Source organism: Fundulus heteroclitus, chromosome 14, assembly GCF_011125445.2.
Source record: "Fundulus heteroclitus isolate FHET01 chromosome 14, MU-UCD_Fhet_4.1, whole genome shotgun sequence".
In the NCBI taxonomy this organism is placed as follows: Eukaryota; Metazoa; Chordata; class Actinopteri; order Cyprinodontiformes; family Fundulidae; genus Fundulus; species Fundulus heteroclitus.
In genome coordinates this window covers 2899974-2970817 of record NC_046374.1, presented here as the reverse complement: position 1 = coordinate 2970817, position 70844 = coordinate 2899974, and the positions used below count along the sequence as shown (strand labels likewise).

Sequence of the window (70844 nt, the reverse complement as noted above, 5' to 3'; positions counted from 1 at the left end):
TGGAAGGTGACCCAGGATTGATCTGTATAGTTTGATTTTGTCATCTTCCCACCAGTTGTGACCCACTTCTCTGTCTGCTGATGAAAAGCCTCACCACACAATGTGGTCACCATAATGATTCATGTTACAGATGATGTGCACAGAGCAATGTGCAGGCAGGCTGGTATATTCAGCCACAAATAGAGGGCTAGTAGTTTTATCAGGAGAAAACAGCATTTAAAATCTCCAGTCCTGCTGACATGTGGCAACTTGAACATTCAAGTTGCATCGTCTAGCAGGTACTGCTAGCGGTCTTTTTGACTCCAACATGAACTGATCAAATGCTAAGGACCATTTGCACGCTTTAATCTTCTGAGGAAGTAGTGCTGGTGCAATCAAAGATAAAAAAAAAAGCCAAGAAAAAAAATTAGCCGGTGTCTCAACAAAGCTTCTTTATGGTAACACAATGATAATAAAGATTCTTGAATCTTGCAAGTTCAGTGAGTAAAAGTATAAAAGTCTCCAATAAATATGAAGATATTTATCAGACTGCACATCTTTATCTGGACTCACGTGTTGTCATTCAATGCAATATGGATTGCAGCATTTAAATTAATGATTTAAAGGATTATAAATACCTCCCCTTTTCTCAGAACTCAAATACTTATTAACTTTGTTCATTACTTGCAACTCTGTCTAACACTTCATATATGATAAAACTGATACAAAAGCAAGTCAAACATGTTCATGCAACCATGATGATTCATGTTTCTGAACATACCTTCATCAGAGACGGGTTTGGTGTTGTTTCTACACATCACTGTTTCTAACGCTGACATCTCACTGACGACGTTAGAGGCAGTGCAGGTGAATGTTGTGTTTCCATCTTGTAAAGTGATGTTGTGTTCCAGTCTTTGACCTTCATAGGTTTGCTTTCCTACAATCCAGGTGTAGCTGATGTTGCTGTGAGAAGCTGCTCTGCATTCCAGGTGAACCGTACAGACTCCCTTTGAGTCGGGCTCACTGATGGTAGAATTCAGGTCGGGCTTCTTAGATATCGGCTCTGATATGAGAACAGAGGGAGAAGGAGAGTGATCTGAACCATTAAAGTGTTTTAAATAAAAATACAAAATGAGGAAAAAAGCTGAAATGAGGCCAAAACCTTACACTAATATATTTACATTTATATTATAGATCCTACTTTCTGTGTATATCATTTCAGTAAATTACAGCATATCTCAGGTCTTCCTTTCATCATGAAAAAGATGAATAAAACACATAATTTTTGTAGAAAGGGTCATCATTATTATAGATCGTAGAATTAAATACATTTATAATCAATCAATTATTAATAACACCCTGTCCCTCCTCAAGGCCAGGCTAAAGACCTATTTGTTCAGATTGGCATTTGACACATGAGAGTTACAGCCCCCTAAATTATATTTTTACAGTTTTTTACTTGAGTTTGAAATTCTGAACAACACTTTGATCAGCTGTTATGATTATAAAGCACTTTAGAAATATTTGATTTGATTTAATTTAGTTAATCAACAAATTATGTCATAATACAGATTAAAGACTAGAAAGCATCCAAAAATAAAAGGCGTGTTTTCTATGCACCTGTTTGCTATAAAGTAAAAAAATGTGTTTGGCATTACACTTAAGCCCTGATCATTTTAATTTGGTCAGTGGAGACGATATAAATAAAGCTGTTTGTCTTGTGTTGTTCTGTAGATGTTCTACACGTACAGAAACATTTCTTAATAAAGCTGTTCTTTATGAATTCTGCACAACTTTTCATTCCCCAAATGTTTTTGGTTGCTTGGATTAAAACCAGCATCTTACCGTGAACTAGCAGAGTGATGAAGACTGTAGGTCTTTGTTGATCATTGGCTAATGAGATAAAACTGAAATCACCAGAATCTTGCAGGGTCAGGTCTTTTATTGTTAAACTAAAGTTCACATTATTGAACTGCACTCTGGCCTGAAAGGGATTGTTTTCTATAACACCTAAACGTTGGTCTGCAACTGTTGAGTCTTCATATTTCCATCTTGCCCTACTGACTCCTTCAGTTGGTAAATTTGAGGAAATCTCCACAGAGTCTCCAACTTTTTTATGAATAACTTGTTTTCCTCCAGAAGCCTCCACATCTGAAACACAAAATAAACAACAATGTGTAATTGTTACGAAGAGCCAGTCTTCTTTTTCATAAGTCTGTAAACTAGTAAATGACTAATAACTGTAACAAAAAAAGAAATGACAAAATACTATCCTCTCACTCTTGTCTGCAAACTGTATTTAATAATGATAATTGTTACAATTATCAGGACAGGAAACAGGTGATCACACAGATAGGTTGTACAATGCTTTTTGAGCATACTATGCTGCCAGAGAGATGCAGATATAGTGTAGACTCTACACTATAGAGTTTATAAGCCATCACCTTACACAGACGGCCTTCAATTCATGTTGTTCACCATCAGTCAATGATTATTCTGACTTCATGTCTGCTCTAAGACTGTCCAAAGCACCACAGCCATGGTTTGTAGGTATCCTACAGTGCCTAGCAAAAGTATTCACCCCCTCAAGCTGTACCTTAAATTACTACTAATCTTATTTTATGTGACGGATGGACAACATAGTTTAAGTTGTTCAACTGAAATGAGAGCGAGAGAAAAAGAAAAAGACAACTAAAAACTGGCACATATGTATTTAATCCTTTTTGCTTTGAAGCCTCTGAAATATTCAGAAGTAAACAGTTACCTTCAGATGTCCCATAATTAGACAAATTAAGTCCAACTCAAGTGTCACATGATCTGTCAGTAGCACAACAAACCTGCCCAGAGAGGGCTGTCTACCAGAACTCACAGATGAGACCAAAATGTAACTTTTCAGCCACAAAGGAAAATGCTTTCATGCGCCAATGCATCCCATCACCCCAAGAACACTACACCCACACAGAAACATGGAGGTGGCAGTATCATGCTGTGGAGATATTTTTCAGCAGCAGGAACTGGGACACTGGTCCGAGTTGAGGTAAAGATGGATGGAGCTGAACACAGGGATACTCTGGAGCAGAACCTGTCAGTCTGCCTGTGATTTGAGACTAGGATGGATGTTCACCTTCCAGGAGGATATTGACCAGACCTCAATCCATTCAAGAATCTGTGGTTTGACCTGAAGATTGTTGTTCACAAGTGAAAAATGTTCAACATTACCGGAGGTGGAGTAGCTTAGCCGTCAGGGATTGACATAAATCCCCGAGGCCAGATGTTGAGCTCTGATGAGACTGAAGTTGAAAAACTCTTAACTTTCTCTCAATATATTTTCATTTTACATGTTTTTGAAATTCAGTTTACATGCTTTACTATTACCTATAACAGATCAAATCTATTATTGTTTAATGTAAGCAGATGTAAAACATACCATGAAGGCAGAGTCCAAGAAGCACGTGAAGGAGCAGCTCAGACAGCAGAGAGAACCACTGACGGCCTCTATGAGAGAAGAACATCTTCAGCCTCTGCTGCTCTTTCAGATTTGACCTGGATGAGAAAACAGGGAAGGTGAGGATTGGGGGAAGTCTAAATGATAAAACCCAAGAAGGAGTTCTAACCTGACAAATTGGGGAAAATTTTATCTAAAATGATTTTAAAGCCTCATTAAAGCCAACATACTACTTTAAACAAAACTCAGAAATGAGAGCAGTTCTGAACCTGAGAAGAGATTATTGGTTTTGTCCGAGGGTTTCTTTTTAACCATTGCTTCACTGGAGAGTCAAGACCTCAGTACTCAGTGAAGGTTTAGATTATTGTCTGCAAACGATCCCATAATGAAGTCTTTTAACTGTACATGGAGACAATCTATGTCAGTGAGTATCACTTCAGCGTTTCCTTTGTTTTCCAAGTAACTGAGAGACATTTTAAAACATAAAACACTCAGCCATTAAAACTGATTCAGTGATGCATGTTTTCCACAAAAGTTCAACAGTAGGGCTGATCTGATGTCACAGTTTCAAGTGGGGAAACTCACCAAACCTGACTCAAAGTCAAATATGGCTGCCTCGGTTATACAATTTGACGATGGCTGCAGTGAAAAAGTTGATCTTCATTTCGGTTTGCATCTCATGAAATCTTTTGCACACAAAGTCCTCAGATTCAATTAGTAGAGATGTGTGACATTTCCATGTGTGATTCATAGTCATTTTTGGACAGTAATGGTTATCTTTAACAAGGTATATAACTGATGTTATGTATGTTGGTGTCTGACACAAGACACCAACATACATAATATAATAATATTCTGATCAGCTTTCACTGTTAAACAGTTGACTGCCAAAAACAAGACTGCCTGAAAAAATAAAATATATCAGATTCTTATACACCTCCAAGCATTGCTCTGTGAAGAGCAAATCACTAAAAAGGTAAATTATTATGATCTGCAGTAACTAGCAAAAAACAGTAACATGTTTGGTAGAAGGTCATCTTATTAAGCATTTATCAACAGAAAAATAGGTTAAAAGTGTATCCATCTTTTGTCTATACCTGTTCAGATTAGCCAGGGAGAAGACTGAATGCTGTACAAAAGTGCGTGAGCACTTTTGTACAGCATTCACGCAGGTTTAACAAGCAATGACATGTTTTGCTAATTATTCCAGCGTAGATTTAAAGTCATGTACAGAGCAAGTCCTCTTACTGACTGTCACTTCATTAATGAAGCATGTTTAAAAAAAGTCATAGGTCCAAAGTACCATTGAATTAAATGGGTTGAATTTGAAGATGTTGGATTTCAACAAACCAAGTATAAACTACGACAATAAAACAACTCGCCAAACAAAGTTGTTGTTCTGATCACTCAGACAGGGACCAGCTCATTTAGAGCCCTCAGCTTTCAGTAAAAATCTATTCTGAAACCATCAGGAAGTGAAACGACAGCAGCAAACACTGGAGTTTTTTTTTTCTTGTGTTTCTTTTTAAGGAAGCCAGATCTTGACTCTCAACCACTTTGTAACTTTGGCCTGCAGACTGTTTTTTATCGCTTCTTAGCTTCCATGTGGTGTACCAGTGATTTAATTGTTTAATTTTTAATTTTATTAAGAATTAAAACTTTCTATTAATATCTGCTTATAATTGAGCACTTTTTAATACACAACATGATGGTCAAGTATCTCTCTGTTAAAGTAACATTTCTGTTGTCTGACTTTACTCTAAGTTGATACTGATTGCTTGCAGTAACACCTTTCCCTCTGTCTTCGACTACTGAATTACTGTATCACCCTTTTTTCTGCCAACCCAATCTGTTGGTGATCTCTGAAAGTAACACTACAGGGTCTCCCGCATATTTTCCACAGGGAGCCACTACAACTGCAGCAAAAATAAGCAAGAAAATAATCTTCAAGAAACAGGTTTCTTGCTTGTGTTTGATAATTACAAATGGAACAATCCCACATGGAAAGAACCTATATGAGGATATATGCGCATATATGAAACCTATATGCGTCATATATGCGCATATATGCTGCATATATACAGCATATATGTGCATATATGACGCATATATATGCACATATATGCTGCATATATGCTGCATATAAGCTAGATTGAGGCGCATATATGTGCATATATGACGCATATATATGTACATATATGCTGTATATATGCTAGATTGAGTTGCATATATGTGCATACATATGTCCATATATGCTAGATTGAGGGGCATATATCCACATATATGATAATATATATGCATTTATATGCTGGATATAGGCAAAATTGAGGTGCATATACAGGCCATGTAGGTCTCCGGTATTGCCTCTTTATATTCACATATAAGCCCTATACAGTATGTGTATGCAAGATGTTGACAGGATCTGGTCATTTTGTAGCTCATATCTCACTTTGGCAACTGTCATACATGATGACTAGCTAATTTTGTATTATCAAGGCAAAAATTATGCAAGGACTTATGTATGTGCGAACACATGAAATTGGTATCTCTTGTAATTGGCATGTTATGGAATTTAACAATTGTGAGAAAAGTGAGAGGAAATGGAAAGCTATGATGTCTACATGTTTTCCTGAAACATTTACAAGGTCAATTCTTCTGTAAAGATAGTGGAAAAGAAGAGAATGTATAGCAAAACGGTTTGTCATTTTTTTATTTTGTCAATCAAGGGCCCGCCCCCCCCCCCATTTCAAGTCACTTCAAGATTCACATTACAGCTCACACATATCCACAAATTAACCATTACATCCACCAAATGCAATGCAAAATGAAATGTTTTCTGTATTGTTTTGATACATTTTATAGATGAATTTTGCAGAAAGGTCATTAGAGTCTAAATGTATGACAAAAAAAGAAAGTACATAGAACATACATTCAACTAATCATCATCCCACATCTATCTGAGCATTTCACTGTGGTTAATGAATTTGAAGACAATGTCAACATTTCTGTTCACAGTTTTAATGAACAGACACTTTTCTTTTATCTGAGGTGCTTGTACAGCAACTAAAGGCCCAATACTTTTCCCTACAGGGATGAAATAACAAGGATTCTTAAATTGACTGCAGATGTCTTGTTTCACTTTTTGGTAGTACTTCCCCACTGCATAACATGTCTCCCCCTGCCCCAGATCACAGACAATAAATGTCTTCACAGAGAAAATACTTTCCTCTCGATCAGAAAGAATGACAGTGTATGAGTTTCTCCGAAAAGTACGCGAGTAGTTTTGTGAATGAACTATTTCAGCATTAACAACAGCAGCCAGCCGAGGGCAGATTGGCACATCCATTAATTCAAAGCTCACAGAGCTGAGAAGATCCACAAGATAATTTCTTGGGGGGTATTTCTGTTACTTTTTTTTGTTCTTGTACTTTGATTGTTCTTAAGTTAATAAATAATGTTAAATTTCTGCATTTTGGGCTATTATTTATGTTGCCTAGTAGCTATGGATTTTTATAATTTTGCTAATACATAGGTAAATACATGGGCTGCACAGTGGCGCAGTGGTTAGCGCTGTTGCCTTGCAGCAAGAAGGTCCTGGGTTCGAGTACACCCCTGGGTCTTTCTGCATGGAGTTTGCATGTTCTCCCTGTGCATGCGTGGGTTCTCTCCGGGTACTCTGGCTTCCTCCCACAGACCAAAAACATGACTGTTAGGTTAATTGGCTTCTCCAAATTGTCCTTAGGTGTGAATGGTTGTTTGTCTCTGTGTTGCCCTGCGACAGACTGCGACAGAGGTACATGCATGCACGGGTATAGGTACACATATAGGTACATGTATGCACGGATATAGATATACACATATATATGTACATATAATATAGGAAAACTGCCAATTTTATATATGTACATATATGTGGTATTACATATATGCACATATATGTACATATATGTACATATAATATAGGAAAACGGCCAATTTTATATATGTACATATATGTGGTATTGCATATATGCACATATATGTACATATATGTACATATAATATAGGAAAACGGCCAATTTTATATATGTCACATATATTTAAAACCTATATCAAAACCTATATTAAAACATATATGTTTATATAGGTTCTTTCCATGTGGGAATGGGACCATCCTGGTTGACAAAACAGCTTAAATATTAATATCAGCATTCAGTGCTATAAAAGAGGACAGAAGACATCTGATTAAACAGAAACATCTTGCAAAAATCTAACCATAACCCTGGCATTATAAAGCATGTTGGATGCAGGAAATGAAACTATAATACACATAAGAATGATTTAGTACCACAGTGTCAGATTTGCCTTCAGCCTGAGTTTGTCAGTTTCAGCCAGACCTCACAGAGAATGGTGCTGTTTGTTGATTTCATGGCTGTTTCATGATTACTGAATGCACTGCAGTCAGATTGTAACATTATTTTTATACCCTGTTAAACTCTGCTGGTCTATGGCTCTATAGTCACGCAACAATTTAGACACAGATGCCCTCATTTTGTTTTGTAGCTGTGTCAACCACAAACCTTCCTCTTACATTCAACAGATAACATTGCAGAAGTACGCCTGTCTGTTTAATACTTTATGTCTCCAAACAGTAAGAATGTAAAATGCATTTCAACCCAGAATTGATTTAGTACACAAACCTATTGCAATTGAACTGGTTTCTGCATATTTTGCTAATACATTACATTAATGCTATTTTACAATAACCACAGACTGCAAGAAAATACTATAATACACTTTACTGTAAGCAAGCAGTGAATGATGAACGTACCGTTAAGGCAGAGCACCATATCCGTGAAAGGAGGACATCTTTTACCCACTTAGCCTTTCACAGGTTAGGATGAGATGAACAGTTGAGAGTGAGATGGGTGGGGGAGAGTACTGCAAATAAGGAAGTGGTCTAAAGGAAATGATCTAACAAAAGTCTAACCATAACTCTCAAGTACTTTAGCTTGCATCAACACCAGCTACAAATGTTACCTTGGAGCCAAAACACCAAGGTACAGAGAAATAAATGCCCAGGAGTGGAGAGATAGTAAAAAGGCTTTGCTGCTCTTGCAGTGGGATGCAAACATGGCACATTGAAAAATGGTACATTAGTATAATTTGAAATTTAGACCTTTACATTAATGTACCCATGGTAGTACAAGTAATAACTTTAGGTAATAATCAAAATAAGTATGGTACTTATATGACAAAAATAAAAATAAATCACACAAATAAATGCTAAAAACTGCAAACAGCACCAAATTAAACTAAAAGTCGACTGAATGTATTTTTACGCAGATGCATTCAAATAGTCACCAGAGTAAAGAAATGTATATTATATGTGAATTATGTGCGCCGTTTGGAAGTAATTTCGATAAAACTTGCTGTATAAGCGAAAGAGTCCGAACATTCTTCAATCGGGCTGTTTCGGAATGTGACGTCACAAACAGAACTAGTACCGTGCATCCGGCTGCTAACAACACGACTTTCGCTACCGATTTATTAAATTTAATTAATAACTCTTACTCTACGTACAAAAAATTAATTAAAAAATGTCTGATACATCTACAAACTCCACCTCAAGCATCGGCGACTCCGATACCGAATATACATACGAAGAAATGGAGTTTGAACAAGGTGAACCTGAGGAGACTATATCTAACGCTGCCCAAGACATAGAGCCCATGCTCCATTGTAAGTACCCCTCAAAATCCTCGCTCGTGAAGTGTGAATTGCATAAAACACTTTTGTCACTGTCGGCAATCCAGTCCTTTCGCGTTTCTTTTACGAATTTATCCCATTTCTTTCGGACCTTTTGATCCACCGGCCAAGAATGTAGCGCTAATTTCTGGCCTGCACTAGACCGCGGAGTCAGTGGAGCACTCTTGAGAAACAAAAATCACATCAGATTTGTTCACGGTCCACCGCGTATGGGAGGTGGGAAAAGCTGAGAGGCGCTGGCCGAAATCGGAGTCCTTCAGCCGGATCAACCGTGAGCTAGATCCCGCTGACTTCGCGGAGCTTGAATGTCCAATGTCATACCAACTTCACCGCTGTCTGCAGTAGGCCTATAACCGAAACTACAGCCACCAACTACGCACCTAGAAGGCATTTTATTGCGGACTTAGTTTGGCGATTTTGTTTTTAATATACGTACATGTACAATGTATGCAAACCCTCTGGCATGAGTCTGTGAAAAGGATTAATAGGACAAAAACACTGAAATAATCCTTAGTGAACAATGTTTGTTTTAACCTACCGTGCGGGTCGTCCTCTCTGCTGAAGCGCTGTGGGTCCGACTCTGCTTTCTGATGTTACACAAACATGTCTGAACGTCCATCCATCCATTTTCTGACCCGCTTAATCCCTTATTGGGTCGCGGGGTTGCTGGTGTCTATGTCCCGATATAAAATAATTGTAGCCGTCCAGTAGTTTCATGCTTCCATGCTCTCTCAGGTGTACTGCCTGGCGTGTTTATAAGGCAGCTGTATATGTCGCCGTACGGAACACTTGGCCAGCATTTCACAGACTCGCTCCGTCCCTTCAGGCTTTTGCTGTATAAATCTGGCAATCTGATACCATCAACCATCAACTTACTCTTGAAACGATCTTGTTATACGTTATCCAAAGAAGAAAAATACATGCGTGAAAAACCCGGATGAAAACAATAGCAGTGAACTGGTCTATAAGCGACACTACAGCCACCAACTACGCACCTAAAAGGCATTTTATTGTGGACTTAGTTCTGCAATTTTTTTTAAAAGCTTGCTCAAAGTAGACGTGGATCAGCAGATTTGGTGTGTGAAAGAACATACTGGAAAACATCCATATATCCTTGTTCGCCGTACCGGTTGTACAACGTAAACGCCTGTGTGTCTCTATGTAAGTTCGCTTTGCGCATTCTCGGTGTTCTTGAACTGACGTCACACGTCGGAAATGGCCGATCGTAAATGGAGGCAGCACTCAAACGCGGAATACTATAATCGGTGTAAAAAATGCACAATATTTCATATTTAAACTTAATTTGAACACTTTTGATACATGAATATTCAAAGTTTACCTTGTTCTGGAAGTTATTTAACGGTTTTCAGGATTTTTTTCCGTCCAAGAGTTAGACTGTAACAGACCTGAAATTAACGTCAGCAACTTCAATAAAAGGTTTATATGAACTGGCAGAAAAATTCTAATTAAAACTGAAAGCAGATGATTCGTTCAATGCACATTCAATTTAAAGACACGTTAGGTTTGAATTTAACAACACTAGTTGTCTTGGATGTGTAGAAGCAGGTTATGGTTCTGATAACTTGTGAACCATCCCAAACCCCACCAATTTCCTGGTTCTTTGAGGTACTGAAATGTTGCAACTCATCATTTATTCCAGTGATTTTCAACCTTTTTTGAGCCACGGCACATTTTTTACACTTACAAAATTCTGGGGCACACCACCAACCAAAATGACACTCTGTTATGGGAGGTTTGGGTGGAATATTAAACAATAGTAACTGAGTTCCCATCTTTACTAAATGACGAGACGGTGGTATAACGTTCCAGCACCTTTATTGAGAAACAGAGCAGAGATTCACATAGATGGAAAGTAATCGCACCCCACGGTTCCGCTGCAGTCCCTGTCTGCCCTGTCTCTGTCCGTGTCACTTTTCGGGCTTCCCCTAATACTGCACCGTGGCCCTCCCATGAGACAAAACAAAGACAGTCTATCGTAAACAATCAGTATCCCTCAGCAGCTGCAGCATTTGGCCTTACAATCAGAAAACAGTGGATCTTATACACAGACATCAGGTCTCCAGGCCTCCTCTGCCTGAGTGGTGTGAGGCCATAGTGACTTCAGAATAATAATTCTTATAACATTCCTCTCTTTTTTTTTTTTTTTTCTTGATGATGGCGTCGTCAGCATCAAGACAAAACAAGATGACCCATCACTTGAAAATGTGAACAAAACACAGAGGAACCATTTCTGTAAACTCGTAAAGTGGGACCCAAAGGGTTCCCGTGTTGGAACCGGGTAGTGCTGGAACTTTTAATACAGATCAACATGAATGCTTCATAGAGCTTTAACACACAAGATCAAAGATTTAGCTTTTGTCCACAATTTAGGATTCATCTAATTAGGTAAGGCCTGTTTTAGGTACCTATGCGCACATTATTTTAAAATTACATTAGACTATGGTAAGCTAAACCCTGTTCAGTAACCAAGGTCGAATCCGTCTACTCTGACCCACCCTGAATACCCTCCTACTCCTTTCTCCACTCACCCCTACGATGGACAATAATCCAGCACTCCAAAATTACAACACCAGGAGCAAAGGCAGGAGAGGTTCAGTGCGGGCAGGGGAAACGCCAGAAAAAGCTACCCCTAGGGGGCAGTAAAAACTGGCAAGCCCCCCTCCCAGGGAGATCTGCTCTCAGCCAATCTGAGCCTGAAAACCCTGTATTGAATCTAAGTCTTATCATTACCAGCTAATATTAAAGGATCTTTAGAGCCAATCCGATCCTGGTTTTTCCTATATCAAATCAAAAGGTGCATAAACCATAGATCCTTGTGTGTCTGAAGCAAACAGTTTCCATTTTTTTTACCCCATAAAACCATATTGATCAACATGATGTAACATTAAAGTGTAGATCTCATAACACACTAAAAATCAAACATGTGAGTCAGTGGAACAGAGCAGTTAAACAAACAGCAACAGAATATGAGAAGAGTTCTAAACGTCAAGAACGCAAAGTTGAGAAAGCCTTCAGGCCATTCAGGCACAAGGCAGAAAATAATCTAATCGCGCTTAGGGTCTCTTCAGGCAACTCCTCCCGTTGAAGAATAAGGAATCAGAGTTCTCTGGCTTCTTCATCCCCAGTCCTCTTCTTGGTTCCTCCTCGCAGGCTGGACGATTGAGCTGGATGGTAATAAGCGTTCAGTTCTGGATGGGCACTGAGCATTTTATTTTGCATTTCTCTCTAATAAAACACTTTGTGAAGATGGTCTGCAGACACGAGTCCTTGTTTCCACTGGAGAACAGAAACAAGGTGTAATTAGTGTTCTTATCAAAACCCCTTTCATGTGTCATTTATTAAAACATCCTCCAAGCACTTTCACATTCAAGATATTTCTGTGCACAATTATTTAGCTTTCAGAATTCTGCAATTTAATTATTAATTAAAATAGTAATCTTTAAGTTCAAATGTATCTGCAGTAAATTCATAATAATTCTTAACAGAATGCTTTTAATGTGTGTCTTAACTGTTGTTGTCTGACAGTTGAAGTTCTCTGCAACATAATTTCATCAACATATTCGTTTCATGTCATTTCCCAATTATTTTGAAAACCCAACTGAGAAAAAGAAAGCCTTTCCATGTGAAAGCCTTTTCCCTCTCTCCCTCTCCCTCTTTTTTTTTTTTTTTTTTTTTTTAAAGAAAGTGAAGGTGCTGTTCTGCACAGAAAAGACAAAATATTTATACCATGCTGCTACTGTTCAAGGATGCCAAGGTTCTACAACACAAAACAAAGCAGAGAGCAGGAGAGAACAGGAAAAAAACGTTCTAACATTGTTGAACAACCAAAGCTACTTAAGCAAATCAGAATTAGTTCCCAAATTAATCCTAAAATAAAGTAAACCTTACATTGTGATTATTTATTTATTTATTTATCTTCTTAAACTGAGGATTAAGGACTTTTATTAAGAAGTTCTTGGATGAACGCATCTCTGCGTTCCTATTTGTCTAGGCCTCTGCAATCTGATCTATGATCTATGTATTCTTAGTGCCTGGTCAGGAAAGGTTAAGGTTCTCCGAAGCTTTCTGTTTTCAGCAACCCTGAAAACCCAGAACCCTTTACAGTCAGTGTTAGGTGTCAGGTAACCTGTGGGACCACCTTGTCGTCCCTCTGGTTCCACCAGCTGTGTCAAGTCCACAGCAGCTCGTCCTGGGTGCCATGCCCCAGGGGTCTCCACACCCCCCTGTGTGGAACGTCTCTCATTGTAAGGATCTCACCTTATGTCCCGTTCAAAACAGGAGTTCCAATGTGGGGTGTCTTTGCTGCTTTAATGTTCCTCAGAGAAAACCTTCATTCATTGATACATCTTCAAGCTGTTACCCTTTCATCATCACAGCCCCCCAACCATCCTGACCAGATCCAAAATATCCCCATAATTTAATCTAATTAAATTAATCTTACTTATTTTTTGTATGTAAGACAATAACCATTAAATTATCCTGATCTAAAAGCCCTCAGGTTAACAGGTTAACTGGTTAAAAAGACCTTTGAGTTATTTGTGTTCTAGTTGAAAGATATTAAATCTCCATAAATATTGTAACCATTGTACCCTGATGCTTTAATCCTAAATTTACCCATGTTAGTTAGTAGGATGTGTCATTATGCTAATTTTATTGCAAAATTTCCCATTTTAGCCAGTAACCTTTTCTTTGCGTTTTATTGAAGCCTGCCAGAGTAGCAGAAATCAGCTTACTCTTAAGATGTTTATTAAATGAAATGCTATTTAAAAGTTCAGATTACTCTACCTATATAGTGAAAACTAATTCATTCATTTATTTAACTGTTGATATAATACCCACTTAATTTATTAAGTTGCTCCATGATTCCATCAAGGTGCTTCTTTAAAAGTTTTCACCTTTACATAATCTTAATGTGTTTCGTAATGTGTGTTTTGTTTTAATTGTGTACAACAAAATCTGAAGTGAAATGCATGAAGTCGTGTCTGCAGAACTCATCTGTGTTTGTTGTCGAAGGTTGTCCGATGCCTCAGTCATAGTCCTTCATTGTCCATTTTCAGTCCAATGTCTAAATTCAGCAGCCCGACATTCTCCTTCTCATCAAGAGTCCATCCTCCAGTTCTCACGCCTGCAAACAGAATGAATTCTGCCAGCATTTTTTGCCAAAGAAAACGCTCCATAGGTTGAAAAGAAATTACAGCAAAACAGTCAAACATTTTAACTACAGTGTTCCCTCTAACATGACAAACGTAAAAGAAACAAAAGGATAGAAAAAAATAAATCAAACTTTGTCTCTGACAAAATAAAACTCAAAACTGGATCAGGCTGAAATCAATGACATCACCTTTAGTCCTTGTCCCAAGGATCAGCCCCCATGGCACTGCGGCACTGTTTCTGCATTCTCTCGCATCTGAGAATGTCTAAAATGAGACTAAATCTCTATGTTAGCACAATCCTATCATATTGACCAGGTTTATTTGCAAAGAAAAAGAAGTCTACTATTGGCAGAAGGGTGGCGTCTCCTTTAATCTGAAAGCAATAACTCAGAGAAAAACAAGAGTGTTAATAGCATGCAGTTAAAACCCTGGTCCCCTTAGTGTCCCTTTAACGTGATGTTTTTCCCTTTTTTTTTCTCTGATCCTGGGAAGGTTTCTATTCTTCACCTTTCCTTTGAAACTCTGTTCAAAACACCTCCAAAAGAAAGAAAACAAAAAAAACGAAAGAAATGAACCAAAAAAAAAAATAAAACAAAATTGTTTTCCAAGGAGCACAATTATGTCTTTTCCAATATGACATAGGTTTTTGACTTATTACAAACCTTTTTGATATCCTTCTGGTCCTTTGACCATGTGTATTTGCTGTTAGCAATACTTTTATTCATATATACCTTATCAAACCTAATTGGTCAAGGGTGAAACTTTAAAACAATGATTGTTCCCTTTTAGTTTTTGAGCTTCTAGTGTTTCTCTATAAATGATAAGAGTTTTCCCCATAATTCAGCACATTGAGAAGGCTACCCAAAACAAACCAAGATTAGAATTAGAATTTAACCCCTACAGAAGCTGGCTTTATTTAGTTTTTCCCCTCTGACATAGTTTTCGTGCCCCAGGCCAGAAAACACAGACCCAGCCTCGCCATAAACATTCAGATGTTTACATCATGGTCAGATTTGTTTATCATATCTATTGTCCTTCTCAGGTTATGCTGTCCGTCTGAGGTTCACCCCAGTTCAGCATAACTAATAACATCAGATGATTTTGTAACTGATGACGCGTGTAACGTGGCCTTCTGATATTTTGACGCTTTTCAAAATTTCTCATTAGTTGCATTCAAATTCCAAGTAAAAAATAAATAAAATAAATGAATAGAAAACCCTTAGAAAAGCAATTCATATTTAGTTCATACAGGTTTGTTCAAAGCACAGTTTTTTCTCATCTATTTAAATCAAAAATCTTGTATATCTAAACTTCTTTCAACTGGACTGGTTTGTGATGAATCATTATTATTATAAGCAATGAGATCTCAGTAATTTTAAATTACTTTAGGGCTAAAAATCAAGTGATAGGATCTCAGCCTAAATTTGTAAAACAGTAAACTTAACAAGCTTATGTAACGCTTATTTCCAATTTCTAACAAAGCTGAAATATTTCCGTTCAAGCCATGTTAATCTCTCCGTGTATCAATTTAATTTGGTCCTGATATTTAATGTTAAAAAACAAACTTTGTTATTTAAATCTCTCTTTTACTGTACCTCTATTGTTAACATAGTCCATGTCATTTGAATTACGGAGCTGCAGTTCTCCCAAAACAAATGAACATTCTGAAACCATGAACATTACTTTTACCCCGAATTAATTCACACAGACGAACGTTTAGTTACATAGATACATACACACGTACGGTTACATACAAACGATGACATTCAGACAGACAAACACGTGGTGCAGGCCTGCTTTTTCACCATCTTAAATAGTATTATGTTTTTCATAATTTTTAAACGTCAACGCCGAAAGATGTTTTCAACGTGTTAAGTTCCCGCTTAGTTTAAAAGGTGGAGAGCGTGCGCTGGTTACGACCCCCCGATGTTTCGTCCACACGCGGTTTTACGCTTCAGTCCCGCAAGGATACAACTCTGTGTCTCGCAGACACTTGGACGCTTACCCATTTTTGAAAGTTATACGTCGCTATAGACCCCTTGCAACCACGTGACTCCGTTACCCAGAATCCCTTGCGTGGCGGCCATATTGGTTGGCACGCCATTTGACAAAATGACGAGTTCTCCAGGTATTTTTCTTCTTTAGATAACGTATCACAAGATCGTTTTAAGAGTAAGTTGATGGTTGATGGTATCAGATTGCCAGATCCACACAGCAAAAGCCTGAAGGGGCGGAGCGAGTCTGTGAAATGCTGGCCAATGGTTTCGTACCGCGACACAGCTGCTTTATAAACACACAGGCCAGTACGGACAAGAGAGCACGAAAGCCCCTGAAACCACTGGACGGCTGCAATTATTTTATATCAGGAAAAAGGCTCCAGCAACGCCCGCGACGCCATGAGGGATTAAGCGGTCAGAAAATGGATGGATGGATGTTCAGACATGTTTGTGTAACAGCACAAAGCAGAGAGGAAGACCCGCCCGGTAGGTTAAAAAAAAAATCACTCACTACGGATTATTTTGGTGTTTTTGTCTTGTTAAAATGGGTGGGGGTGTCGGCGACATTGCAGCGTAAACACAGACATACTAGCTCCCGTGAACGGGCGGAGGGGAGGTGGCGATCGTTACACGGGCCGGAGAGCTGCCGCTGTCTGGAGCAGCAGGAAGCGGGTGCAGCAACAGCGGCTCTCCGGCCCGTGTTACGATCGTAACACGGGCCGGAGAGCCGCCGCTGTCTGCTGCTTCAGACAGCGGCGGCTCTCCGGCCCGTGTAGCGATCGCTATAGCAGCCGCCGTAGCGCCGCTGTCTGAAGCAGCAGACAGCGGCGCTACACGGGCCGGAGAAGCGGCCCGTGTTGCGCCGCTGTCTGGAGCAGGCTTCTGCTCCAGACAGCGGCGGCTACGGCAGCAACAGCGGCTTCTCCGGGCCGTGTAGGGATCGCTACCTCCCCTCCGCCGCTATTTAAGTAGAACAATGAATAGAGCAGAATTAAGTTGTATTTACCGGAGATGAAGTGTAGACTGCAAATTCTCTCGTAGTATGATGCGCCCCCCCCCCCCCCTCCAGTCCATTGTTAGTGTCTGCCTGCGCTCTTTTCATTGAAAATATCCATTTCTTTCTTCGTCTTTTCTCCTTCGGTAAACGACAGAAACGTACATCCAACGATTTGGAATGCCTCTGTGTGCAACCGGGAGCACAACAAGTCGTAGGCATTGCTTAGATTCCAAAAATAAACTAACTAAAAGCACGCTCTAAATCACCCGTTTTGTCATGTAGTAGACGGGCTGTCAGGCTAGCCTGCCCACCAAGATGGAGGCGCGCACCCCCGATCACGTGACTGTGACGTCAGATGCAAGGGGTCTATTAGCAGTTTAGACCAATTTTATCCACAACGGAAGTGCCTAATCGGTCCCCACGTAAACGCTTCCCCGGTGCAACGCCTTTTTAGTTTCGTTTCCGTTTCCTTGTTTTTATCGCTTTTCTTTTTTTCTCTTAATTTTATTTTTATTATTTAGTAGCAGTACTGCAATAAAATAAAATAATAGTAATAATAATAATCCCTATGTGAGAAATCTGCATGTTTAATCAAATCATTTCAAATCATTTATGCATGTCATGCGTCTGGGCCCCTACGTTTTTCAGCATGAAATCGAACGTCTCACCCTGGGGCAAGGCTGGACCCTGAAAAACTCTGCCTTTGACCCATTACACTGACTCTTCTGCTTCCAGACTTTTTTTTTTTTGTTTGTTTTTATTTATTTTATCCTTTTTTTGTTTTTTATTATTATTTTTTACGTCCTTAGCACGATCGACCAACTAAATGAAAGGCCTCACATCCGATGGTCGCCTTTTTGGTATAATGGTCGGGGTCCCCACTTATCAAAGCTGCAAACGTCTTCGCAACAGTCAAGGACTTAAGCATCCCTGCCGCTTTCATCCACAACAGAAGTGGACAGCCTCTTGCACAAACCCAAGACAAGAGGACTTTAATGGACCAGCTGCAAACTGCTCAGCCGGTCACCTGTTCTCCAGGTGAAAATCACTCTGCCCCTCCTTCCCCCTTGTGGGAAAGTCCGTATTTCAGCTGAAAACGTATTCTAATTAAATTTTGAATTTTAGTTTAATGTTTAAACCTTAGTCACCGTTCGGTATTGCGAACCCTGTTTTATTTGCCTTAAGGATTAAATATAATTCATTATTTCTACCGGCTTTTACTTTTACTACCTTTTAGGTTTACAGTTTTTAATTTTAAAATTTCTTGAGGTATACTTTAAAATGGGGTTTAAAATTTAAAAGCTTGCAAGCATTTTTTGACCAATTGCGTTTGTTTTTAAAAGAGCTGGAAAATAATCCCCTTACCGTCTTATGAAAGAAAGGTTCGGATCTTCGCGCCGACGCCCAGAGACGCTCCGAGACCAGGAGCTCCTCCACGTCCCTTGAAAATCCATTCGGGTTACCAGAGGCCGGATAACCTCTCCGGGCCGGCCAAAGCAGCTCCTGTCCCCGGACTCCCTCGCTCGTCGGTCGGAGATCTTGTTCGTTTACGCCAAATTGTTATGGGAGGTTCGGGTGGAATATTAAACAATAGTAACTGAGTTCCCATCTTTACTAAATGACGAGACGGTGGTATAACGTTCCAGCACCTTTATTGAGAAACAGAGCAGAGATTCACATAGATGGAAAGTAATCGCACCCCACGGTTCCGCTGCAGTCCCTGTCTGCCCTGTCTCTGTCCGTGTCACTTTTCGGGCTTCCCCTAATACTGCACCGTGGCCTTCCCATGAGACAAAACAAAGACAGTCTATCGTAAACAATCAGTATCCCTCAGCAGCTGCAGCATTTGGCCTTGCAATCAGAAAACAGTGGATCTTATACACAGACATCAGGTCTCCAGGCCTCCTCTGTCCGAGTGGTGTGAGGCCATAGTGACTTCAGAATAATAATTCTTATAACACACTCTAACACAGTACATACAATACATATAGTTAATAATATAGTTTCAAAATGTATTTACACTCACTTAGTGTGAAACCTGGGCCTGTTTTGATGAACACAGAATGGATATCCTGGCAGGAATAGCAGAAAGACACACACGAAGCTCTTCCTCAACAGCTCTCAGTCTCTCTCTGTTTTTCGTTTTTATCGCAGTCAAGCTTGAGAAGCTCAGCTCACATAGATATGTGGTTGAAAACGGAAGCAATGTCAAAATAGCTTTGTTGGCCAGAAGGGGGAACTCTTTGGCAACAGATAACCAAAAACTGTCCAAAGGAAGATCAGCAAAGTTTAGTTTTAAAACACAATCTTGTTTCAGTTCAATAAGTTCCTCTTGCTCCTTTAAAGTCATGTCCTTTTCAGTGTGATTTATGTATTATTGGCCTAATCCTGCTTCGCTACTAAAGGCCCATTTTTACCCCGGTTTAAGATTTGACAATAAAATAAGGAATCATTGATCAGAGGTAGAACGGTTCAAATACATATTTAATTCTTAGAAATTAAATATGGAGACAGAGTACATTACCATTACAAGATGTTGTTCTCACCGGTGGATAAGTCTGTCTGTCTAAAGTAAGTTTTACCAAGACATTCCTTTTATCAACTTCAAACTCCTCCTGCATGGCTCAGAGGGAGGATGACTAATCTCCTCTCCTTCTGACCACCCCCCCTCAGGACAATAAAACTCCATGTTTATCTTACGCTGGAGCAGGAAGGGACAGGCCCCACTCTGCTTTCCTTAGTAACCCCAACTAAGATATATTTTTAATTCTTAACACCAGCAACGGACGCTGAGCTGAATGGGTCCCTAACCCAGTCAAAGAACTCTGTGAAGGCTGAAGAGAAATAAAATGACAACTTCTCCTCGAGAGTTTTCAAATGTGTGCTAATCACCTTGCACATTACAGCAGTGTTGCCATCATGACGTTTCTCGGTGAGCGGGAACATCTCAAGGTTGCCATGCTGCACATGTTGTCGCCAGAGCTGCACCTTTAAACGGAATGCGTTCATTTTATCAGCGCTTGTAAGCAGGTTTTCATTTCGGCCTTGCATCCGTGTGTTCAGTTCATTCAGATGATGAAATACATCAGCCAGGTATGCCAGCTTTGCACACCACTCAACACTTGCAAGCAGCTTTGAGTAATCGGACCTCTCGTTTGTCAGAAATACTTTAAGTTCCTCTCGCAGCTCATACACACGAGCCAGCACTTTGCCGCGTGACAGCCACCGGACCTCCGTGTGGAGCAATAAGACCTTATGTTGCGCTCCCATTTCCTCACACAAAGACGCAAATAAGCGACATTTCAAAGGTCGCGTCTTCACAAAGTTCACTATGCGCACAACATCATCCAACACTGGAGCTAGATCTGCTGGTAAGGTCTTTGCAACAAGGGCCTCACGGTGCAAAAAACAGTGAGTAACAATAACATCTGGGTTTCTTTCTTTGACCCTACTTACGAATCCTTTGACACGCCTGACCATGGCTGCGGCTCCATCAGTGCAGACACCTGTGCAGTTTTCCCACGTAAGCCCGCTTTTGTCAAGATATTCCAACGTGACCCGAAATATTTCCTCTCCTGATGATTTTTCTGGCAGTGCCTTGCAAAATAGGAAGTTTTCTCTAATGGTATCGGTGTCCACAAAACGCACGTTGGCCAAGAGCTGACAATGTCCACTAATATCCGTTGACTCATCAAGTTGCAAGGCAGATTTCTTACTGATGCGCATCTTTTCCAATACAACAGTTTCGATGTCCGCAGACATGTCATCAATACGTCTGGCAATTGTGTTATCTGAGAGAGGCACTTTAGCTATCTCTTTGGCCGTGTCAGGGCCTAGCATCTCATTTACAATGGCTTTACAAGCTGGCAGTATTAATTTTTCTGCCACAGTGTGGGACTTTTTTGATTTAGCTACGAGTTCAGCAACAAGGTAGCTAGCTTTGAGGGCTCTCTCGTTTGACTTTGTGGTTTTTCTAAAAAAAGTTGCCTGTTTCTCATTGTTTGTACGTAAGCGTACAAAATAGTCCATCGGCTTGTTTTGAACGGAAGGGTGTTTCGTTTGGAGATGGCGTTTAAGCTTGCTTGGCACCATGGTGCTATTGGATAGCTTCTCACCACACACCAAGCACAGCGGCGTCGGAGCAATCGGATCCCCGGTGAAAGTAAATCCAAATGAAAGATAGCTTTCGCTGTATTGCCTCAAGCTCACTGCCTTGTCTTTTTTCTTTTGACCACTCATACTAGTGCCTTCATCTGTGTCAGAATTTTGTCCAGGGCCCTGTTCGGCATTTGCATTTTCCCTTCTCAAAAACTTCTCCATCACTGTCACTTGCTCGTCTTGCTGAGATCCCAAACTGTTACGAGTTGTGCAGCACTAACTCTATTGTCTTTACAGGCATTTATGACCCTCTGCTGCCACCCTCTGGAATAGAAGAGTATTACATTATCTGTTACACTTTATTACAGCACAGACACCCGACACTGGTTAATTAGGTGATATTAGATAATTTCCCGCGGCACACCTGATGATCTCTCACGGCACACTAGTGTGCCGCGGCACACTGGTTGAAAATCACTGATTTATTCAACCACAGCTGCAATGAATCTAGTTTCTCCATCACCACTGTGATAAAGCTATTATGTACTAAAATGTCTAGAAAAAAAAGAAAACATTAAAGTTTATGGCTGTGATGTGACAACATGTGAAAACATTCAGGAGGCATGACAACAGCAATGGCTATTGCAAGGTACTTTTAAAACGATATTTTCATAACTGAACTGAGACTGAGCAGTGGGTTCTGCAGGTTTATTAAAACTTTCTTTGTTTTATGTCAACAGTTGCATGGAGCCACCCTGCAGTTTGACTTTTTAATACATTAGTAATATTGTCTCCACATTTGAAGCAGATCGCACATCACATGACACAAACTTGACAATACAGATGATGATGATGGTGGTATTGGTGGAGATGATGATGACGATGAAGATGATGACAAATCTTATATTTGAACTGTTCTATTGAGTTGTTTGGTAAGTTTTATTTCCATTGAATACTTTGTAAGCATTTCACATGTTTTTGGAGGATGTAGGATGTCTGTTGAGTTTCTCTTAGCAAAGGATCAAACTTTTTATGCTCTTTTGTACTATATACACTCTTTTTATATTTTACTTTACTGTTTGTTGTACTCTATCTTTAATGGCTCTAATTCTGCCCTTTCAACTGTGTATAAGCTACTAGAACCAGAATTTCCCTGACGGAGCATTCCCAAGGAATAAATAAAGTTGAGTCTAAGTCTCTAAGTCTAAGTCCAAATTTAACATTCGTTGAAAGACAGAAGAGTGAGTCAGTATACACATCTGCCTCATTGGTTTGTGTTTGTAGACACTTCCCCCGCACATTACCTAGTCCTCTCTGTGGTTTGTTCTCTCACAGAGATCGTGGGTTTGTACTTCCGGAGCTCTTCAGTGTCCTCGTCTCTGCTAGTTGTTCTGATCTGAAAGATTAATTTTTATCATACCGCATTATTTGGGCCATAAGGCGCACCGGATTATAAGGCACACTGTGAATTAACGTGTCTATGTGTGTCTATTTCCACACCTAAACCACACTGGATTATAAATCACATTAACTATTCTTCCCAAGTGTGCAATATCACTCCGGCCCGCCGTGCACACAGCTCTCTCCTGAGAGAGACAGCTATTTGTGTCTGTCGGAAGGACAGAGTAGTTGAATTACACTGCCCTGTTTCTAAGATTAGGCCAAAATGAAAGTAACTTTTATATTGAATCAACTCACTAGGTTTGTGGTTGCTAGTGCGTACTCCAGGCGTGGGCTGGAGTATGCACCTAAAGGCTCCCACATATTTGACCTATCTGAGTTCATACTGTGAGCTGTGCGGACTCCGTGCTGACCCTACGCAGACATTTTACACTTTATAGTGGAGCGTACTATTGCCTATATTTCTCAGAATGTTGGGAAAAGAAAGCATTCAGGAAGACCCGGGCAGACATCAAATCAACCTGATGCTCTTTACAGGAAGGGTGAGAGGAGACAGGTCTTTTGAGGTGCAGGGACCCATTTTGTCTTATTTTACTCTGTGGTGGCATCAGCCATCTTCTATGATGTAGTTTGAGGGAAGCAGTTCATGAAGAAGGCTGACTGTTCCACAATGCCCCCTAGACCCAGCTCTGGTTGTGATAGACAGAAGGGCTCTAGCAAAAATAACATCACCTTTAATTCAGTGAAAGTCTGCTGCCCCCTAGAGGCATTAAAGAGCATTGTTGCTGATCCTTCCTTCCTTCCTTGCTCTTGCTTTTTTTTAAATGCACAATTATACATTCACGTTTTGCACTCTGATATGGATATACCTACTAAGTTGCATAGATCATTTAATTTGAATATACAGCTTAATGTCTTCAGTGAGGGGCAAACAAAATTATTCTATTAATTGATCTGAGTTAATTTAGGGCTTTGCTAGCATACGGACCACTCAAAGCGCTTTACACTATAGCAGGGGCTAAAGTTCTCCGTCGCTGCGACGAATTTCCGTCCCACCCTTCATGGATTTTCTATACCGGCTTTTCCCTACAGGTGTGACGTCAAGCCCTATCTGATGAGGAAACGCAGCTCGACGTCACACAGGGTCCTGGGGGGTGGGGGCTGGTCCTTCCTGGACAGGTCTCCAGTCACGGGGCTAAGATTTAACAGTTTTATTAAACTTCAAAAAAGTTAAATAATGCCTTTTTATAAACTCATGAGTTGTGATAATTAATTGCTGTGCAATAACGGGCAAAGCAGAGACTGATTATTGTAATGTGCGATCTGTGTTAAACTAAAATGTATGACATCATAGTGTTGTTTATGTCCTGCATTGTCCAGCTTGTGGTTGGTCTTGTATGATAATAGGATTAATTATATTGAATTTGACTGGGAGCCAGTGGAGTTATTGTTCAGGTGTGAAGTAGATGATGTAATGATGCAAGCTGCTGTCTTTTGTACTAGTTGTAGCTTTTGGAGGTTTTCTGGAGGACAGGGAGGGAAGGGAGCTGAAATTGTAAAGTCAAGAGGTGAGTGGACTGTGGACCAGTTTGGCAAAAGTGTGAAGGAAGAACTTGATGCTGCAAATATGAAAGTTAACCAGGTGATGTTATGGATGTGGAAAGTGAAGGAGAGGATGACTGTCCAGGATGACACCAAGGCTCTGAAACTGAAAGGTGGGAGAGATACAGGAATGGTCATTGCATATTGTAAAACTGCCAGATTTGGTTAATGTTGAGTTTGCACAATATGCAAGTGAGGGAACTAATGTGGCATATAACGTCCACGGTCCTGGGAATATATGGGCTGACTAGAAAGAATTTTCAGTCAAACTGATTATTTTTGCTTTAACCCATGCACTATAGCCACATTCAACCAATTGCACTCACTAACACACACTTTATACACCCATATGCAGACCAGTAGGCCACATGGGGTTAAATGTCCACATCAACATGTGAACGGGAGAAAGCTGGACTCAAACCCACAACCTTCTGAATGCAAAGCGACTACTCACTGAGCCACAGTCGTCCACATCAGTATTTTATTCTAAAAGAAGGTTCTGCTGGGCTAAAGAGAAGCATCCATGGGTTCTGGATTACTGGAGTGGAAATCAGGCGATTCATTCTCTTTCTATGCTGGCCAAGGAGATGATGCTGAAAAATGGGTTTGGTGCTGTCCCAGTTAAATATAGGCAAGACAGTTGACAGTTGAAATTATACTTTCTAGGTTCTGTGGACTGAGCTGCTTACCTTGGCAATTCGTCACAACCATTAAATTGTGAAAAACTTACACTTTTAACAGTGAATTTTTTTTTTAAGTATTAATAATTAATTTAATACTCTTTCGTTAATGACCATGGTATACGCAGGATAATGCCCTTCGAGGTGTCCATTATCAGAAATTAAAGGACTTCACCTCCGTGTCATCCATCAATTTCTGATAATGGACACCTCGTTGGGCGTTATCCCACATAATCCAGGCTGAACACAACAGTCCACTGTGCTGCATTGCTTCAAGTGTCCCTTATAACAACCGTGTTGTTTCATGTAAAAACAGTCCTGCTTGCACAGTTAGCTTAACTGTTTTATGTTTTCACAATGTTGCTATTTCCGTCCTATTCCAACATCTTGATTTTTAAACTGAGAATCTCCAGAATAAAAACATATAAAATAAAATAAAAACATATTTTTCAACCCCTGTGCTAATCATAAAATAGAGAAAATATAAATGTGCAGTAAATGTGTGTGTTTTACTGCAAGTCACTCCATGTTGCCTCTGGTGAACAATTTTATTTAAAATAGATTTTATGAGGAGTAGTAAGGCTGTGAACAAAGAGGAGCCATGAGGGTTTCCCGCTTTTTTCCCTCTCACTTTGCGCCAAAATTTCAAAAATAATCACGTGGTTTCCTTCCAAAGGCTCACAGTTTGACCCGACTGAGCGACTGAGCCAATGAGAGCCAGGGAACAGCACATGAACATTTGCATGCTGGCTGTATAAGAGCAGCCTCAGCCTCCACAGCAGCTCATTCGTTGCTGATATCTCAGTGAGGAAACATGCCTGAACCCGCCAAGTCTGCGCCCAAGAAGGGCTCCAAGAAAGCGGTGACCAAGACCGCCGGCAAAGGAGGCAAGAAGAAGAGAAAGACCAGGAAGGAGAGCTACGCCATCTACGTGTACAAGGTGCTGAAGCAGGTCCACCCCGACACGGGCATCTCGTCCAAGGCCATGAGCATCATGAACTCGTTCGTCAACGACATCTTTGAGCGCATCGCCTCCGAGGCGTCCCGTCTGGCTCACTACAACAAGCGCTCCACCATCACCTCCAGGGAGATCCAGACCGCTGTGCGCCTCCTGCTGCCCGGTGAGCTGGCCAAGCACGCCGTGTCCGAGGGCACCAAGGCCGTCACCAAGTACACCAGCTCCAAGTAAACAGCTTGTTTACTTGCTACACAACAAAGGCCCTTTTCAGGGCCACCCACATTCAACTTTGAGCCAGACTCTTAGTAATGCTTATCACTATCACTTTTTTTGGTAAATATATTTAAAGCATTCCAAATTATGTTGCTGCTGATCATTGGCTTCCAGAGCTTAAAATTGCCACCTTTCTTGAAAGCAGTTGTCACTATGAAGTAATTATGACCTGTCTTCTGGGCTTTCTGCAAAAGCCTCTGAGTTGACATGTATCATTAATTGCTGCTATATTACAAAACCTAAATCAATAGCATATGGGGCTCTATACTATTAACCCATGAGCTTCATAAACACGTTACCAGTAAGTATTCAAACTTCTGCATCAATTTGTGACAAAGTGACTTTCTTAAGGTATTCCCATTTGTCCATTTTGCAAGGTCTGTTTTCATTAGGTAAACATGAATGTAGAGATTAGGGATAGTTGTTTTCAAATAAGTCCAGGGTTTTAATCACAGCCTATAGTTTGAAGTTAAATTTATGGCTTTTAACAAGTCCTTATGATCCCCCCCCCCCCCCCCCCCCCCCCGAAACATTTAACTGTGTATATAAATGCATTTCTTCTGTGTAACACCTTTTTATATAGTTATACAAAGTACTTTATTGCTGTATTCAAATAAAATTACAGGAAAACAAAATACATATCTACCAGACAAATCACATGAGGAACCAATTACCCAACAAATACTCTATAAATACCTGCACAAGGAAAGAAAAAAAGGTGTCATGTTTTTTTTATGACCCCAGAGTTTGAGTACAGAGAATTTTATTTGGCACTATTGACGTTCACTATCAGTTAATCATGTCCTGTCAGGTTCTGTGCAAGGATGCCTTATATGCAGCAAGTCCAGCCGTGAAATTTCTGCATTCCTAAATATTCCACCGTCAGCTGTTAATGGTGTTATGACAAAGTAGAAGCAATTAGGGATGAAGTTTAAGGCCATGTAAACCAAAGGAGCGTTTATAGCACTGTGCAGAGAGCACATTTAAACATTTAATTTGGAGTTAAATAATAAATCTGAAAACTAAATGCTTGGTTTACAAACTGAACATTTAGCTGTGTAATTAAATATTTAGTTTGGAACTGTGACATTTACAAATATATAACTGTATAAATGTATGTTGAAAATCGGACTTTAAAAATGAAAACCAATTTTAATCCTCTTATCACAGTAAAGAACCCAAAATGTTGCTGTTAGATTTCGACTGTGTAACCTTACAAATGGCATCCCAGATACTAACACTGGCTGTTCGTAAAAACTGGAAGGAACGTGTGTGATATGAATATTTGAATGAGTAATGATGCAGGTGGTGCTCTATTAGCTTGGTGTTGGTATGTTTTATGCTGTTTAATAAACTTATTGTGGTCTTGTGTTTGACAGATGACAGCCGCTATGATGCAGAGGCTGACCGGACCGCTCCATAATCAGAGTCGCCTATGAAGAAATATGCTAATACTACAGGCACCGAAGGATCACACCTAGGAGAAAAGAAGAAGAAGAAAAATGTATGTGGCAGAGAACACGCTGGTTTCCTGGAGTATTTTTGTCCTTGCGATGAAGTGACAGCAGACAGAGACTTTACCATTGGAGATCTGCTGTTTGAGAGGGGATTTAACCTTGTTCTACCAGCATTCACTCATAAAAGGAGGGCAGTTGTCTGATGAGGATGTAACTGCCACAAGGAGGATTGCAAATGTCCACGAACATGTGGAAAGAGTTATCAGGAGGCTCAAAGTCCTCACAATAATCTCCCAGACTGTAACTATCAACTTGGTTTATAAAATAGACCAAGTCTTTAGAATCTGTGCAGTTCCTGTGAGCATGCAGGGGAAATCATACGTGAGGAAGCAGAGAAGTTTACATGTCAAAAAGATCCTGATTAGTTATTTTACTGTAAACCAGAGGAATTATAATACACAAGAATGTGTTTTGGATTTCTTCTTTTAAATATTTCTTTATTTAGCACCTTGAGGTTTTACATTTTGGAATTACTTTTTATATTTATTAACTTTAAGTATTGTATATCCATATTTCCAGACTATTTAAATGTTTACTTATGCAAAAATTGTGTCTAACTAACATGTGTATTATTAAATTTTGCAATCCATTTTACATGCCTTTGTAATTTGCATTTATTCATATTTAGATCAAGTGGATGTCTAAAAGTGTATCTTATGTACATAAACTGGCAAGAAGATACAGTTTTTCATTTATTGAGTTTATGCAATCTGTTTACACTAAATGTAATTACATTTAACTTTAAATGTAATTTACATTTAACCATTTAAAATGGTAAAACCTTGTTACGTTTTAACATTTCACTTATAGCCTATTTGTCGGCCATTTAATTCTTTGTGGTGCAGGAAACATCCATCATTCTGCCTTTTGCGGACGGCGCAGCTCATCTGTTCAGGAGAATCCGGTCAGACCTTGGCCACGGCAAACTGCACCTTTAAACAAAGTCACGGTTACTTTTTATTTATATTACAGTCTTTGCCGTCACATTTCTATAAAAATATGAATACTTTGTAGTAACCAGGGCCATTTCAAGGAATTTGGAGGCCCCAAGCCAAATGGACATGGAGCCCCCCCCACCGGCACGCAAAGCCTACAGGAACCACAGCATAGCCATACAGTTTAGGTTCACCCACACTTTATATAAATAAAAAATCTTGACAGTGCAAATAGGGCTGTTACATATATATACCGTGCATTATTGAACATTTTGAACATTTGAACACCATAAAATCCAATATAAATTTTAAAAAGTGCACAATAACTAAACCCAACATACTTAAACACACACACACTCACATTAACATTTTTCAACACTGCCATCTTATGCAGAAAAAGGATGCATTGTTCAAACTATAAAAAGTGCAGGTTGTAATAGTAATTTAAAAATCCAACATAAATACAAGTACACACACACACACAAGAGATTAACCTTTCAGGCCATCATGTGCAAATTATCTAAATCTGCTGTTTGCGAGCCTTGGCTTCAGCAAAGGCAACAACAACGTCCTCCATGTCCAAAGACCGGCGAACATCACACTCAATTGACATAAGTGCCAGTCCTGTGAGCCTTTCTTGGTCCATAGTGGACCTCATGTAATTTTTTATCAGCTTCAAAGCTGAAAAGCTCCTCTCACCAGAGGCCACTGACACAAGGAGAGTCAGGAGTAGACGCAAAGCAATGCTTAAATTACTGTACAAATCCAGTAGCTTCTCACTGTATATGTAATTAAGCATGTCAAATGGGGAAGTAGCTACATGGTCTGGAAAGGTGTGGAGAGATGAATTGATCTCAAGTGCCAAGTCATCAGCATCAATGTCATGGAGGGTTTGTTCCAATTTTTTGCATCGTTCATAAAGCTTTCCGTTCTTTATTGTCTGCTTCATGTTGTCCTTTGAGAACATAAACTCATAAAGGTCATAAACACCTTTCAATCTTGAAAACCTTCTGAGGGCTGCGTCAACCATGGGCAGAAAGAAGTCTCTTCTGAAAGTCTCGTCTGGAGTAGACTGAGTTTCCTCTGTACCTTCATATAGAAACTGTTTTTTCTCAGGAAGGGTCATTTCCATATCCAGATTTTCTTCAATGTCTGTTGCATCAGTTTGACAGGAAGCAATACCATTTTCCCTGAAGTCTTCACAGTAGTCTTTTACTCCTTCTGTTTCTGATCTAAGTGTTTCCATGGAAACATTTGGACTTTGTAGCAGCTTGCTGACGTGATTGATCTGGTATAAAACATTGTACCAGGCCATTGTGCAAAGCAGAAAAGACCAGGTCTTCAACTCACCATGTAAGCTTTCAGCAGTGGACATGGTCTCTGAGTCCCCCTTCTCTATAGAAAACATCTGGAGTGCACACAATGCATCCAGGATCTCTGGTAACTTCACACAGTCAATCCGAGCCTCCCATCTTGTTGTTGACAAAGGTTTTAAAGTGAGCTGCTTTACATGTTCCCTTAGAACTGCCCAACATTGCACAGAGGAACTGAATAAGTTGTAGAGTCTTTGCAACACACCAAAGAAGGAGATGGACAGCACTGAGCACTTGGCAGCATCTGCCACAACCAGGTTAAGTGTATGACTGCTGCATGAAATGCAAAATGCTTTGCTGTTCAATTGCAAAATTCTTGCCTGAACACCCTGTTTATGGCCCATCATATTGCTGCCATTGTCATAAGACTGACCACGGCAGTCAGAAAGACTCAGGCTGTTTCTGCAGGTGGTCAAGCAGGACTTCAGTCAGGCCCTTACCAGTTGTGTCTCCAACATCTAAAAATCCAAAGAAATGTTCTGCAATGGACACAGATGGTTCACAATTGACAATTCTCAAAACAATGGAAAGCTGTTCCTTATGACTGGCATCAGGAATGCAATCCATAATAACAGAGTAATACTTTGCTCTGTGTACTCTTCTCACAATCTCTTCCAGTACCTTGTTTCCAATTAGTCCAATTATTTCATTTGGAATGGTTCCACTCAAGTAATGCACTCTTGTCTCTTGGTTTTGTATCCTTCTTATGTGTTCAGTCATAACTGAATCAAACTGTGCCATCAGTTCCACTTGTGCCAGAAAATTCCCATTGTGAGGGTCATACAACTCACTTGTGGTCCCTCTTAAAGCCTGGTTGCGTTCCGCTGAGTGACAAATTATGGTATTCACTCTCCTTATGACACCTTTCCAATGCTCAATCTCGATCCGCATCAAGTCTTGTTGACTTTGATCTATGGTTGTATTGGTTTGCAGTCTCCTCTGCAGCTCATGTCAGTTTGTCATATTGTCAAGATGCCCCTTTGAATATTCCTGTTCTTTTAAATGTTGAGCTAGGTTCCTCCATGTACGGAAGCCACAGTTACTTAAGGCATTCTCACGCTTCCCAAAAACAGTGCAGGCAAAACAGAACACGGAGTCTGTGCTCATGGAATATAACATCCATGATCGAAGAATTTTCTCCCCATTCTTCATGCTTCTCATGTAATTATCTTTTGTGAATCTTCGAGGTGGATTATCAGAATTTTGGGGGAATACAATGTTTGTGACTTGCACTGGTCCTTTTTTAACAATTTGACAGCGCACACTATCAGTCAGGACAGCTGGCCACTGCGCAGGGTCATCAGCTATTACAGTGCTTGTGGTACCTTGAGCTGCAGAGGTAACCTCATTGTTGGGAAGTGGTGCAGACTCAATTTCTGTTCTGGATGCAGTGTCTTCCTAACCTGACACAAGCCAGACGCATGTCGCTCCGCCTAGCTCAGTGGTTCTCAAACTTTTTCTGTCATTCCCCACTTTGGACAAGGGGGAATTTTCAAGTCCCCATCGCCCCAACACAATGCTAATGAAATATGCAACAATCTTAAAATGTTCCAATTTTATTGAAGTAACAAGTAGTATCTAAATACAAACTATCTACATCAAATAACAGCAAGCTCACAAATTAAGAAAATAAAAATGCAGCTGTGTCAAAATGTGTATCAAGCTCAAAGATAGAAAAAATTAAAGTGCCACTCTGCAATATGTTAATAAAAGAAAAGAAGTAAAATCCATCTGGCAAGACAGGTCTATTTATCCCTGCATTAGTGGCTGCAATGAGCCTGTTTTGCATTGCACAGTTTCTCAAAACGGGGTTGCAGGCTTGATACTGCCACTCTCAAGTCATGCTCAATGTTCAGCTGAGATCTGTATTTTGTTTTCAGTGAAGCAACAGCCAAAAAGCCCATCTCACAGAGATATGATGTGGCAAAGGGAAGAGAAATGCACACAGCTCTCTGCCCGATGAGTGGATACTCCCTCTCCACTCCAAACCAGAATTCACTAAGAGTCTGAGCATTAAACCTGAACCTCAGGGTGGAGTCAGATGTCATGTCAATAAACTGTTCCTCCTCAGCAGACCTAAAATCAGCAGGTGCTGCAGACAAAATAGAAAAAAATAGACTTACTTTATTTTTCATTGCATAATAAACACAAAGAAATCAGTTTGACAACAATCCATTCCAGTTAGTAGCATACAACAGAAATAAATTAATGTATATTATATTCAATAAAATGTCAAAATACCAACCTGCTGCATTGAATGGATCCATAACACAGGCATACTGAGCACTGTTGTTTGGGAAGTATTTTTGAAACAATCCACTCAGGGAAGAGAGGTGCTGCTTCATACATGGGATCACTGTGGTGGCTCCAGATTCAGTGGTTTCAGCAACTTCACTCAGGTTCTCAAAGACATCTATGTTTTGCTGATCGAGGCGGCTGCCCCATACCTCAAGCTTTCGGATGAATGCGGTGATCTTGTCTGCCAGGTGAGGTAGGTGCTTGTCTTTGCCTTGAAGCTGAAGATTTAATTCATTCAGCTTGCCAAACACATCGCTGAGGTAGGCCAGTTTCAACAGAAATTGTTCATCACTGAACTTGCTTGCAGACTCAAACATGTGCTCCTCTTCCAAGAAGATCCGAATCTGTGCCCTGAGCTCAAAGACGCGCAACAACACTTTACCCTGGGAGAGCCAGCGTGCTTCACGGTGAAACAGCACAGATGTGTGATCAGCTCCCATTTCCTCACAAAGTGCATCTCAGCATAGTTTGCCAGCACCTCAGGCTCCATCTGCAGACGAACCGCTTCATGGCTGCAGTTTCTCTAGTGCAGGGATTCCCAAAGTGTGGTGCGCGCACCCCTGGGGGTGCGCGAGCTGCCACTAGGGGGTGCGCGAGCTGAAATCTGTAATGGCGGTTTGACAGTGTTTTTTTCCCCCACACCATAAAGACGTGTAAATAATCATTTCCTTTGTGGAAACAAAAATCAAAACAGCTAATTTAATAAATAAATAAAATGTATTGATATGAAAATCTGTTTATTTTAAAAAGTATTGTTCTACACTTCATCGTAATATGAATTTATCTTCTTCTACGCATTGTGCTTCAATGCATAGAAGAAGCAGCTTGTGCCCTCTACTTCATTCATTCTCGCAAATATGTTCAGTTGGCTGAAACCAGGGAATCGGAGGCAACAGGTGAGTGAAGTGCAAACCATTGACAAATGTCTCTCCAACTCTTTCCTCGCTTCACGTCGTGTACGTCAGTAGAGGGACAATTGAATTCGGGCCAAAAGTTTTTACAAGCTTAAATTGAGCGACCAGTCTCTCTTTCGATCGCGCAGCGCCTTCAACCAGCGCTGCTCCTGTTGGGGTGACTCTGAACCTCTACCAGCACTGACGCACATGACTCGCCCACCCCGCTGCAGCCTCCGCGATTTATTGACTCTTTACGCACAGAGCTGCAATACGTTTCATTGAGAGTCAGACAGGCGCAGTTCATTTTACAGATAAGGTTTTAGCGCATATTCAGACATGGACAAACCGACGGTGAGGCTGAGGGGAGCTGAGGTGTGTTGCCCTGGGCGTGTTTACCTGCTGAATGTAGCCGCTGTAAAAGTTTTTTTCTCTGATTAATAACATATTTATGGAGCGCTCTGTTATTGTTACTCTGGACTGCAGTTATCTCTCTCTCTCGAGCGCGCGCGGACACAAATCAAAGTTCTTCGTGTTTGTAAATTGTGACTCAGATTAAGAAGCTGGTGCACAAAAAAAAAGTGAGAACACACACAGGTAGATCATCAGTTTAATCCTTTGCTTCAGAGACGTTTCAGGTTGTGGAGGTGTGGCCGATCTGGGCGTCTCTTTCTTTCTCTCGCTCCAGGCTGAGCCACTGATGCACCTGCAAAATCCTCAGGATTCTGTTGTGGACGTTGCAACTTTATTGCAGTTTAATTCAAATTATGTTCTAATTTTATTCCCACAACTTTTGTTAAGATGGTTGAATTGATGTAACTGCAACAGATTTTTTATTTTATTTTTTGTGGTGGTGGGTGGGTGGGGGGTGCGCCAAGCCGATTGGGACACTGAAGGGGGTGCGCGGCTGAAAAAGTTTGGGAACCCCTGCTCTAGTGGACCCCCTGATCATCCAAGATGCCAGTGCCGTGGCAGCAGACTCCTCCTCTGCACTTCCTCTGCAAGCATCACGGAAACGGCTAGCAGTAAGTCTTGGCTGTCGAAGATGTACCCATGCAGGACATCTGGACTGCTCTCTTGTTTTCGCCTCTATTTCATAAGACATTTCCAGTGACACTCGCAGAGACTGAAGGTGCATAAGTTGACCGAGTGTGGGCACAAAACACATATTTGGAAGACTATGCAGCATCAAAGGAAGAGAAGGGAAGTCTGGAGCCATGTGGTGCAGAATAATACTACCAGAGGACTTCTCAGGTGGGCACTGATAAGACATTGGTGAGCCCTGTGGCACAGGCCCAAATTTAGATGGAACCAGCTCCAAATTTGAAAGCCCATCTAGGACAAGAGCGATAAGTGGTTGGGACTCCAGCTGGAGTAGTTTTTCTCCTGATGCCAGAATGTTAGGATCTGGAAGGGGGCCTACAAACATCAGAAACAAAATAATAATAATAATCATAATAAGTTTTGACAAACCAAACATAGGTACAAAAAACTAAACCAAAATGTATACATGTGTAAGCTCTGTAAAGTGTGGAATGCAGATATCTTTTCCCCATAGTTTTGGGCTTCTGCACCACCAGGTTCAGGATGTATCCCCTTACAAGAAATACACAGAAAAATATTTCAAATTAACGAACAAATAAAGGGATGGGTGAGCAATTTGTTAGGATATAATGGGACTGATTTGGCACAGTTTAGATTTTTTTTCCAACTTGCAAATAAAACTAAACAAAAGCAGTATTTTTTTCACTGCCTAAAAAAATAAATTTTCCCCAAAAAATTATGAGAGAAATTATATTTCACACAAGTAATATTGAGATTACAACAAATTCGATATGGTACTCATAAAATATAGGTGGGAAAGGAACGTAAATGGCTGCACGACACAATCAAAGGTGGAATAAATTGTTTACATAACTATAGTACTGTTATTTTAAGATCATACATATATCAGTATATTTAATTTAGTTTATATATTTAGCATATTGTAGGATATGACATACCTTAGAACAATGTGTCCCACTCTTTTTTTCTTACCTGTGTTCTTGGTCTGTGCCATCTTTGTAAATCACTAGTGCAGGCCAGTGCAGGAGGAACAGCTGGAGTTGGGAGTAGTGTGCAGTCTGGTAAAGAAGTGCAACTACATGATTGCAAAAACCTTTACCAGCTGCACAGCTGCAGGAATAATCCAGCAATTCAGTCTTTTCCTTTCCAACACCCAGTGATATCTAAAACAGACAAGTGTTTCAGCAACACATTTATACATCAATACATGTAGCATGTTTAGCTTTAAACACATAATAGATTCTATTTTGAAGGTAGGGTTCAACAACAGCAGAAAAAAAACACACAGACTATGTTGCAACCACCACAGAAACATAAAACTAATAGTACAGGAAGTACGGGAAGATGTTGGAATAAGCTCTGAGTAGTCCAGAAGTCATACGTGAAAGTTCTTCAGCTGTCAAAGGCCACATTCACACTGCAGGCTTTAATGCTAAATTCAGATTTATTTTTTTGTGAAATCAGATTTTTTTGCGTGGTCGTTCACATTTCCAAATATATGCGACTTGTATGTGATCTCCTGTGTGAACTGAATGCACTCAACCGAAGTGTCCCGCATGCGCACTCGAGGACGCGGTGACGTCACACGTAGCAAGCGTCCTCAGTGTTTGCGGAAGTAAACATGGATTATAATGCTGTCGCGCATTTTGCGATCATCAATTTCTTTTCTAACCAGAGCTTTCTCTCAACTGACTGCTCTTCTCATTGTTGTCCGCTATGGGTGTCGTCTTTCTTCCCGCTTCTGCATAGCAGGACGCAGAATAGTGACGTTTGTCAAGTATCTGTGACGTACAGGTCGGATAAATGCGATCAGATAAATACATCTATGTTCTTTTCTTATTTCACTGTTTTCTGCCTTCTCCAACCCTTACTTTAATAATAGTTTTTTTTTTTATTTGGATTAGGAGGATACTCTGCTGCTAGACACCACGGAGGCAGCAAGGTGGTGTGGGACCACAACATTTAAGGGGAAACTTTATTTTCCCAGAGTCGTCTCCATGGACAGGAAAGATCGTGGAACTCCTCAGTCTGTCCCATCACCTGGATCCAGAGAAGAATGATGAGCCGAGGGAACCGTTGCTGTTCCTTTTTACTTTGCAGAATGATTGTTAAGGCGTTTTGCCAAGAAATTGTGGACGAAAGGCAAATGCAAGTGTTTGCTGCCTTTGAACCCTAACCCCTACAGATGTCCTGTCATAGTCTGTGTCGTTTGTTCCCTGTTGTGCTCCTGTTTTATTTTGAAGTTCAGTGTCTTGTGTTGTAGCCTGTTCTATTTCATATAGGTATCGCCCTTTGAGCCTCTAGCTAGTGAGTTTATCCCTTCACTGAAAACTTTAGTCCACGCCCACCTGCTGTGTGGGCCCCACTCCGGTCAGTATAAGTAACGGTCAGACCGGACAATCGGCTTCCATTTTTTGGCTGCAGACAGCTACTGGCTGGACAAAGCAATTGCGTTCTTCATCTGACGATGATGGCAGCTGCAGCCCCGAGAAGCCATCATCAGCCGAGAGGACAGAGGAGACAGCCCAAGAAATGACTTCTTAGGGGGAATATGTGTGGTTTTGAATGTGTTAATTGTTGTGAAATAAAACACGAACTTTATTCTGAGGGCAAAATCCCATCAGATTCCAGCCTTGCAGTGAGATCGAATGATCTCACTGCAGCTTCACACACATTCTCCACCCACGGTGGACAGGACAGGGGTCGTGCCAAACGAGTTATCCCCGCCAGAATGTGTATCCCCTGCGTCGGGAGCGCGCATTTAGCTTAATCAACGTGTACAGTCAAGTCAACTCCGCCTCATTTCCAACCAATTAGACTTGGAAATCAAGATGTTTTATTTCTCTTAACGAAATAAAAGAAGAAGAAAGCTTTTGCAAATGTGATTTACAAACACTTCCACACAAAAATAAAATACTAAAATAACAGTGTGTTGGTAATTTAAAATATGGTTCGAAAATCATACATTATTCTCATGACACTGAAATACATGATGGTCGTCACATTACAAATTTGCAAAAACAGTGTGGCTGAAGTTTACGACCGCACCACTTTAAATATCAACAACTCACTTCTTCCATTCCGTTAGTTTATGCACAGTTAAAACATACACATAAACTGTAGTATATTCTGACCTATTCTTTAGATACTACATCTTGAGATCGCTTATAGGACCTTGTCTCGTGCCATAGTTAATGATTATGCAAATTAGGTGACGTAATAGCTGAAAGTTTCGCTAGCTGACAGTGCTTACATTTTCGAAGTGGCTTTAGAAATCTCTAAACCGACAAAAATGAATCCAGGAGAGTATGAAACCATTGTGAAATCTAAACTCAATAGAGTTTACCCAGCTCTTTTAAACAAGAGAGAAAAATTTCTATTGCGACAAAAAGCTGCTATTTACAGCATTGAAGGTAGAGACGTCGGTCTTTTCATAATATTGCTGCGTTGATGTTAAAAAAAGACTAATTATTTTGGTCTTTTGAGAGCAACTTATTAAAAAATTTTTTTACATTTCAGACATAAAAAGAATGTTTACATTATTTTACGTATTGTTTTTCTGCAGTCCTGGTCAGGATTTTCATATCACAACTTTCCAAAGTTTACATTAGGCAGGACCTGTAATGTTCCTGGCACTGGAGATGATTCTGCTGACAATTACCACACCTGTTCAGTATTCACCCCTTTGCAATCAACCTCTTCTGGCTCCACCTGTCTCCAGCTGCATATAAGCTCCGTCCTAGTCAGTCTCCAGTGCCAGAACGTCTTGAGCCAACACGGTGAGAACTTCCAGCCATTCTCTGAGTGCCTGTCTGTATCAGGACCTGTCTTTGCCCTGTTTCTCAGCCAGCCTAACCCCTCTCTGGATTTTTGTCTGCCTGCCTGAGTCCTGCTTGTCAGCCTCTGGATCCTGGACGCCCACCCGTGTTTCTAACCCAGCCTGCCTGCCCGTGAGTACTGAAGATTGCCTGCCCCGTTTAACTGTCTGTGCTTTTGGATTTTGGGCCTGGAACCCTCTTTGTATTCTCCCTTGGAAACCTCTGCCAGACTAATTGACCTCCCTGTTATCAGACCCGGACAGTACCCGGATTAAGGACCTTGGAAAACCTCTGCACAGACTCTGCTGTACTCTGGAACCAAAACGGCACCCAGATGAGCCAGCTCACGGCCAGGTTAGTGACCTAGCTTCTAGTTAGGTCACTAACCTGCCACTTTGCCTTCAGGAGCTGCCAGCCGGTGAGCGTGAGTCGCACGTACCGAGAGCCTGAGCAACCCCGCCCCTTAAATAAAAATAATTCAAGTGTCACTGACCTGTTTTCGGGTTGTCTTTGGGTCTATCCTAATATATCACAGGACCCTATACTTAAATGAGGTTTTTGGTCATATCTACAGAAGTATATATGCTATTGTGTCTACATTAATATTAAACATGGTGCATGAATTTAATGTCTGTCAGTTATGAAACACTTAACTTGTAGGGCTGACAGTTGCTTGACATAAACAAGAACACTGAAAGTATGTGCAAATGACATACTTTAAAAACTGCACAGGAGAACAGTACAATGGAACATTTTGAGAATTTGCCTGGGTCAGAGGTCTCTGAGGTAGTCCATTTCCACCAGGATAAAACCTCAATATGTGCTATTACCAGAATAAAGTGCAAGGAGCAGGAAAAGTTGTGCTACAGCCCTTCAAATTCACTTCCAGTCAGCCACTGGTGTGAATGTCTAACCAAACCTTCACAAACAGACTTCATAGGGTGATCTGAGGGCCTGACATCCTTTAATTGGCCCTGTGCTCCCCACCTGACACTGTGAATCCCTCATATTTGTGAGTGAACACCAAAATAGGAAGGTTGAGCATGCTCCCCGGTTTCATGAATGAGAGCAGGTTCACTGTAAGCTCATGTGAAACAGATGAAAGGGTCTGGGGAAGATGCATGGTAATGTCACATTGCTGCTACGTTCACCATGATTGACTTGGTGGGTCAGCGTCTGTCTGGGTAGGTATTTCCATGGAGGGATGTTCAGATCTGTCCAAGATAAACGGTGGCATATTGTCTGTCATTAGAGCTCAGGATGAAATCCTCGGACCTGTTGTTAGGCCCTTCGCTACCGCAGTAAGGCCTGGATTCCTCCTGCTCCATTATATAGTACATCATGTGACAAGAGTCTGCCTGTGACTCCTGGAGGATGAAGTGATACCATTAAATGGCCTCCACATTTCCATGAACTAAATGCAGCAGAAAATCTCCAACACATCCTTTTTAGGTCCATACGACACCTAAATGTTGCACCTCAGACTGTCCAGGAGCCCAGTGATGACCAGGTCATCATCTGGGAGCAGATACCCCTGGATACCATCTGCCATCTTTTCACGAGGATCTTCCAAGGCTGTCAGGCATGGATACTATCCTGTGGCAGCCAAACAAACTACTAAGTACCATCCTTTTTTAATTGCTGAAATGACGTGTCAGCAAATTGGGCCGCTGCATCAGTTTTTCAGTCTCACTTTCTCTGGAATTTCAGATTAAGTCCTCGGTGAGATGATAACTTTCATCGAATAAAACAGAACACTGTTTCTAACATAAGCATGGATATCCAGCTGGAGCATTTATCCAGATAAATCTGCTGTTTTCAAAGTGTTCCTTTATTTCTTCTGACCAGCGGATACTCAACATGTTCTGAAAGCTTCAAATGTGCACAGTTTTTAAAACTCTGCTTAAATGTGATTCAAGTTTTAATGATTTGCTTTTTTTTTTTTTTTTTTTTTAGGAGAAGTGTTGTTTTACTGGCATCACAAAGGAACTGCCAAAAGCCTCAAAACACAAGTGGTCTGCGGTGCTCAAGATGCAGATAAAATGTTCCCGGATTTTCACTGCAGCTCTACTGGGGCCCATTGTGGCCAAACTAAAACAAGACAAGCGATTTCTCAAAGATTCTACTGGCCTGACATGTCAGTCGACATCACCAAATGGGTATGTATGCTGCAACAAGACAAGTAGAGGACTTGATAATTTAGCTCAGACACCAAAATAGGTTTAAAAGGTTTATTCAAGCAAAAAGCGCTGAAAGACTAGAAACTGGCTGGAGTGCACTCAGGAACCCCTGTGACAGAGAGTAAGGTTAGCTGCTTCAGACATCTCAGTGGAATGTGGCTAACACGGAATAAAAGCCACTAACATTGTCAGTATCCGGGAGATGATGCTGGATACAATCTATGGGTCCACGGGTTGCACTTGCTTGGTGCTTATGTGAGGAAGTACAAACAACAGGCTTTGCTCATACTAGCTTGTGAGCTGTGTAGCAGGCGGTCCGAGAAGCCCCCTAGAGTCACTACCACCATTTAGAGGCGACAGGTATTGCTACATGGAGCTAATAAGGAAAAGCAGAGCAGTGAGAAACACAGCACACATGATCAAAACAAACATAGCGAGCTGTAGCATTACAGTAAGCATTACATACACAAAATAGAACTATCAGTACAAAATTTGATAAATCTTAATATTTTATTTCAGTTATTTCTTCATCTATTTTTACATTACATGGTTTTACCTTTGAGTTTTGCTCTTCATTACATAACATTTTGTACTTTAGGTCTCCCAGTGCTTAGACTGTCAAGCCATCACTCCCTGTCTCAAGAAACCATCAGAGTTTACGCCGATAAAGGTTTGTCCATTAATATTGCCCTTTTTCATGGAAGGGTACAAACTTAATCCCAAAAAGACACCTAAAGGACAGTTTAAGAGACTTCATTTTGTTTAAAAGAGAAACTGTTTTGAAAGTTTCCCAAATGAAGCTCTGGCTGAGAGAGATGGTTTGTGTTTTTGTTTAGAAAATGTATTGTCTTGTTTCAGGTTTCTCAGCCATTTGAACTGGTCGGGATGGACTTAATTGGGAAACTAACAACCACAAAAAAAGGGAAGCAGTACATCTGTGTGATGGTTGACTATTTCACCAAGTGGTCACAAGCTTACCCATTAAAAACAAAGTCTGCCAAGAAGGTCACTGAGTGTATCCTAGTTTGGGGCTCCAAACTGATAAAGAAACGATCAGGATACTTACTGACCAGGGAAGTGAATTTGTTAATTCTGTAAGTACCTTTGTCCTATTAAGGAAGCTGTGAACATTTCCTATCTATCGATCTATCGTTGTCATCAGCTACCCTAATCATGCATTATTAAGTATGCCTTTGTTTTGCAGGGAAAATTTGTGTGTTGTGGCACAACAGTTTGTTGCTCGAGTAACAGCTGCATCCTTTATTGACAGTTGTGTTTCTTTATATTGTTGATAGATGTCCAGGAAGCATGGGGAGGAAATGTTTCGCAAGTTCTCCTTTCTAAAATAGGGCCATACAAATTATATTATTGGGACATTTCTCAAATTGGTCCAAAGATGGAGCTGGAAAGTGAGGTACAAAGTACTGCTCATAACTTTAAGTGTTTTTTTTTTTAGTTAGCCACATAACTAAGTGCATTTTGCTAAATCTATGAAAATTTCCTTGACAGCCCATTAATGCCTATATGAATCTATTAGTGCGTGGGCACAATTGCACCAACAAAGAAAAGGCAGCTCTGATAGACTCCTTTGCAATGAGTATAATTTGGAAAGGTAAATCCCCAAGGCTTAAGGTCTGTATAACCTAACGAGATATTTTGGCCAACCGCTGCACAGGATACCTGCACTTAATCCAGAATCAGACAGTTGGCTGACGATTCAACATGCCTTGTGTAGATGATTTGGTCAAATTGTACTTCAGAATCGGGTTTAGCAATAAGGAAATCCTCGGTCTTTTAGCCCAGAGCCACAGTGTAATTTCTAGTGTAAGAACGCTGAAAAGGTTGTGCCGAAAACGTCGTCTGTTCAGTTGCAGCACGGCAAAGACTACCTTCACACTTAATTAAAACGCAGAGACTGCAGCTGTGGAGGGCGGTTGCTTTTTTCTCTAAACTTTGGAATGTCGACATTAAAGTCGCCACAATATATCAACTTTATTCTCGAAATGTCGAGTTTAATGTCTTCATGGCAAAACATTTTTTTTTTTTTTTTTTTTTATTCATGTGTGGCCCTAATACTCCGTCGTAACAATCTGGGATTGACACAGGCGCTCTAAGTAAAGAGTTTCTAACAGGTACATTGAGTTATTTTTAATGTAACTTAAACATTATTCGATCATACTTTATATACATTTATTCTTGTTGCTCAATACAGAAATGGTTTCTGAAATAGAAAACAAACTGTTTGTGGGCGGTGCAGACAAGAAGGGCAAAAATCCTCTGTACTGCCTTAACAGCCTGAATACTAATTACTTCCGGTAAAGCATTTAAAGCAATTTTTGTCCTAAATAAAATGAAGTCCCCTGGACAGGTTCTTCTTTGTTGAAACATTTCATCTCTTCTCTAAGAGACCTCTTCAGGCAAGAGAGTTTCCAGTAAAGTCAGCCTTATAAGCAGTACTTTTGCAACAAGTTCACGATGGAAATCGAAACTGGTTAGTCACATGCAAAAGAGACCATCCGTCCAAGTACTGATCGTTCAAGTCTTATTCCTGGCCTGTTGTTCTCAGAGGGCTGAGTCATGCTCACAATAACAGCATTGGAAGGGAGACAACTGGACCCGGAGACCTCCATGGTCCAATTGATCAGTCGTTGGGCAGAGGTTATGTTTTGCATGTGACTACTTGTATCGATTTCCATTGCTAATTCGTAGCAACAGTTCTGCTTAACAGGCTGAATTTACAGGTGACTCTTAGACTGAAGAAGTCTCTTGGGGAAGAGAGATGGGGGGAAAAATTAAAAAGATAAAATGGAAAAAAATATAAAAGCACACCCAAAGGTACATACAGTGCGTGCAACCGTACATCTGCAGGAACCCCTGAGCACAGATTAAATTATGTTACAGTAATTACAGTTATGCTAAATATTAGCCTATTATTGAGCAAAAGGTTATATACTGTAAACTACCACCAAAAAAAAGAATACTGGAAAAAAAAAACAGTGCAATCAGTTGTCATTTGTAAGTTTCTAAAAATTATTGGAAAAATAAAGCTTGTTTGGTCTTCAGGTAAACAGAGCAACTGATGAGAACATAAATGATCTTACGGATGACATTGTAGACTGGCTATACTGGAAAGTTTTTTTTCTTTTCTCTTTCAATTTTTTGCTAAATCAACCCTGGGTCTTTCTGCATGGAGTTTGCATGTTCTCCCTGTGCATGCGTGGGTTCTCTCCAGGTACTCCGGATTCCTCCCACAGAAGATGGATGGATGAATATTTGCTAAATATTACTGATTATACAAATGCGTTATTAGTGTCATGTAACTACTTCTAAATGTGTAGAAATTATTCTAAGCACACTGGATTTTGTAATTAAATGCTTTTGTGTTGTCTTTTATAAAATATGTTTTGCAGAGCGATTGTGTTGCACTCAACAATGAGACTTGTGCCGATGCTTGACCAACTGAGAAAAGGCCTGCAGCTGTACGGCCTGCTTCAAGTGATGAAAACCCACCCAGATTTACGTTTGCCTATGTTTGTTCCTGGGGAAGATGGCAGAGTGAGTATACATTTATGTTGTCTCCATTAAAATAGTTTTATAAACATATGGAACGACTTATTTGCATCCTTTGATCACGCCAGGTGGATGCAGCCTTTGTGCTCGAAAGATGCCAACCTGGGTTTAGTGAGAGGGGGTTCTATGAGATACAGCAGAGAAGTCAACATCATGAACTTTTTTCCAAGACTTTTCTACAAAACATAGAGGACTGTGGTATGTTTTAACTAGCATGATTATTTTGTTGTAAATGTACTGCTGCCAATGGTGATAGGAAAACCATATTGTTTAGATCTCTGTGTTTGTGTGTACTGTGAGCAACTTTTCATTTTATATGAATATTTTATTATAATTTAAATCCAATCAACTTCTTGGTTGATCTTACTTTTATTGTCTGCTGTAGAATGTTAGCATAATGCTGCTTTCAGACCAAACTCCTTTTAAGCATCACTGACCATTGACTATGGTGAATGCGCCTCAGAGGGCTTTGAGATGTCCCACGGTGCGTCACATGCATCTTGTAGTGCAAGTTTTGAAGCTTTCTGGATGTTTTGTGCTGCCTTTTTGGGTTGACCAGCTTTGAGCACATCTAGAAGCGCACTACGTAAGAGCTGGACGCGATAGTTGTATTTTATAATAACCCAGTAATTCACAGCACATTCAAGTTGTGCAAGACTATCAACATTTTGCAAGAGTATGGAATGTACCTATAACATTAATTTAAAGGTTTAACCAAAACTGTTAATTTAAAAAACATAAAATCTGACTTAAAAAGCATCTGTTATGCATATCTTCAAAAAAACTTTTAACTTTTTGTTTTCTCCTTAACATCTACCTTCTTTACAAGAACATGGTCAGAATGAGGATCCACAGCAGCAGCTGACCGTCGGCAAAATCATGCAGTGGATAACAGGACAGGCACACAAGCCAGTGCTGCCCAGTGAGAAGAAGGACTTCTTCATTTCTGTGAAATTTTACCATGACTGTGACTCAAGTCATACCATTTGTTTTCCTGTTGTTAACGCCTGTAGTGGCACAATCACATTTCCAGTTGAACATCTTACAACCCTGAATGAATTCAAAGAAAATATGATAGCAGCCATTACTTACGGACAATCATTTAGCCTCGTCTGAGTGATTTTGCTTTTTGTTAGTAAAATGGGCTGTTCTGTTGGAACTTACAGGCCAAACCACAGTGCCCAATGTTTGTTAGTGAAATCCTTAAAGTTCTGTCAGTTTTATAAGTAAACACTTTCCAGGACTTTATTTACCAGAGGTTTTTAAAAACATTTGTGTAAGTTATATACAGCTGTTTGAGTTGCAAGAAATTCAGGTCAAGGAATGAAAGTTTATAAACCTTCAATGTTTTTATGAAGGAGTTTGAAAGTTTTTTTTCTAAACAAATAAAAATTGAATTATTGATGTGAATCTTCTGATTTATGGATTCAAACACAATAATTAAAGTTTTTCATCAAGAATCATAACGACACACAGCTCCACGAACTATACTTTCAGAAGTTATAATCTGTATAGAAATTAGTAAAAAGAATACAATCAAATACAGATGAATGGCTGTGCAGAGAAATTACATTTCATTTATGGTAAGTAGCCAAAAATGGTGACATCAATGTAGATTTTTATTAAATTTGCAAAGGTAGGATACAGCAAATAGTCATATTTTCACAAAAGGTGTGTTAAATGCTGTCGCTTGTTTCCCAGTGAGCTTCAGCATACTGAATCATTGACACAAAAATGTCCTGTCCATATGATTGAGAAGGTGCTAGTGGATTGATCATGGTCGTCACAGCTTCCATTGCATTTGAAGACAAGAGGACAGTCAACTTCTGGGACTTGAACTCCAGAGGGTTCTTCACTGACACCGTCAAACGTTTCCCAGTCAGTTCCAAAGAGCCCTAGCTTCTATAAGCAAAAATCAATGTGACCAGCAGCCCATCCCCCCTCACATGTGCTGTACACTGAAAATGAAGCAGCTGCAGGTCTCATCTAGGGACAGATGACAGGCAGGCGCAGGATGATGAAAATCCTCATCTGGAATGTTTTCTGATCGAGCCCCGGAGTGAAGCAGTTCTATGACACCAGAGAGCCTGAACAACTTTTTGGTCACAGTGTAAAATGATGGCCGCTCCACAGTGAGTTAATCACAGCAGAGAGCAGAACTGTCACAATAGAACGCCTCTGTCTCAATTGCTGGTCATCTACACATGATGCGCTTTCTGCGTTGACACACAGATATGGTGAGATTATAAAAGCCCTCATCAAAATATCCCTGAACAGTGACAGAAAAGAAAAGAGGAGCGTAGTGAAGCAATTGGCTCAAGAATGCCATAAGCAAATGTTCTTTCATTTATTCGGTCAGCATGCAAACTAAGATTCTTGCATAAACGCTGCTTCACAGCTCCTGCAAGTCACAGACGTTACACATTACACCCAGATGGGACCGTCTCGTTGCAGAGAAACAAGCTCAGGGCTCCCATCGATTTTAGCGTTATGGTGAGTTCAAATTCACACACTTTTTATTCTTTTTTTGTTTGTCTGTATTGACAGCGTGTTTAAACATTGCCATAGTGACCGGAGTCAGAGCGTTAGGGCTTTGGTTGCCGACAGAGGGAGTGAGAGAGAGGAGGAGACAACTTTATTTCAACTGTTTGAAAACATGTGTTCAGTGTTTTATGATAGTTAAATAAAAAAAAAAAACTCAACTGATTCTTCTTGTCCACAATATTCACATCTACCTGAAATACGACTTCCAATTTTGAATAGTGGGTCATTTAATCCATTATGTCCAAATCCAAGTCTTGAAATAACTATTCTCTGCTTTCCGTTAAATCATAAAACCCACTTTTTCCCACTCTTCGTGCCATTGCTTTTGCCACTTTTCATTCAGTCTCCATTTAATGATACTCTTAATTCTACTTCTGATGCCGCCTTAGTCTTATCTGCAATTTAACTTGCTTTAATTCCTATATGTGCTGGTACCCACACAAATGTAACAATATTGGAATAACACACTTCCAAATGCCTAATCATGTAAATGTTGTATACCAGTTAACCTGAACAGAAATGATCTTAATGGTTTCACTTCCCCTATCATTGCCAAGATAGCAATATTGCTAGTATTTCTATATGTACACTAACATTAGCCCACTATCATTGATTTCTGGAACACTGAAATGCAATATCTAGCCTAGCACACACAGTGATAGACAATTAGAGATTGTCTAATTGTGTAATCATTGCTTTCCAGTAGTAGTGGGTGGCCCTGAAAAGGGCCTTTGTTGTGCAGCTAGTAAACAGCTTGTTTACTTGGAGCTGGTGTACTTGGTGACGGCCTTGGTGCCCTCAGACACGGCGTGCTTGGCCAGCTCACCGGGCAGCAGGAGGCGCACAGCGGTCTGGATCTCCCTGGAGGTGATGGTGGAGCGCTTGTTGTAGTGAGCCAGACGGGACGCCTCGGAGGCGATGCGCTCAAAGATGTCGTTGACGAACGAGTTCATGATGCTCATGGCCTTGGACGAGATGCCCGTGTCGGGGTGCACCTGCTTCAGCACCTTGTACACGTAGATGGCGTAGCTCTCCTTCCTGGTCTTTCTCTTCTTCTTGCCTCCTTTGCCGGCGGTCTTGGTCACCGCTTTCTTGGAGCCCTTCTTGGGCGCAGACTTGGCGGGTTCAGGCATGTTTCCTCACTGAGATGTCAGCAACGAATGAGCTGCTGTGGAGGCTGAGGCTGCTCTTATACAGCCAGCATGCAAATGGTCATGTGCTGTTCCCTGGCTCTGATTGGCTCAGTCGCTCAGTCGGTTCCAGCTGTGAGCCTTTGAAAGGAAACCACGTGATTATTTTTGAAAATTTGGCGCAAAGTGAGAGGGAAAGAAGCGGGAAGCCCTCATGGCTCCTCTTTGTTCACAGCCTTACTGCTCCTCATAGAACCTATTTTAAATAAAATTATGCACCAGAGGCAACATGGAGTGAAATTGGAGAGTCCTGACTTGCAGTACAACACACACATTTACTGCACATTTATATTTTCTCTGTTTTATGATTAGCGCAGGGGTTGAAAAATATGGTTTTATTTTATATGTTTTTATTCTGGAGATTCTCAGTTTAAAAATCAAGATGTTGGAATAGGACAGAAATAGCAACATTGTGAAAACGTAAAACAGTTAAGCTAACTGTGCAAGCAGGACTGTTTTTACATGAAACAACACGGTTGTTAGAAGGGACACTTGAAGCAATGCAGCACAGTGGACTGTTGTGTTCACTCTGGGTTATGTGGGATAACGCCCAACGTTATCTTCTCATTGTATCAGCTCAAAGTGCTCCTGAAGAGGCCCTTTTTTTATCTAATGTGCATATGAGAAAAAAATCAAAAATACAACTACCCAGTGCTCTAGTTTTGACGGGGAAAACTCAATTTATCATCAATATTCACCTTAACAGTAATTCATAATTTGGCTAATTGTATAAGGAGAACAAAAATAAAACAATATATAAGTAAAGAGTGACTGATTAAAACCCTGTCTAGAGAGAATGAGAGCATAAGGAAGCACTGATTCAATTTTAGTTTTACATTATAATTGTCTGCATTTATATTTGCCACGACTGTACAGTGAATGCTGCTTGTCAAGACAGGAAATGTTTTGACCAATCTGTATAATCTGATTGATTTAGTTTGGAAAGTGCCGCAAGATGACATGTTTCATGAAAGCTGCCATAGGAATAAAGCTATTTGTGCGTCCAAGTTTTGTGAAATGTACAGCAGCAAAATAAATTAGAAGCTGGACTTGTGACGTTAAATGCAGCTGTTAAGCTCAGCTCAGAGTTAACTTATATTGAAGAAAGTCTGATATAGGAATCACGTCTTATAGAAACATGTGTGTGGCCCTTAAAAGGGCCTTTGTGTTGTTGGTATGAAGCGGAGCAGTCTAGCCTCCGAAGCCGTACAGGGTGCGGCCCTGCCTCTTCAGAGCGTACACCACATCCATGGCGGTGACCGTCTTCCTCTTGGCGTGCTCGGTGTAGGTGACGGCGTCCCGGATCACGTTCTCCAGGAACACCTTCAGCACACCGCGGGTCTCCTCGTAGATGAGGCCGGAGATGCGCTTGACTCCCCCGCGGCGAGCCAGACGGCGGATGGCGGGCTTGGTGATTCCCTGGATGTTATCGCGGAGGACTTTACGGTGACGCTTAGCGCCTCCTTTACCGAGTCCCTTACCTCCCTTTCCTCTGCCGCTCATTGTTCTGCTGATGTGTTTCAGATGAACTGGAGGTGGAGGCTGGAAGCGTCTGCTTTAAAACCCTTCTGCCGGACGTAAGTGAAGACAAGTACACTCCTGGCTTCCCACTTCCGCTTCAAGTTACCAACGACGAGGCGACACATTTCCGCTTATTGACATAAAATACATTTGTCTTAATAAACCAACGTGGCGGGATTTCAACATCTCAGAATAAAAGGATCGGCACAATTACAAAACGTGAACAAATAGAGCCTTAGCATTAAAGGGAAAAAAAAAAGATTGCAGTGAATTTCCTGAACTACGTAAAATAGTGTGAAATTACGTGAATTAACCAGACAAACGCTAAATGTGAAGCTTTTCACTGGATGGATAGATACGGTTCATCTGTCAAAGCTACAACCACAGACACACCCCGAAGTCTGTATTTTAGATTTTCCTTGCATACCTTCACACTATACATATACACACACACACTTTGTTTTTTTTCATATGGATAAATTAACTTCTCTGGTGCTTCGTGTCCTGTTCAGCTGCTGGCAGTCCTTTCTGAATCATTATATTGGTGTCTTAACGTCTTTCAGAGCCCTTTGTACGTGTAACAATGTGAAGAAACATTAAATCCTATACATGTCGGTTTTCACAGTACGGCGACGGCTAGAGTAATAATGCAGCTTACTGGTAAATGTATTCATCTGAATGGCAATCTCTTTCTTATATTGACAAGCGTTTATTTGTAGCAGTTAAATTTGAAGTGTCAGAATCAGACTCTTTAGATAGATGTGGGTGGCTCTTAAAAGAGCCTTTGTGTTTGTAGTTTTCCAAGCAGGTCTACTTGGCCTTGGCGGCCTTCTCGGTCTTCTTGGGCAGCAGCACCGCCTGGATGTTGGGCAGCACGCCGCCTTGAGCGATGGTCACTCCGCCCAGCAGCTTGTTGAGCTCCTCGTCGTTGCGCACGGCCAGCTGCAGGTGACGGGGGATGATGCGGGTCTTCTTGTTGTCGCGGGCAGCGTTTCCTGCCAGCTCCAGGATCTCAGCCGTCAGGTACTCCAGCACGGCGGCCAGGTAGACGGGCGCTCCGGCACCCACGCGCTCCCCGTAGTTACCTTTACGCAGCAGCCTGTGGACACGGCCCACCGGGAACTGGAGGCCGGCTCTGGATGAGCGGGTCTTGGCCTTGGCTCTGGCTTTTCCTCCGGTCTTTCCGCGTCCAGACATGTTTAATAAGTTCGAGTCTCTAAACAAGAGAAGAATGCCAGAGCGCTACGAGACAAAGATACTTATAGCTATCATCTGTTCACTGATTGGTCAAAATTCAGCAGAAGGAAGATCGTCCAATCACAATTGTGTAGTCAAGTTTTATCACTTGGGTAATCACTTCCGTTAACCAGAGAATGGGTCCTACAAAATAAAATACCAAAGTGCAACGATTACAGGGCTTGTAGATATTAAAATATTTTGGACTTTCATGTGGGATACTTATAACAAAGAAAAAGTACAATAATAAAATACATGACAGTGTAAAGTGATGTTCTAAAGCAACACAGATTGAACTTGCAAAAAAGAAAACTATAAGTAAAAAGGAACAATAGTAGTTATTGATAACATGGCACATTCAGATAAATATGCACTATTTAAGTTAAGCAGAGGAAATAGAGCAGCTGACTTACACAAAGATGTCAGAAAACCATGCAAAATGCCTTATTGTCATGGTGTTATCATATTGATATATTGGTCATATTGGTAAAATGGGCAAAGGTGTTGTCAGAAGATGGTTCTCTTTAGTTTTTCCAACAGTTTTGACAGACATATGATCTTTTGCTCAGTCTCATTCAGAATAGTGTAAGATTATATGGTTGGCTGCCAACACTTCAGACTTGTTAAGGTTGCAGGTAGTCCAAAATAAAGCTGCTCGCTTAGTGGTAAGATATCTTTTTTCTACACGTATTGTTGGAATACACTGCCCTTTATTGTGGCCTCTACTGAAGGTTAGGTTTTTATTCTGATCAGAAACATAATCCTTTTACCACATACTCAGAGACAAAATTAACTATAAACTGTGCTAAGACAATGTTGTTGCAAAAATCTGTTGTCTATAAAGCAATTCAGGAATGGAATAAGTTACCTAAAACATTACAGATTTAAAAGGCACACTTTCATTTAAAAAAAAAAAAAAAAGCACAGAAATCTAACGATTTAGATTGAAGATGAAATTCAAGTCCATGCATGTAATTTAGAAAATGTGATGTCACAGGAATTTGTCTTTTTCAATCTTGCATCAGTTCTACATTTTGGCCAGTTTTTATGTTTAAATGACATATTTGGAGTGCTGTTGATACAGAGCAAATTTCAAAGGGACAAATCCTGTGGCATGAAAAAAAAAAAAAGTTCACAGCTATTAAATTTATGAGGGTAGCCTGCTTTATTACAACATGGTGAGGAAGATATTTAAGTATTTATGGCAAGATTTTTAGACCTTTCACGGATAATTTGCTCTTTAGAGTAAATGTGTGTGGCTCTTAAAAGAGCCTTTGGGTTGTTGGCGGGCAGATCCAGGATGAGTCTAAGCCCTCTCTCCGCGGATGCGGCGGGCCAGCTGGATGTCTTTGGGCATGATGGTGACCCTCTTGGCGTGGATGGCGCACAGGTTGGTGTCCTCGAAGAGACCCACCAGGTAAGCCTCGCTGGCCTCCTGCAGCGCCATGACGGCCGAGCTCTGGAAGCGCAGGTCGGTCTTGAAGTCTTGAGCGATCTCCCGGACCAGCCGCTGGAAGGGCAGCTTGCGGATCAGCAGCTCCGTGGACTTCTGGTAGCGGCGGATCTCTCTGAGAGCCACGGTACCGGGCCTGTAGCGGTGAGGCTTCTTCACGCCGCCGGTGGCCGGGGCGCTCTTCCTGGCCGCCTTGGTGGCCAGCTGCTTCCTGGGGGCTTTGCCTCCGGTGGATTTACGGGCGGTCTGCTTGGTTCTGGCCATCGCAGCTCACTACTTTTCTTCACGTTTCTAACTGAAGACATGATACTCCGGGGCGGACAGCGGCTTTATAAAGAGACTGGCAGGGTGGGGTGGCTTCTGATTGGCTCGGATTGACCATGTGGTGAAAAGCATTCTGACTCAGCTATTGGTTGGATTAGACATTTCAAAATAAAGCGCGATAGAAAGCTAACGAACCTAATAAAGAAGCGGGGGGTTGACTGAAGTACTCAGACACGTGTGGGCGTCATGACGTAATTACTTTGCGTGGCCGCATGTTGATGGCCTCCGACGACTGAACATAACTTTCCACAGTATCCCGATGTCAATGAGAGTGTGTTCCCTGCATCTTCATTCTGGTAAGTTAAAGACGCACGCTTTTATTTTATAGCCTACATTGTTTCTTTCCTTCAACCGCGACGCCACATTCATGCATGAATGCGCGCCCAGAGACGGTTGATGTAGCATTTTATCCTCTTCGGTAGAAAAACACTGCCAGTTCCTACAAGGGCAGCGAAATCCCTCACTATTTTCAAAAAACTCCTGAAGACCCGGCACTTTAGAGAACAACATCTCTCATAGCACCACTTATAAGTTTTGCTGATCCTAGCACTTACCAGCTGTCTTGTAATGTAATGTAATCATATAATAATATATATATTAAGGATCTTTGATAACATTATGGTTCTATATGTGTTCAACACTTCTGCTATGAATAATAATTTTAAACTGTGTCACCAGGAAAACCAGCAAATGAAATGTACAACTCTCATCCGGATTGGGCACCATCACTACACCTGGGCTACACTGAGATGAAGGCCACAAAGACGGCTCGCTGTGAGAGACAGCAAAACAGAAAACGCCAAAGGACTGACAGCACACCTGCGATGGATGAGACAGTTATTGATGACCTTTTTCCACCAGGTAAACCTTACAGAGCCAGCAGAAACAACACCTTATATTGCTTTTGTTGCTGTTTCAGCTGCACGATGCACATTTGGCTAAAATATTTTTCCTTATTTGATCCACAGCGGAGACACCGGCACCAGCAGAGGATGGAGCTGACCAGACGCCGCTGACAGAATGTGACTCCTGTCAGCGGCGGCGTGCTGAAATCAACCGGCTGCTGGAGGAGAACAGGACCCTGAAACGTGAGCTGGGCCAGAGAAAAATGGACGAAGGTTTCCTGAAGGATGACGACGTCAAAGTGAAATACTACACTGGACTTCCACACCTTGAAGTTGTCATGGGTGTTCTAGCCTGTGTTGGGCCGTACATGACACAGAGGAGTAAAGTGTTGTCACCTTTCCAGATGCTTTTCCTGACCCTAATGCGCCTTAGATTAAACTTGCCCATACAGCACGTTGCCCACCTCTTTTTTGTGGACAGAAAAACTGTTTCCAAAACGTTCAGGGACACCATAAATGTTCTGCATGCACGCACCAGCCCTTTGATTAACTGGCCAGGGCGAGACGCGCTGCGTGCGACGATGCCCCATCAGTTTGTGGAGGCCTTTGGGAAGCGTGTTGCTGTTGTTCTGGACTGTTTAGAAATATCTATACAGAGACCATCAAGTCGTAAAGCTCAAGCTCGGTCATATTCCCACTACAAACACAACGCGACTATGAAGTTCCTCGTTGGTATTACAACACAGGGCTCGATTTGTTTCATCTCCAAGGGGTGGGGGGGACGCGTCAGTGATGAGCACGTAACCGATAACTGTGGGATTCTGGACAAACTGTCGCCTGGGGATTTGGTGTTGGCTGACCGCGGCTTTGACGTACAGGACAGCGTGGGACTTATGTGCGCCGAAGTAAAGATCCCAGCTCTCACAAAAGGACGCTGTCAGCTGGATGCAAGAGACGTGGAGGGCACAAGAAAAATCGCCCACCTCCGAATTCATGTGGGACGGGTGATCGGAACCGTCCGCAACAAGTACGCCATTTTGTCAGCTGAAGCACCTTTTCACATGGTGTTGCCATGCAAGGATGAAGACATGACATTTCTTGATAAGATTGTGTCTGTGTGTTGTGTTCTGACTAACATGAGCCCTGGTGTTGTGCTGTAGTAAATGTGCATCTGGTTTCTCCTTTATCATTATTGATTAGCTTTAAAATTGGTTTCAACAACTTCATTCTGCTGTTTCTGCAGTACTGTATTAAAACAAAGAATGTTGATCAATATTGAATTGACAATTTATTTGTACTGACAATATGCTCTAAGCTAACATCTAACAAGTAAGTGGTTTTCAGCCATGAGTGTCTCTTGCAAGTGGTGTCAGACAATCAGATGTTTTTCAGTGTTTATTTGCAAGTAGTGCAACTTGAGAACACAGTGCAGTGCAGTTGGAATGCTTGAATGTAAAAGGTTACAAATAAAAAATGGACGCATAGAAAATGTAGTGCAATTTCTTATAACAATAACAAATACTATGTTTTTATAAAAAAATGTTCAATACTATTAATAAATAGGTATCTATAAAACAACAATGGACACATAGAAAATGGAGGTAGTGCAAATTATAAATATAGTAAACAATAACAGATAAAAATAGTAGTGCAATTTCTTATATAATAATAATAATGAATATACATTTCTTAAAATGTATAAAAAGGTATCTATACAATATATAATATACAATAATATAATATAACAATATGTAATAATATAATATACAATCTAATATAATAATAGAACATAACAATATTTAATAATATGGAACATATAATATACAATATATGTCTTTGGACAGCTACTACAGACATGCATCACTAAACCAGGAGTTACCTGCTGCAGTGGTTGCATCAAGTCCAACACAGGAAAGGTGGAACCACTGCGTCGCACAGTTCTCGTTGTCACATGTAAAAATGTCATCCAGTTCCTCAGGCCCTCGGCACACGCACCATGTATTCTCTTTATGTTCTGTGGTCCTCTTCCTCGCTCTCTTTTGCCCTCTTACTTGTGGGACTTTTACAGTTTTAGGAGATTTGACAGCCATAACTCTTGAGGTCTGCAGTGTGGAGGCATCTTGTGTGTAGTGGCGGCAAATGAGCTCAGGGAGGGAAACCTTCAGGAAAAATTCCTGTGCCTTCTGCAGACATGACTCCCAGAACCTGACGTCTGGCATGACTCGGACAACGACGAGATCTTTCTGTGTCCACACCACAAAGTCACAGTATTTGGACTCAGTCACAAGGATCTGTGTCTGCACCTGTGTGAAGTATCTGTATCTGTGTTTAAGTTGATATGTGTTGTCCACAAGATGGAGACAGAAGTCCCTGTCACCATCACAGGCCTCCTGGACAGTGTTGTTCTTGTGCTTTATTTCCAGGCAGCCTTTCCCACAGCAGATACGGTGAAGTGATCCATCAGGTGAAGCGCCTACTTGAGGAAACTCAGGGTTGATGCAGAAACCAGGCAGCTCAATTTTCAGGTCAGTGTGGTGCTTGTTTGGCCTGATACACACAAATCCTGATCCTAAGACTTGATTTAATGTTTAAACAGACAAAAGGGGAGTGGTGGCTTAGTGGTTAGAGCAGCATGCTTGTTTGTTTTAATGCAGTGATCAGTAATAAAATATTAGTGTATTTTTCTCACCCATCACATTATTTGTATCATAAAACAGATAAATATAGAAATATAGACATACTACTTTAAATACATATATAAAGACAGTGTCTACACTACACATGTTACCGGCCTCAGACCTAGGGGAAATCTGGGCCGGCACAAGCGATACACAGGCAGGATGCGCTGTGGATCTGTGAATGATGAGGAACGGACACGTTAATACGTTGTGCCTGGCTCTGCTGGCAGCGGTTTATTATTGATTTCAACAATCTTAAACATTCAGTCATTCCATTTAAACACAAATATCAAACTATCCTTGCTTTGAGAATATCACAAAACATCATAACATGGGGATAGTATTCATGTCAAAATACACTGTCATAGTCTTTAACTTCAAAACAGCTCAAAATACAATTGACCTCTTGGTTTACAATATTGTTAATAACCTGAGTAATACAAACAAATACTCTTGTAAAATAAAATAAAGTGCAACGTAATAACCCATTACATGTGTCTGTCTCTGAGTGTATATGTCTTTCATTGCAAAATAAGCTTAATGTTCATCAAAATAATAACTTCCCATCACCAAAGACAGATACAAAAAAGTAAACATAAAACGGACACTATATTCTCTTTTACATGCACATCGGTACATCCCGTGTGCTCTCTGTAATTCAGCCATTAAAGAACTAACGGTAGCCGTTATTCGACTCGGCAAAACAAAAGAGATACTTATCAGAACTCGGATCAAGTTCTCTCAAAATGTTACTATAATGTCACAGACAGTTCACATTACTTTCATCTTTAAGAATGTTTAGGAATAGTTACAAATAGTACCTGTGAATGATGAGGAACGGACACGTTAATACGTTGTGCCTGGCTCTGCTGGCAGCGGTTTATTATTGATTGCGCATGCGCGGGCAGAGACTACAGAAGTTTCCTCGTTTGTTCATTCACTCACAGTAACGCCCTTTACTGACTAGGTGGTCATCGACATGTGTCAGTTAATGTTAGAAAGTTGTTCTAATCATCATAAAATAAAATAATCTTTTCAAAAATGGGGGTGTCTGTTTTAGTAAAACATTAATTCTAGACCCACTATACTCACAATACATAATTAGTAAAATGTTGGTACAGAAGATATGAATTATGTATGTCTGATTATTCAGGAGCCACATTTTTAATAATTTAGAGGTTTTTAGTGATGAGATGTTCCTGATTGTGTGGGAACAGGGTTCCAGGTGTGTGACTCTCACAGACCAGCTTCCTAAAGGTGATTTTTCTAAAGGGAACCTCAGTCTAACACTAACAGTGTTTTCTAGATGGATATATTGTTGCAGAGGAGATGGAGCCAGTTGATGAGTTTTATACAGTGATATAATGTCATGAAACCTAATCATATTCCCCCAGCTAAAAAGATATATTTTGTATCATGTTATGCAACTTTGATGTGTGGTTTTGAGTTATAAAGTCTAGCAATTCTGCATGTTATCAGTTTTATGAAAGAAGCTCTGCAACTTGAAAACTTGGAAGTATCATGTTATATAATTAGTTGCATTTAGCTGTATTTGTGCAGCATAAGATGTGTTGGACGTATTAATTTCTACTAATTATGTGGTAAAATAATGAGGAACCAAGTCTTAATGGTGGATGTGTTGGCTCTGAAAAGAGCCTTTGGTGCACTGAGTGCTGGTTGTAGCAGATTTACTTCTTGGCCTTCTTAGCTGCGGGCTTCTTTGCTGCAGCTTTCTTGGCTGCAGGCTTCTTTGCAGCCTTTGGCTTCTTGGCAGCAGCCGCCTTCTTAGGGCTCTTCTTCACCACCTTCTTGGGGGACTTCTTGGCCGCAGCCTTCTTGGGGGACTTCTTAGCGGCTGTTTTCTTAGCCGCAGCCTTCTTGGGGGTGCTGGCCTTCTTGGCGGCGGCTGCGGGCTTCTTGGCCTTAGCAGGAGCCTTCTTCTTCACCACCTTCTTGGCTGGTTTAGCCGCCTTGCTGTCCTTTGCCAGCTTGAAGGAGCCCGACGCCCCGGTGCCTTTGGTCTGGCTCAGGGTTCCTGCCGTCGCCAGCTTGGTGACGGCGGTGTTGATGCGCTTGTTGGCCTTGGTCACATCCACGCCTTTGCCGGCCAGCACCTTCTTCAGCGCCGCCAGAGACATGCCCTTGCGCTCCTTGGACTCGGCCACGGCGGCCACGATCAGCTTGGAGAGGCTGGGTCCGTCCTTCTTGGCCTTGGAGGCGGCCTTCTTCTTCGGGGCTTTGGCCGGGGCTTTAGCCGGCGCCGCTGCTGGAGCTTCTTCTGCCATGTTTCTCCGCTAATGTTCCTGTGAACGTGTGCGGCTCAGAGCAGGAGGCGGAACTTATAACACACATGAGAACCGTGAAGAAACAACTCAGCCCGCCGCTCCGCTGCCACCTCAAATCTGTCCGCACTTGTGTTTTCTCCGTCTCCTTTTAGACTCTAAATCCTCTCCAAATTGAGGAGTTATTCCATAAAAGTTGCCTTAGCAGGAAGAAAAGCCTCCTCTCTACACACCAACGTCCTGTTTGCTCTCCAGGACTTTGTCTTTTCGTTTCAGGAGCCTCCGCACCTGTCAGACAGGCTGCGATTTGGTGCGGCGAGCGGCGGGTTTTCGCCACATTTCCTCTCCTAAAATGTCTAAAATCAGTTCGCACACAGAATAAATGCCACGTTTCTGTTAGCAGAGGCATATCTGAACACAGCACAGGTCAAAATCTTCCAGTGGTTCTTTGGGTTCTATATTTAATAAGGAGGTTTCCTCCGCCAGTAAACACAAGGACGCTGTCTGTGAATAAGCCGGTCTGGGCTCATTTCTCTGGAGCGCGTCTCTGGCTTCTATCTAATATTTCAAGTAGAAACTTTGACTCCAAAATCATTGTTTTCGGAACCAAATGAGCTGCAGCTCAGGGGAACACAACCTATCCACTGTTCCCACCAGAACCAGTGGGAGATGAGGAAAGTTCTGGACTTTGTGCTGCACATATTCTTCAACACTTCAGCTTGGATGCTGCTGCATTATTGTTGGATCTTTGCTTTCAGGTTTTCTGCTTTTCTTTCCATGCAACATCGCAGTCTGGCCATACTAAATGTTTATTAAATAAATGATTTGCTCTATATAGATTGTGTAGCAGTTTGGCATGAACAGGGCGTGGCATAATATAAAATAAAACGGTCAGTAGTGCCAAATAATCCTCAGGCTTTATTTTGAGTATGAAGTTATTTTAATCATAACTGCTGGATTTCCCCCCCCAGCTTCAGCATTTTCCTGACATGGATGTTTCCTTTCTGACGTTGAAACCTGCAAAGAAAAATGCTCCACATCACATTTTATTTATGCATTTAGATTTAGGGAAGTTTGCTGACATGTTCAAATCAAAAAGGGTGATGATCTCAGAGACAGCAGAGACTCCAACTTTAAGCCATTTGAAAGACGTAAACATTGTCAGGTCATCCAGACGCAGCAATACATGCTGCTGTATTTCATGTTTACCAGGATTAAGACAAGATGGAAGGAAGTGGAGGCTGTCTCTTCCTGGGTTAGAATGAAAAACAATTCAAGCTTACCAGTTGCAAAGTGACAGGCAAATGAAAACCCTCAGATATTCATCAAATAGAAGCAATAAAAAATAGCCACCATATGATAATAGACAAAAGAAAAACCAAAACAACTCTGTCTTCATTTCCTTCAGGGCAGTGGTTCCCAATCCTGGCCCTTGTCTCTTCTCCAGCTCACCTGATTCCAATAATTACATGAACTGAACTTGAATTTATTTGTAATGTATTGTCACTATACATGTACAGTGAGATGGTAAAATGCCAGCTCCAGAAACAGTGCAGACGGTGTAAGAAGTAAGTAAGTAAAATTTATTTATATAGCACTTTTTTCAGATAAAAATCACAAAGTGCTTTACAGTAAAATACAAATACAAAAAAAAAACAGTATACAGCAATACTAAACAGCATTTTAAAACAAAATGGAAAACATACAAACAAAACCATAAAACCCACATGTCTAATTAAAAGCCTGATTTAATAGCAACGTCTTTAGTTGCTTTTTAAAAGAAGCAACAGAGTTCAAACAACGTAAAGAGAGAGGCAAAACATTCCACAGCCTCGGAGCCACTGCCTGAAATGAGCGATCCCCTCTAGTTTTAAAATAAGTGCGTGGGACCACTAACAATGATTGGCCCAATGACCTCAGACTATGGGACTACGGAGCTGTATCAGCTCAGAAATGTAGGAAGTGAACTAGATCATGCAGGGCTCTAAAAGTAAGGACAAGAATTTTGAACTGGATTCTATACTGGACCGGTAACCAGTGCAAAGCTGCCAATACTGGGGTAATGTGATCTCTTTTGTTTATGTGAGTTAGAAGCCTTGCAGCAGAGTTCTGGACAACATGAAGACGGTTTAGCTCCTTCTTGCTCAAGCATGTAAAAAGACTGTTGCAATAGTCCAACCGTGAGGAGATAAAAGCATGAATAATCATTTCCAACTCACCCTTTGATACCAATGGTCTTAATTTGGAGATATTTCTTAGTTGGAAATAACAGTTTCTAACTAATTGTTTGGAGTGGTTCTCCAAGGACATCGCTGCATCGAACACAACACCTAAGCTTCTGAGGCTCGGCTGAACAGACGAGCCTAAGTCAGCAATATATTGCTTTATCTGAGGGATTTTACATTCAGGTGCGATAATTAGTGTTTCTGTTTTCTCTGAATTTAGAAGCAGGAAGTTGTCACTTAACCACTGTTTAATACTAGCCAGACAGTTAGTTAAGGAAGACACTTTATGAAATTCAGTGTCCTTAAATGTAAGAAATACAAAGTAGATGCAATTCAAAAAAAAAAAAGAAAATAGACGGCTCCGTTTGACACAAACAACAAAAAGGCCCTTTTCAGGGCCACACACCAGTTGTGACGAGCTGCTTTTCCTTTATTTAATAACCCTGAAGTACCACAGTATCTACAAACGTCTCTGGGCGCTGTTTTCAGTTAACTGCATCTTGAGAAATGATTCTGAATAATTAACTTCTAATGTGTTATTCATTTCCTTTGTGCAATTATGGCTAAGTGTGCTCTTCATGGAGCTGTTACATAATAGAGGGGAATAAATGTGGTTTGGGTTACTGTGTGCCATTTACATTATAGTCTCTTTTACTGTTTGGACCGTGAACAAAGCAGCATAGTACTCGGAGCTCTGCAGCCTTATTTTAAATCCTCGGCAGAAGTCAAAGTATCTTGGTCTCCCCTGGGAGAAATTTGCCTTCATGATTTTAGTGTACTGCTAAACATAAGAGACTGAATCACTCAACGCTGTTTCACCCCAAAGACAGATCCTTGGAGTCAAGCGATCCGTGGTGTTCTCGGCCTCCTGGCTCTTTTATCTGATAATGAGGTTTGCTTTGTATACTACTGTAGTAATAAAAAGACTAACATTTTTCCATATTTATTCTGATAGGCAGAATGATTAGACAGAACTGTCGCAATGCAATACGGTTCCTGAGAACCTCGTTAGTTACATTGTTATTTTGCTTTGCTCTTTAACATAAAACATAACAAATATAAGGCTAGATAAGCGATCAAAAACTCATCTGGTATCCTGGCAGTGAGTTGGAGAATAGGGGGTTTTCAGCTGACGTCACGCTCACGTGACTACTCAGCGCGTCCGCCATATTGGGTGGCAGTGGTTTCGCACCGTTGACCTGCATTGTATGACGCCTTAGGCAGTATTGGAAGTGAACAATGGGGAAAACGTGTTTAATGGTTGGTTGCACGGCCCGTGGAGGTGGAGATCAACGCTCTTTCTATCGCCTACCAGCCGTAATAGTGAATCAGTGTGAAAAAAAAAAACAGCTGTCTGAACAACGCCGTCACCTATGGCTGACACGGATATCCAGGTCCGATTTGGACGGTGTTAAGCTGGAATACGCCAGAGTCTGCGATGCTCACTTTGTCACAGGTAATTAACTGTTAAGTATTTAAAACATATAAGAAGAATATATTAATAATAGGGCTTGGGCGTTATGACTTATTACTTTCCGCGGCTGTCATGTTGACTGCCTCCGCCGCCTCTACTGCCTATTACTACCGCATACTGTACTCCCTCTCTCAGCCGTGTTTTAATTTGATTAATTTCACCTTAACTTGATTTCAACCATGGTAAACCGTTGCTGTATTGTGGGCTGTAACAGCGCAACACATGATCGCCATGGGAAAAACATAGAAACAGATTAATTTTCCACCGCTTTCCTGCCTGGAGGCGCAACCACGGAGAACAACTGTTAGCGATAACAAAGAGTCGTCGGCTCGCTTGGATCGCGGCTGTAAGTCGACCGAACATAACTTTCCACAGTATCCCGATGTCAATGAGAGTGTGTTCCAAACGTTTGAAACACATAGCAGCAAGTTAAAAGTACATTACATGCGCGAGTGGTTGTTAGCGCTAACGGTTAGCATGAGCCAGAGCCCGGCTCAGCGCAGCTTACCTTTGAACGAGTTACAGAGATAAAGAGATCGTCGGCTCGCTTGGATCGCGGCTGTAAGACCGAACATAACTTTCCACAGTATCCCGATGTCAATGAGAGTGTGTTCTAAACGTTTGAAACACATAGCAGCAAGTTAAAAGTACATTACATGCGCGAGTGGTTGTTAGCGCTAACGGTTAGCATGAGCCAGAGCCCGGCTCAGCGCAGCTTACCTTTGAACGAGTTGCTGTGTTCCCACTGTTTGCTGGCTTTATGATCTGCAGCTCCTACCGGCGCCAATACGGTAAATACAACTTAATTTTGCACTGGTCATTGTTCTGCTTAAATAATTAAAGCCGCGAGCGGCGTCGATCGGCCTTGCAGCCAAGCGCCTTCGCGCACCGCCCGCGGCGGGCGGTGCAACACATTTGCAACACATTTGCGTCGGATTGTTTACATTTTTACCATCTTATTAAAACTCACCCGTCCACGTATGATGGCGACTTCCTTGATGTACATAACCAGATGTGAACTGGCTGTGAGCCTCTAGATCCTTGTAAGCTCTCATTTCCTCAAGAGTGTACAGAGGGTTTTCACTGAACACCAGGTAATGCACTATGTCGCCGTGCTCTACATTTGGCCAATCATCTGGATTACGGCTAAACAAGGCACCGTGGAGGGCATACGGGTCCATATGGTCGATCACGGAACATTTCCTCAGATATACGTCCTTATCTGGTCGCTCTAGCGTGCTGGCGTACTTATCCATTCGCGATACGATAATACGTGTAAGACAACTAGAGATAAGGAAGTGTGCCACCCAATATGGCGGACCGGAAGTTGGCCAGTGACGTCAGTGAAAACACCCTATTCTGGGATTTGCAGTTTCACCCTGACAAGAAGGTGGACATTGCAGAGTTTCGCTGATGGGGCAAAAATATCAGGGGATCTCCTGCCCAGTGAAGGACTGGCAGCATTACAGCATTTCTAATTCCAGGAACACTAAACTGTGTGTAAGTGTGGATGGATGTGCTGGCTGGTTGGAGAGCAGAATGAAGCTCAGGGGGGACCTTTTGTAATAAAATAAATAAAAAAAGGGAAGTTTGAAAATGAAGCTTGAGCATTGCTTTGACCATCTTATTCTCATTATCTTTGATAATCTTCAAGTCACTAGCTCACAATTTTCTAGGTTAGTTCTGTAAAATCTTCCCCAGGGTAGTGTAATAAAATTAAATATAGTAATCTAGGAACAACCATTGCTCTCCAGTAGTAGTGGGTGGCCCTGAAAAGGACCTTTGTTGTGCAGCTAGTAAACAGCTTGTTTACTTGGAGCTGGTGTACTTGGTGACGGCCTTGGTGCCCTCAGACACGGCGTGCTTGGCCAGCTCACCGGGCAGCAGGAGGCGCACAGCGGTCTGGATCTCCCTGGAGGTGATGGTGGAGCGCTTGTTGTAGTGAGCCAGACGGGACGCCTCGGAGGCGATGCGCTCAAAGATGTCGTTGACGAAAGAGTTCATGATGCTCATGGCCTTGGACGAGATGCCCGTGTCGGGGTGCACCTGCTTCAGCACCTTGTACACGTAGATGGCGTAGCTCTCCTTCCTGGTCTTCCTCTTCTTCTTGCCTCCTTTGCCGGCGGTCTTGGTCACCGCTTTCTTGGAGCCCTTCTTGGGCGCAGACTTGGCGGGTTCAGGCATGTTTCCTCACTGAGATGTCAGCAACGAATGAGCTGCTGTGGAGGCTGAGGCTGCTCTTATACAGCCAGCATGCAAATGTTCATGTGCTGTTCCCTGGCTCTGATTGGCTCAGTCGCTCAGCCGGTTCTAACTGTGAGCCTTTGAAAGGAAATCACGTGATTGTTTTTGAAATACGGATACTCTTGTGTTCCAGTTCAGATAGAAAACTTTATTTGTCATCCATTTTCACCTTAACAATAATTCATAATTTAGCTAATCACATATTGTGAACAATAGAGAAATAAAACAACATTGTAATTAAGAGTGACTCTTTTTAAAACCACCTTTCAGTCCGTGTTCATCCCTTTCTGTCAATGATTTATTTTAATAAACAGCACAAAAAATGTTTTGTCTCTAATGTCACTTCTTCTTGAAAAGTATACAAAGCAAAACCATCAGTTATGATGTCCTGACTTTAAAAAAGTCAAACATAACCTCAATCTATTGTCTCTTTAACGATTTAATACATTTTTATAAACTATGATAAAAATGTGTTTTCCAGATCAGAACAACTACCAAAGACAAGGACACGCACAACTTCCTTTTGTTAGATATTACATGAGGCTACAGGTTGTTCGAGCTGTTGAGAGCAGTTGCTGGGAATAAAAAAGATGATTCATAGGCATTGTGAATGTCACAGATGCAGTATACATATATATGGACAAAAGGGACATAAAGGAACACTGTCAGTTAGCGTGGGACAAAACTACACGTGGATAAACTTTGGCTCCAGGGCTATTCTGTAGTCTGGCAGATAATGCCCAGTAGTGATCAGTTTCTACTGACAATATCTGACGGGTGTACCACTGTGATCCATATCAAGCTTATGTGACTATTATTCGATGCTCGCTCTTTCTCATTCCTTTTTCCTGTGTTAAATCTGTTTAGAGCCTCAGTGTTATTTGAACCATTTCTCTGGTATGTTTAAATTAAGTGGTAAAGTATAGTTTCAGTTTGAAGAGTAAGGACCAGGCAGGGTGCAAAGGCATCTAACAGCCAACAGGAGGTGTTAACCATTAACGCTTTAGCATGTCAACACCTTTTAGCAGTGTGATTGCAATGCTGTCTTTGGCAACTGTGCCAGACAAGCATGATTCAACAGTGGGCTCAGCATGAGATCACCACAGAGATTTTTTTTAATTTTACACAAGGTGGGAGAGACAGCTCTGCATGAGGCTGTGGCATGTGAGCAGGGGCACATACAGCTTAATTGAGCTGATGTCCCGTTTATACAAACATCGAGCAAGGTATTTACAATGAATGACTTACTTAATTAGTTTTATTGATCAATTACAGTTGTATTTACCCAGATTATCGTGTGCTGTAGTCCACTTCCTGCTTTTCCGTTTCGCTCGGCATTCCCACTTGTATTCAAACTGCTCCAGAGTTCAGTTTAACCTAGTGGAGACCTAGGTTTTTTGGAAGGACCCGAGTTCCGCATGCGCCATAGTTTGATTGGGCATTTACACCTCCCCAAACGAACAGAACTTTCTTAGCAAACGAAACAGAGTCAAATTAAAGTGGACTACACAGGGCTCGTGTGAATGCACCCTCAAAATGGGTGGGAGAGTCTCGTTTTGATATGGAACGCACCATAAGATCAAAGAATATTCATGCATTAAAATGGCTCAGTCAAAGTTCAGACCCAAACACAGGTGAAAATATTTGCAGATGTTCTCCATCTAATCTAATGGAGCTGGGGGCTATTTCTTTGCAAAGAAGAGCAGGAATTATTTTGACTGCGTAGACTGTCAAAACTGGAAGAAACATACATCAATAGACTTGCAGAACAAACTCCAGTGAGAGTTTCTTCTACAAGTAGTATTGACTTGGTTAATTAGGCGGTGAATACATGGAGTACATACACATATTTAACATGTATAGATAGGGTAAAAATTAAAACCATGTATAATTTTCTTTTCACTATGCAATTATGCTCTATTTTGTGTTGGTCTTAACATTTCATTGTTTCTTGCTGAATTTAGATGTGTAGCATAAAGGTGTTCAAGCAAATTTTAGAGGGCTCCATCCTGAAGCTATCTAGGTGCATTGTTATACTCAGGAAGTTAACCTGGTGACAAAGCCGAACAACCCCCTTCAAGACACACCACACAAATCCCTCCGCTGAAATAATTTGGGTACAATTGATCCATATTAGAAAATGGCTGGGCCTGAATGTAAACACATTAACAATATAAATGGCCAAAATAAATAATCTTATAATAATAATAATAATAATAATAATAATAATAATAATAATAGTACCCCACCTCTCACCCATTGACAACTGGAGATAGGCACCAGCACACCACCAGCAAATGGATGGATAATAATAATAATAATAATAATAATAATAATAATAATAATAATAATAATAATAATAGCTATCAATTATGCTCTTTATACATGAAACCCAAGGACCAACTATTTTATTGTTTCATTTAACCGTATGTTTTGGTTGCTTATATAATTATAACTGAGGTTATTTCATAAAAGTTGTAGCTGCTACTGTTGTAAGTTAGCAGTAACAAAAGATTGGCAGCAGAGGTCAGTGATCATTCTTCTGGGAACATATCACACCAAGCTGAGAGGATTGAGCTGTTGGTGAAGGTTTACTTGAGCAGGCAACCACTACAAATCTGTCAAACAATCAATAGACCCCGTTCTAAGTAGAGCATGTAGGATAATCCATTCTGAAGCTTTGAATGCTTTGATGTAACTAAACATTCAACTACAAACAGAATCTTCATTTTAAATGTATAAATAGTTTATTTGATCGTAAAACCACAAATCTCAGGACAGTAAACAATAACCTTTCTCTGTGATCCGAAGTGCCGTTTGCAGACAGTTTTACTGTTCAACCCCTTTGACTTGCTATCTGTGGTTTAAACACATTCCTGGGAATCGCACTAGAAGTGCAGAATGCTAACCAAGGGCCTTCTGCTTTTTTTTTCCCTCTTCTACTTCATGTTTCCTCTAATCACCATCTCTCTTTTAAGAGATTTATCTTAAACATTCATTATGATATCCATTTGACAATTGTTTTGTTGAAACCATTCTCATACGTTTTATGTCGGTATAAATTAGTAGCTTTGTAAAGCCTTTGCTCTAAACTTGTTTGAGATCAATGTTAATCGACTAAATATACTTTTCTACAAAAAGGACAGCATGCCATTTATCTACTGTTACATCACTGAATATATGTTCTTCACAATTTTGTAAACTAAGGTTATTCAAATTGGTGAACAATTTAGTTTTATATTGTTAGATATATAACAATATATCCAACAATTATTAGCTATGTCTCACTTTTCACAATCCAATACTAATAGAATTACACTCAGATGATTAAGCAGATTGGATAAAAATAGCAATCTGTGGAAGCCCAGTGCCTTGCATTGAGTCATTGATTTTGAAGCAGTCCCTCCTCCTGAGCAACAGTGTGGGGACAGCAAAAAAAATAGCTGCTTCTTTTACCAGGAACCTTCAGCAGAACCAGACTCAGAATGAGCCGTCCTGCTCCGCTCCGCTGGCTGGCGCCTTGGCCTGGTGGTACACTGGTGATACTCATGTCCAGGGCTGGGTGCCTGATCAGGTGCCGCCTCGCTCTTGGCGGGCCAGAGCCCCCATGGCTCGGTCGGGGCCCCTCCAGAGGACGGGGCGGCCCCCGGGGCTTCGGCATTGTGACTGTTGGCGGGTTTCCTTGGGCTGTCTCTCCTCTTCCCTTGGTTGGGGGAGGCAGATTTCTTGGGTTGGCCCCTCTTGGGCACCTTTGCTGTGGGGGTCCCTTTGGACATCTGGGGTCTTGGTTCCCCTGAGGTTTGTTTCTAGTTTGGGCCACTTGATTCATATAAAAGATATGACACACCCCTAATCAAACCAAACTGCTCTAACAGGAGCAACAGATTGTCAGTATTAAAAGTGCCAGAAACCTGTCTTCCTTTTTCAGAAAATCGTCACACAAAGTGACCGATGCCTCGAGCAGAACAGAGGTTGGAGGATTAATCACAGAGTTAACCATTTTAATAACACTCTGGGACAATGACTTCCAATGCTATTGGAATCTGTTTATCACACAAAAACAGAGCTTTTGCCTCCTTCACTGATCTCTGGTATAGTGAGCAAGATTATCTCTCAGTATTCCAGAGATACATGCAGTTTGGCTTTTTTTCCATTGTTGTTCATCTTTTCTGCATTGTCTCCTTGGTCAACAGGTGACATCATTTATCCGGGGCTCAACTCTGGGCTTGGTAGGTTTAAACCTTATGGGAGCAACTGAATACAAGATCTCATAGCAAATCTCATAAAAAAGGGAAAAGAAAATCCACGGTGCAAAATAGGATGTCCAGTCCAGTTGCAGCAAAACGCTGTGAATCTATGAAAGCTGTGAACTGCCCAGCCGTGGTAGATGTCATGATGCAACGGTAACAGTGGCCTACTGGCTGGAGCAGGAGCTCCAAGGTCAATAATAATGGGCAAATGATCTCAAATGGCAGTCTCAGATATTTCAGATAGAGACAGCATGTCCATGAAAAATAACAAGGTCCATCTGTACAAGATCATTTGTTTGTCCACTTGTTTAAAGTTAGAATATGTGAAAAGAAGATTGAGCCTAAATAGTCATAATCAGAACACATTTGGATATTAAAATTCCCCAAAATTAAAAAAGATATCATAAATAGGAATAAAATCTGCTAAAAATTCAGATAACTGCTGGATAAAATCCTTATTATATTTAGATGGGTAGTAAACAACAGCACATTAAATGAGCCCAGCACAAGTAGCTGTAGCTCAAAGGAAGAATAAGTCACTCAGGCCAAAGGCCTGCCTTTAAAGTTGTCTTTGTAAACAGCAGCAATACCTCCACCACAACCTGCCAAAAGTGGGGAGCTGAAGAAAAAGCGGCCAAGGGGGAGGAGTTCTGAGAAAGCACCGTATTCACCTGGTTTCATTCATGTTTCCCTCAAGAAAAGGAAATCCAGGAAGTGAGAGTGGAAACAATTGTTCAGGATAAATGTTTTTTTTTTTTTAAGGGATCTAGTAACCAAAGCCATAAGGTGTTTGTGGATGACGCAGCCAAGAAGGCCATGATTATCCCGTACACGGCTCTTTGTGTGCCAACATTGGGGGACCATGGAGCTGCCGATTGGGTAGAGTAACTACACATATTATTGGGTTTTAGGTCCATCTTAAAAGCACATTTCTTAAAAAACACATTTTGTAAAATCCCATTTCCTACTTTGGAGGTTCAAAGGCTAAAGTTTAATGGTAATGTGCTGGAAAGAGCATAAGCCAAAGTTTATAAAGACTGTTGTTATTAAGAATACTATTTACTCTACATGGTGTGCATTCTGTTGTTTGTCCAGCTAAACTGCACAAATACATGTGGGTTTTATCTCTTCTGCAGCTTCGCCTTTTTTTAGAGATATGGGGAAGTGGGAGGTACTTGAATGAAACCATTGGTATTTCTTTCTCATAAACGTAGAGCTCCAGGTTTAACCACATGACCTGTGGTTTTTCTTCCAGTTAACCTTATTGGCTATCTGCGGGGGCGAAAAGTGAGGGCACCCATGAGGTGCACTTTGCTCTGAATGCATATCAAATGAACAGCTCAAAATCTAGAGTGAAATAATGCTCTTCTCCCTCATCACACACAACAACGTTCTTGCAAAGTTAAAATCTATGTTTTTGAGCAAGTATTTTTATTTTTTTTACCAACAAAGAGTACAGCTCTTTGTTGGCCTTCTGCTTTTTCCCCCCTTCTACTTCATGTTTCCTCTGATCACCAGCTCTTTTTTAAGAGATTTATCTTAAACATTCATTATGATATTCATTTGACAATTGTTTTGTTGAAATCCATTCTAATACGTTTTATGTCGGTATAAATTAGTATCTTTGTAAAGCCTTTGCTCTAAACTTGTTTGAGATCAATGTTAATCGACTAAATATACTTTTCTACAAATAGGATAGCATGCCATTTATCTACTGTTACATCACTGAATATATGTTCTTCACAATTTTGTAAACTAAGGTAATTCAAATTGGCGAACAATTTAGTTTTATATTGTTAGATATATAACACTATATCCAACAATTATTAGCTATGTCTCACTTTTCACAAACATCCTGTACTTTTATCTAAATGTTTAATTTTCATAGATATAACAGTAAATAGATTTTCAATAATTGCATTGTATCAAAAAATAAACCATACTTATTTAAAGCACTCCTATTCACTCCAGTACAATCTAATCATGTAGTCCAAATCAAATGCAATGACATACAGCCCAACACAATCCAATACTAATAGAATTACACTCAGATGATTAAGCAGATTGGATAAAAATAGCAATCTGTGGAAGCCCAGTGCCTTGCATTGAGTCATTGATTTTGAAGCAGTCCCTCCTCCTGAGCAACAGTGTGGGGACAGCAAAAAAAAATAGCTGCTTCTTTTACCAGGAACCTTCAGCAGAACCAGACTCAGAATGAGCCGTCCTGCTCCGCTCCGCTGGCTGGCGCCTTGGCCTGGTGGTACACTGGTGATACTCATGTCCAGGGCTGGGTGCCTGATCAGGTGCCGCCTCGCTCTTGGCGGGCCAGAGCCCCCATGGCTCGGTCGGGGCCCCTCCGGAGGACGGGGCGGCCCCGGGGGCTTCGGCATTGTGACTGTTGGCGGGTTTCCTTGGGCTGTCTCTCCTCTTCCCTTGGTTGGGGGAGGCAGATTTCTTGGGTTGGCCCCTCTTGGGCACCTTTGCTGTGGGGGTCCCTTTGGACATCTGGGGTCTTGGTTCCCCTGAGGTTTGGTTCTAGTTTGGGCCACTTGATTCATATAAAAGATATGACACACC

At 41.0% G+C, this 70844-nt stretch overlaps 8 protein-coding genes across 8 annotated transcripts in view; 2 read left to right on the top strand and 6 right to left on the bottom strand.

Annotated features, from left to right (window-relative positions):
- Positions 1–8284, bottom strand: part of LOC105917664 — a 10823-nt gene extending 2539 nt beyond the window's left edge. Inside the window, exons 1-4 of the mRNA XM_036146057.1 lie at positions 8235–8284; positions 3407–3522; positions 1825–2130; positions 761–1042 (exon numbers count right to left, since the gene is read on the bottom strand). Coding sequence (XP_036001950.1) covers positions 761–1042; positions 1825–2130; positions 3407–3491 — 673 coding nt within the window. The 5' untranslated portion in view covers positions 3492–3522; positions 8235–8284. The remainder of the gene's footprint in view (positions 1–760; positions 1043–1824; positions 2131–3406; positions 3523–8234) is intronic.
- A 17633-nt stretch (positions 8285–25917) lies between these two features.
- On the top strand, positions 25918–26319 carry LOC105917678 (histone H2B 1/2). Its single transcript, XM_012852550.3, has one exon. It carries the CDS (start codon positions 25936–25938, stop codon positions 26308–26310), a length of 375 nt encoding a protein of 124 aa, XP_012708004.2. The 5' UTR covers positions 25918–25935; the 3' UTR covers positions 26311–26319.
- A 20694-nt stretch (positions 26320–47013) lies between these two features.
- LOC118565629 (histone H2B 1/2) lies at positions 47014–47701 on the bottom strand. The gene has a single exon (XM_036146060.1). It carries the CDS (start codon positions 47676–47678, stop codon positions 47304–47306), a length of 375 nt encoding a protein of 124 aa, XP_036001953.1. The 5' UTR covers positions 47679–47701; the 3' UTR covers positions 47014–47303.
- A 1175-nt stretch (positions 47702–48876) lies between these two features.
- LOC110369399 lies at positions 48877–52295 on the bottom strand. Its single transcript, XM_036146982.1, has 3 exons — positions 51805–52295; positions 50071–50435; positions 48877–49287 (listed from the first exon to the last, which is right to left on the bottom strand). The coding sequence occupies exons 1-3, from the start codon at positions 52207–52209 to the stop codon at positions 48927–48929; spliced, it is 1131 nt and encodes a 376-aa protein (XP_036002875.1). The 5' UTR covers positions 52210–52295; the 3' UTR covers positions 48877–48926.
- On the bottom strand, positions 50002–50497 carry LOC105936005 (histone H2A). Its single transcript, XM_012876646.3, has one exon. It carries the CDS (start codon positions 50451–50453, stop codon positions 50067–50069), a length of 387 nt encoding a protein of 128 aa, XP_012732100.2. The 5' UTR covers positions 50454–50497; the 3' UTR covers positions 50002–50066.
- A 147-nt stretch (positions 52296–52442) lies between the features above and the next one.
- LOC118565626 lies at positions 52443–54598 on the top strand. Its single transcript, XM_036146056.1, has 3 exons — positions 52443–52565; positions 52948–53130; positions 53238–54598. The coding sequence occupies exons 1-3, from the start codon at positions 52529–52531 to the stop codon at positions 54272–54274; spliced, it is 1257 nt and encodes a 418-aa protein (XP_036001949.1). The 5' UTR covers positions 52443–52528; the 3' UTR covers positions 54275–54598.
- Positions 54599–57233: 2635 nt separating this feature from the next.
- Positions 57234–58104, bottom strand: LOC118565624 (histone H1-like). Its single transcript, XM_036146054.1, has one exon. It carries the CDS (start codon positions 58075–58077, stop codon positions 57481–57483), a length of 597 nt encoding a protein of 198 aa, XP_036001947.1. The 5' UTR covers positions 58078–58104; the 3' UTR covers positions 57234–57480.
- A 5402-nt stretch (positions 58105–63506) lies between these two features.
- On the bottom strand, positions 63507–64005 carry LOC105917669 (histone H2B 1/2). Its single transcript, XM_012852543.3, has one exon. The coding sequence runs from the start codon at positions 63955–63957 to the stop codon at positions 63583–63585; it is 375 nt and encodes a 124-aa protein (XP_012707997.2). The 5' UTR covers positions 63958–64005; the 3' UTR covers positions 63507–63582.
- Positions 64006–70844: the final 6839 nt, after the last annotated feature.

Coding starts and splice junctions, on each gene's coding strand:
- LOC118565626 (XM_036146056.1), top strand. CDS start 52,529: ATGTCAATGAGAGTGTGTTCCCTGCATCTTCATTCTG. Junction 52,566..52,947: donor TTCCCTGCATCTTCATTCTG/GTAAGTTAAAGA, acceptor CTGTGTCACCAG/GAAAACCAGCAAATGAAATG. Junction 53,131..53,237: donor TGATGACCTTTTTCCACCAG/GTAAACCTTACA, acceptor TTTGATCCACAG/CGGAGACACCGGCACCAGCA.
- LOC105936005 (XM_012876646.3), bottom strand. CDS start 50,453: ATGTCTGGACGCGGAAAGACCGGAGGAAAAGCCAGAGCCAAGGCCAAG.
- LOC105917678 (XM_012852550.3), top strand. CDS start 25,936: ATGCCTGAACCCGCCAAGTCTGCGCCCAAGAAGGGCTCCAAGAAAGCG.
- LOC105917669 (XM_012852543.3), bottom strand. CDS start 63,957: ATGCCTGAACCCGCCAAGTCTGCGCCCAAGAAGGGCTCCAAGAAAGCG.
- LOC118565624 (XM_036146054.1), bottom strand. CDS start 58,077: ATGGCAGAAGAAGCTCCAGCAGCGGCGCCGGCTAAAGCCCCGGCCAAA.
- LOC118565629 (XM_036146060.1), bottom strand. CDS start 47,678: ATGCCTGAACCCGCCAAGTCTGCGCCCAAGAAGGGCTCCAAGAAAGCG.
- LOC110369399 (XM_036146982.1), bottom strand. CDS start 52,209: ATGGCCAGAACCAAGCAGACCGCCCGTAAATCCACCGGAGGCAAAGCC. Junction 50,436..51,804: donor GCCGCATCCGCGGAGAGAGG/GCTTAGACTCAT, acceptor GGACGCGGAAAG/ACCGGAGGAAAAGCCAGAGC. Junction 49,288..50,070: donor GAGAAGGCCGCCAAGGCCAA/GTAGACCTGCTT, acceptor GTTTTAAAGCAG/ACGCTTCCAGCCTCCACCTC.